Here is a 72,089-nt window from a genome sequence, read left to right on the forward strand (position 1 = left end):
TCATCGCCTCGGTTTGCGTGCCCGTGTGCACGCATTTCGAGGCACCTCATTTTTATCCGCCGGCATCCGATGTGAGTGTGGCTGAGGTTCACTCATGTTGGTATAAGCCCACTTGTCATTTCCATGTCATTTCATCATATTCTGTCATTGCCTCGGTTTGCGTGCCCGTGTGCACGCATTTCGAGGCACCTCATTTTTATCTGCCGGCATCCGATGTGAGTGTGGCTGAGGCTCGCTCCTGTTGGTATAAGCCCACTTGTCATTTCCATGTCATTTCATAGCATTCAATCATTGCCTCAGTTTGCGTGCCCGTGTGCACGCATTTCGAGGCACCCTGTTTTTATCCACCGGCATCCTATGTGAGTGTGGCTGAGGCTCACTCATGTTGGTATAAGCCCATATCATGTTTTCATGTCATTACATTGCATTCCGCCATCGCCTCGGTTTGCGTGCCCGTGTGCACGTACTTCAAGGCATCTCATTGTCATTCGCATTGTTTCATATCATCGCCTCGGTTTGCGTGCCCGCGTGCACGTATTTCGAGACATGTATCATCGCCTCGGTTTGCGTGCCCGCGTGCACGCATTTCAAGACACATATCATCGCCTCGGTTTGCGTGCCCGCGTGCACGCATTTCGAGACACATATCATCGCCTCAGTTTGCATGCCCGTGTGCACGCATTTCGAGACACATATCATCGCCTCGGTTTGCGTGCCCACGTGCACGTATTTCGAGACATATCATTTTCTCAGTTTGCGTGCCCGCGTGCACGCATTTTGAGACATATCATTTTCTCGATTTGCGTGCCCGCGTGCACGCATTTCGAGACATATCATTTTCTCGGTTTGTTTGCCCGTGTGCACGCATTTCGAGGCATCTCATTTTCATAGCATTGAGTATGTTAGGATTGTATCTTAGTTGCATTTCATGCATATCATGCATATTACATCGTGTCCGGAATAAGAGTTAGCCCAGGCACGGGAAACGAGGTACATTTCGTACTCCGAGTGACGGAATGTGTCTCAATTCCCCAGTCGCCGACACTCCGGATTATCCATGATGGAGTTAGGTTTTAGCTGTAGTTTCATGTGCATTCATCCTATATTGAGTTGTGCATTTCGACTCCTCGGCCATCATGCCTCGGTATGCGTGATTGGTGGCACGAGGATCGAGACATGCATATATCTGTGCAAATACATTGCTATGCCCCTTTCCTGCTCTCTGTTGCAGCAAAATGAAGAATCAGCAACCTTTCGAGGCTTGGCACGCATTTCAAGAACAGGTGTAAACAGAGGCTAATTGGGGCATTCCGGTGGATTTCCGCGCAAGACAATCCGGACATGCATCATCCATCAGAAGCAAGGCAGTCCCTGGCTTGCACGCCAGTTTTATTTGCTTTCTAGTTAATTCATTAATTAATCAGAGTTTTGTAATATTTTTGGACTGTAATATTCTTTTATTTGGGGACTGTAATATTTGGACTGTATATTTATTCGGACCCTCCGAGTGAGGGCACAACTGTAATAAGTGTGCGTGAGTGTGTTGTATGTCTTCCAACCCCACGTCTTTCTCCCTTTTATTTATCCGCTTACGATGGTTAGATTAGGGCATGTTTAAATTAGCATACAGCATGACAGCATGTTTGCATTCATTCATCTGTATTGCATGCACCGGGCTCGGCGCATCATACTAACTGCATTGTACTTTCAAATTCAAAGTTGAATACATGATAGTTGTAATATTTCATATACCATCTTAGAATAGCCGAGCCTGCTATAGTTGCATTTTGCATGTGTTGCATTCGGCATTTCTGTATACTTAGGATCATGCATGATTTCTAATACAGTTTTTGTTTTGGCTTGGAGTACCCGGTAAGCTTTATGCTTTAGCATCCTTGCATGCGTGTGAATGTTGCCATGAAATAGCATGCTTACCATGAGGCTATGTGCTTATATGATATAACTGCCTGAATGCCTGTGGGTGAAGGTTGGGTTATCTGAATTGGAATAAATCATCAATCGTTTCAAGCCTACCTGCGGGTAGCAAACCATTTTCAAAAACAAGCATGAGATGTTTTGTTCCAATTCAGATGACCCGGTCTATACTTGTATGCTGTGAGCATCACATAGTAACCTAGGCTAATAACCGGAATAAGAACTCACAATGTTTTCAAAAATTGATATCATGGTTAGTAAAGGCCGGTCTATGACCGGGCGAGCGGGGGTGCTCACGAAGTGACCTTCCCCAATCGTACCCAAGTTCCCGAGCCGAGGCAACTTTGGTGATGACGGACACGTGGCCTTTCGGCACCGAGTCAGGGTTTCCTAAATTTCCCAAAATAAAATATTTAGGTGGCGACTCTGTATCTGGCAAAGCAGTCCATGTTTGGCACTACTTTTTCAAAAAAATCTGTTTCTCAAAACAATTTGCCGGATTTGGACTCTTTGGTTCAGACTTAGAACCGTGACTACAAAAGTCGAGTCCGAGCTGTAACGAGGTCCCCCGCGGGCTTGTTACAATCCCCTATCTCCTCCCAAACAAAATCCGGTTTAGAGGTCCATCCCCTATCTTCCCCTAAACCGTGGAGTACATCCCCTATCTCCTCCCACACAAAACAATGTATGCAAACACATATCATATACAACACACAATCAATACACATAATGTCTGTATTAATTCAGCAGTCAAAATTGATGACTTAATCAATGATTAGTTTCAGTTATTCCTAATCCACATGCAGTGTCTACAACAAGCACGACTATCCTCCACCGATAGCCCAAAACAGTTATTTCTAGACTTGGAAATAAATATACCAACAATTCAATAGACGAGTGATTTAAATTAACCAACTACGCCATTTAATCAATGAATTCCCCAATTCTATGAATTAATTATACAAATTAATTTATTAATACAACTAGGGTTTTTTCCAAAATTACCAAAGTATCCCCAACATATCAAAATACCAAAACTTAGAACAAAACTTATAGAATGGAGTAGGAAATCCCTACCTTGAAGAAATAGCCCCAAAAGAGAAGATGGAGATGAAGACCCAAACTCCAAAGTGCTCCAAACTACCAACAATTCAGATTAAATGGAAGCCCTCGACCCACTCTATCTTTTTAATAAAGGATCTAAGGTAGAAACTCACTCTAAGTAGATCAATCCTAAGAGAGAAGGTGTGTAGAGGGAGAGAGAACTCGTACCTAGGGTTTTGGAATCTGAAAGTAGATGAAAAACTAATCTGAAACACGTTGCTGCCTATTTAAACCTGGCAGGCTCGCTCGAGCGAAGACTTGGTCGCTCGAGCGACCAGACACAGAAAAGATACGCTCGAGCCAAGGAAGCCTTGCTCGAGCCAACAACCCAAAAGCTCACTCGAGTGAAAGAAATCTCGCTCGAGCAAAGAACTCAAACCCTCAGGTCTGTAACCAAACACACGCTCGAGCGAAGGAACTCTCGCTCGAGCGAAGAATGAACTAACTCGCTCGAGCGAAGAAAAGCTCGCTCGAGCCAAAAACCTCTGCTCTCAGGTCTACTACAAAACGCAATCCTCCCTCAATCGAAGAAACCCTGGCTCGAGCGACGGACCAAAACAAAGAGCTCGCTCGAGCGAATAACTGCTCGCTCGAGCGAAGGGTCAAAATTCTGGGCAGCAACCCTTTGCTCCCAAGCTCAACCAACCTGCTACAAACCTGCCCATTGCATCCCCCAACTCAGAAATAGGAAATTAAAGGACGGTAACAATCATAATACAATGGCAGGAGCTACGGAACCTAAGTCCGGATACAATAATCAAATGGGAAAAGACCGGGGTCGCTATAATAATGATCCCGTTACTTATCCTACTATTGACACCACTACTCCATCTATCCCCAAATGAGAAAAGAAAGACCGAGTAGAACATAGTGGCACCATTAATGTTTTACAAGATGATGTTTTATTACATAATTTATATGAACAATTTACATCTAATACTCCTATCCAAATTAATGAAACTTTTATGTCTCTGTTCAACAACAGATTTGCAAATTATTATCCTAGGTCAACACCCGTCGATTTTCAACTCAAAGAGCGACATTTTGACACACATTTCTCATACTCTGGGGAGATCCAGCGATTATAATCTAATAATAGAAGTCAAGTAAAGATTAAATATTGTAATCGTTTTTGGAGACACTTAACAGAAGCTTATTCATCTTTAATTTTTCTTTTAAGAGTAGAAATTATAATTGACTAGAAGCAATAGATAATAATAATTTTAATCTTTCTAATTCTTCTTGAAGATCAGAGATATATTGCAAACTATCATTAATTTCAATACGAAGATCAGAAATTAAAAGCATAATACACAAACATCACACTTATATTAAAGAAAATAGAAGATTACAAGATAGAATACAAACTTACAAAGGTTCACAATTGTGAAAACAAATGGGGCAAAGCATACAGCTCGTCGCCCTTCTTCATACTACTTATTTATAATGACACTCACGCTCCTTTTACTTAGTATGAAATAAAATCTTACCCTTGAAAGACCTATTCACTTCCCACGAGAGCATCGGCTTATATAGCGGTTTGAAGATGGATTTGAGATCAATTGGAGTCCGAAGAGAAAAGATCGAATCCACTTTTTCTTCATGGGTATGCTTTTATTTTGGTAGGCTTTACATGGGCTTTACTTTTTGCAGGCTTCACGTGGGATTGTCCTAATGTGCAAAATATTAATGAATTGGAATTTGCTTTTTGATTTGCATTTGTTAGAATTCACATGGGTTATATGTTGTTGAGATCTACACCTTGACATGTGTCAAAGTAGTCATCGTCAAGGTCTTGAGTTGGAATATGCGTTGGAGAAGCTATTGGAAAATTTGTTAGTTGTCGTATGTGACAAACAATTGGAGGAAATGTTTCCAATACAATATCATCGTCGGAATGAGATAAGCATTCCATTTCTGCCATAAGGATCATCTTCATTTTAATAGCTTTTTTGTATTTATACTCAAATTCATGTTTGGAAATTGTGAGATATTTATCCTTTAATTTCTTTTTGAGTTATGCTTTGAAATTTTCGTAGTCAAATGATTTGGAGGATTTTGGGCTTGAGAAAGCCGTTGAAGGAGCAGGATTAATTGATGCTTTTTGTTTCCTTTTCTTATAGAATTGAGAAAGTTGATCAGCATAATGTTCGGATGGAATATTATAATTTTTCCACCACTTGGTAGCAATTTTTCAAGTGAGAAATTGGGCATTAAAGGGATAAGAGGTGTATATTGCCAAGCCATAATTCATGGTAGTTTGAAATCAATTATGAAATACAGAAATTCAGGAAAAGAAGGTTCTACTTCCCTTCAGTAAATGTGATATGAGTCAAGTAAAGGATCTAGTAGGGCAGCAAATTACAAGCCAAATTGATGCCACCATGGTTCAAACCAAGTGGAAATGTCACCAGTTGTAATTGTAAAATTGGGTCCAAAACGAATCCATCAAGAATACTGGAAAAATCTATTTTGGAAATAAAAAAACATGAAACCAGGCTTGCTGATAATCGTAGTAATTATATTCAGCTAGTTTGATATTGGAATCAGAAAATTTTTAACACGTGGTTGGATGTCCCCATTCTGTTAGAGAAATGAGTTTGAGAATATAGAGTTTTGAATATTGAAGAAGATTTTTATCTTCCATAGACTACACATGCTCCACCGAGATGGATTTAGTCTCTTCAAGTATTTTTTCATAACATAAGCGGAAATGTTGGCCAGAGTGTTGGGAATAATGCCAATTGTTAGGAAAATAGTAGAAATAAGAGTTCCTGGTTTGACATTGGGCATTTCTCAGAGATACTGGACATGATCAAGTAGCAATGGAACAATTGGGTATGATATATCATGAGTATAGTAGCCAAGATTGGCAGTATTTAAAAATTTTTGTGAGATTGATTAGGTCCTCCTTTAGTGGAAGTAATAATAGTGTTTGAGCTAGATAGATCGCTGTTAGTGATGAATAAAAATATGCTGATATTTAAAGTGTTTTTGGTGATTGTTAAGGTTTTGATTGTTCGTTGCCTAAAGATCCATGTAGAAATTCACGAGTTAAAAAGTCAGGAAGAGAATTGGAGTCTCCTCTAATATAATCAATTTTTAAATCAAATACATATAAAATGGCTTCCCAACGAGCAAAGGCCTGTCAAGAAATAATTTTTTTTAACATCTTTTGGAAGGACTTTGTTTGTAGCTTTGCAATCAATACGTAATAAGAATTCTTGATTTAGTAAATTAGATTCAAATTTCTTAATACAATAAACAATAGATAAAATTTCTTTTTAGATTGTAGAATACCGTATTTGGGGACTTTTCCAAATGGCGGAGGTAAACCGAACTAATTGTTCTTTACCTTGGTAACGTTATTTAAGGATACCACCATAGCCAATATCGCTAGCATTTGTTTCAACAATTTTGTAAGTAGTGGGAATTGGTAAACATAACAAAGGTAAATGTTTAGACGTTTGTTTGATGCGTTGGACAACAAGAGTATAGTCTTTTGCCCATGGAGTAAGGTTTTTTGATAACCATGTGTAGAGTTTTGGTATCTTTGTGAAGATCTTTATAAAATTCAAAGTATAATTTAGACTTCCTAATAATCTTTGTAATTGAGTTTTGTCACGAATTTCATTACGAAATTTGTTAGCAAATTCAACTGAGCGTCGGATTGGAACAATAGTTCCTTTGTTAATTATGTGACCTAAAAACCTTATGGATGTTTGAAAAAGTTGCATGTTTTTTGGCACTGAGAACTAAACCATTGTTTTTAATAATATGATAAAGTTTGTAAGTGTTTAGTATGTTAGGAAATGGAATTGGAGTAGCTTAATACATCATCAATGTAACAATTGTGAATGTAGTATAAGGGTTAAAAATATCATTCTTTATGTTTTGAAATTCAGAGGGTGCATTTTTTTAGGCCAAAGGGTATTGTGAAAGCAGTTTTGTTTCCATCCTTTTTAGTTATCTGGACTTGCCAAAATCTAGATTTCATATCGAATTTGGAAAAGAGTTTTGCTTCATATAACCTATTTAATATATCTTTGTTATTGGGAATGGCATATCTGATCCATTGTAACACAATATTAACAGGTTTGTAATTAATAACTAGTCGAGATGTCCCTCATTCGAGTTCAGCATTTGTGTTGACATAAAATGCAGAACAATACCATGGTGATTTACTTGGTCTTATTAATTTTTTATTTAAAAGGTCACTGATTTCCTATTTACAATGTTCCATTAATTTTTTGTCCATCTGATTGAGTCGAGCCTTGGTAGGAATGTGTTGTTCATTAAAATCTTTTTCATATAGGAGATCGACCATATATTGTTTGCAATGCCAGAAGGCATTTGGTAATTAAGAACATCAGTCTTTTTTAAATAAAGTTTGTATTTTTTGGATAATAGATTTGATACGAGATTGTTGTAATTCTTAGTTAATAACTTTGTAAGAGATTTCTTTTTGTAATAAGAAAAATTGTTTTTTGTTTATAAATCAAATTAGTTTTGAGAGTATTAATTTCATGTTCTTGAGGAGGGAAAAGAAATCAGAAAACAATATCTTGATTTATGAGGACAGTAGAGATTCCTTTATTTGTAATAGTAAAAAGAGCTATCATTGTGAGAAATGGTGTTCCTAATATAATCAATTGAGACATAAATTTGACAAGAAGAAATTCAGTATGTAGGCATATGCTTGATTGTAAAATTGGGCACAAGAAATTTTATAGTTGATTTCCATTGAGCCACCATTGGCGATACTTAAAGACTGATTTGTTTTCTCAAAGTATTTAAAAGGTATTAAGTCTTTATGACTACAATTAAGATCAGCACCAAAATCAACTAAGGCCATAGTAGTGAGAATAAAATCATGGATTACTACTTTGATTTCAATATACCATTTTGAAATGTGATGTTATTGAGGAGAAAGTTAACAAAATCATTGACAACAAGTGGTTGTTTTTTAAGATGCTTGGTTGAAGATTCTTGAAGATGGGGTTCATAAGGAAATGATGTATCTTCAAGAAAGTCGTCTTGAGAGTTTTGTTCGAGAGCAATAACCCTGGATTATAGATTTTGAATATCATTTCTAAGATTGCAAATTTTTGTAAATCCTGTATTGTTGGTATATTAAGTGGAGTAGGAACCTTATTTACTCTATCATGAACATCTTTGAAATCATAAGTGTCATGTTTTAATTCCTGGGTAGTGTTTGAAGATTGAGTGCGTTGTTTTTTAGAATTAGAGTATTTGAACATAACTTGCTGTTTCTTTTTAGGATCATCAATATTATCAATAAATTCAAGGATCATTTTCTTTTGTGCAGTTAAAACATTGATACTAAGACCATTCATTTCTAAAATAGCTTTATAATAATCATTGGAAGATTGGCATGGACAATCATGAAGAAATTCATTATCATCATTCTCTGGTCTTTTGTCAAAAGATGAGGGAATATCATTATCGATTACATTAATTTGGAATTCATCATTAGAGTTATCAGCAGAGTATTCGATATCAGATTCAGGTTCTTTATCTAAGAGAAGAATTGAGTCTAATTGGTTCTTTAATTCATCAAAAATATCAAGTTCTTGGATTTTCTTCTTTGTTAAACATTTGTTTGCATAATGATCAACTTTGCTACATTTCCAAGTTGCTGTTTTCTTGGAAGTGCTTGGCTTGGCTTTAGAAGGATTATAGGATTTAGAATGATTAAACTTTCGCTTTTTGCAATAAAGTTTCTTTTTATAATATTAAAATTTTTGATAAGAATATTTTTTACCTGAATATATTCAAGATTTACGAATAGGGGTTCTTTGAGTAGAAGATCCTATAAGAGGAGGTAAGATGAAATTATAACCAAATTGATAGCAAAATTGTCCTAAATCGGTGCGGCTAGTGTTGCATTCTTTCTTTAATTGATTTTTGAGCTTGATATCATTACATAAAGATAGGCCTTTAGCACAGATTTCATATTAATTGGCCAAAAGTATATTGATTATAAGGAATTTCACCATTGTGTTTGGCTCGAATTCGAGTTTTGATATTTTCAGCAAATACCATAGGAAGTCTAGTAATGAGTCGTTCTTTCTAGAAATCTTGATTGGCATCATGTCTTTGGTAAAGTTTGAAGAGAAATATATATTTATACCAACGAATATGGGTGAGCATGTAGTGATTGGCATCAATGTCAGATTGAGCTACCATTGTTGACTGATATCACAAGAAAGCTGAGAACATGGGGCAGGGACAGGGGCACTCTACTAAAGCTCAGAGAAACTGGCCTCAACATTTTCAATCAGGGGAGTGTTAAGGTTAGGGAAGAGAGCGAGGGGACAATGAAAAGAAGCCATGACAGGGGAGTGTGATGTCTCAAAAGGGAAATTGGCAAAGTAATGGCAGGGGGTGTTTTGTAACTCTCTTCTCTGTCCCTCGCAAGCTGGGTTTAAGAAGAGGAACGAAGTGGAAGAAGAGGCTAAAGAAGACTGAATTGCCGAGGCAATCTTTAACAAACGAGAGTCGTCCAACTACTGTCAATCAGGCGCGCTGTGATTATTGAAATCACGCACCGGACATAGCGCTCGATGAAGATGAACGGGGCAGAGAGGGAGATAGAAATAGGGAAAAGAGAGAGGGTTTGTATATGTATTTATATATATTTGTATATATTCTGTATATATTTATATATATATGTCGTATTTGTATATATATGTATATAGTTTGTATATATTTTGTTTGTGTATCTGTATCCATATATTCGTATACAGGTGTTTGTGTCCATATACGTGTATGTATATATTATGTCTGTATGTGTGTACATACCTATATATACGTATGTATCCTTTTGTATATATTTTGTATATATGTATATGCATGTAATATGCATTTTATATTTTGCATCCGTATATGTTTATATGGTATGTAAATTCATTTTCCAAAAAAACAAATTAAAAAAGAAATTTTCAAACAAAAGAAAAAATTGAAAACAAAAAAATTTTGTGTTCATCTGTTTTGCATCCATCATGTTATTGTTGTGAATTCATCATTGCATATTGTTTGTCCCACATTGCCCCTTCATGTTTTTTCATTCATCATCACTCTTGCACTGTCTATTACATTTGTCTAGCGATGGTTACAATGCCCCTTCATGGTTTCTCCTTTACCCGGTTGAAACCATCGCCATACTTCATATTGCGGTACGGTCTAGGTTTTGCTTGTTGGTTAAAACCCATTTCATTTCCCTTTTACCCTGTTGAAATCAATCCCCTATTTTGTATTAAGGTACGGTCTAGATCTCGTTGTTTGATTAAAACCCTTTTCTTATCTCCCGTGTGAATGTGTTTGGATTGTATCCTTTGTTATGCTTCATATTACTTGTTGCATTGCATTGTAGATCGTGAATTTTCAAAACAAAAATGGCTTTGTGCATTGTGTAAGTCCAGCTTTCAAATTGTATTTCAATTACATATCATTTGCATTTTGTTTCTGAACTATGCTGGTTTGATTCCTTGAAAATGGATATGTAAGCAACCCTCGAGTTCAACCAACTGGATTTGTATTTTGTTTGTTTGCCCAAGTCTTACAACCTTGTCAAATGGGTCGTCTTTGGACTTTAACATTCACTCATGTCAAGAAAATGACTTTGAGTTCTGTCAAAAAGGGGCAACTGTAGACACCCCATGTTAACCGGCCCTAAAACTTGGGCACTTTCTTTTGATTACCTGACGATGAAAACCAAGAATGTGTTTATCGCATAATTCTCAGTAAGAAAGATGGAATTTGTGTTTCATTTTCAAACCTAAGCCTATTTTGGCCAAGTGTTCAAATCCCGTTCAAAACTCTCTTTCGACACTTTTTTTTCGTGTTTTGTTCCAAATATTTTCGTAGTATTCCGAGGCTTACTTTTAAACTTCAAAATGAAACATTTTCTCAAGGAATTGAGCAAAGAATAGTGTGAAAATTGGAGAAAATGACCAAAACTCTGTCAAAAAAATCTTGTTTCATGAAAATTAGTCAAGCCTGGCCATTGTTTTGGCCGGCCAGCCAAATAATTTGGCTGACTGGCTAATTTTTCCAAAAACAAGGCAGCTTCGGCAGAATTGTTGATGAAAGCGTATGGATCTTGCATTTCAGATATTTTCTTATTATATTCATGCACTAGATATATCTAGGCCCTCTCCATTATCATCATTTGTCCTCCATTTTTAAAAGGAAGATTGCCATCTTCCTAAAAGATGGCATCCATTTTCAACCACCCTTATCACTCTATCAACCTTGTCTCCTACCTCCTTGACTTTACATTCCATTGATTATCTATATAGAGAGATAGAGAGACAAGAAAAAAGATAAAAAGAATTGAATTGAGAGAGAAAAGACAGAGTTAGAGGCAAAAAAGAGAGAAATGTTAGTTTTGAGCAAAAACATAAACACACACTCATATCTCACTTTCCATACACCAAACCATTCCATAAATTCTGAAATAGCTCAATTCTAGTAGTTTTGATCAAAAAAGAGTGAGTGTTGTTGAAATTGAGAAAAACAGAGAGTTGTAACTCTCCCCTTCTCTCCCTCAAAAAAAAAAAATAACACTGTTAAACTACCCAAAAACACCATTCCAACTAGAATTTCGAAATTTGAACATGAGAATTGAAAACGTACTTCATAAGCTTGAGGGTAATCAAAAGGAAGTTTGGAAATCAAATCCTTCCTTGGAAGGTAAACTTTGCAGACTTTCTATTTTCTTTTTTCTTTTTTTCTTCCTTTTTTTTTTCTTGTATTACTTTTCTTATTTTAATTTCATGTTATAAACTTGTTGTAAGCTAATTGAAAATGGTTAGTTGAACCACTTCATCTTTGCCGTCTATTTTTTTAGTTTTTGAAGCAAAACAGAGTTTCGACCTAGCCTTTTTGGCAGCTTGGGGCCAACGTTTTGGCTGACCAGCTCATTTTTTTGCTGGTCGACCCTTTTCTCTTGGACAGAACTCCAACAGCCTCCCAGTGTCGAACAAAATAGTCTCTGAAGGTCTCCAAGGCCCCCCTGAAGCTACTGTTTTTATGTTAATTAGAGAGTTTGTGAGGTTTTAATTTTTCTTGTAATAGTTTTTATTTTTCCCTCTATTTTGGATATGCAATATTCAAAGTTGTAATAATTTTCTGCCCCGCTTCTTTCTATCCTGTTCTTTTACATGCTTTTTATATTCTGCAAATATGTCATCACATCCATGCTTTGCATCCATGTTTTATGCCTTAAGATCCGGCTAAATTTGCATCTATGAGTTTAATCGATAATTATATGATTTTGTGTGCTACCTCATGTTTTGAGATGATTTATATGTCATATATTTTAGAAGTTGGATTTGTAGTTGCATTTCATAAATGAATTGCATTAGGATTTTGTATATAGGATCATGCATGTTTTTACTAACTTTGTTTTGTACCTATTTGTGGGACGTTAGTAAATACATGAGTTTTTATACTTTAGCATCCTACTTTTTTGTGTTTTTCTTATTATGCCATACATTTTACCATGCGGCTATTTGATTAGTTGATATATGTTTATGATTGCCGATAGATGGATGTTGTGTCTCTCAATTTGGAACAGTATTGATTTTTCATGTTCGTGAGTTCAATTTAATTATGACTTATACAAATCTCAAAACCTTTTCAAAATGCATAAAATCAAACTATTCCAAAATAGATGACAGTTTATATTTGTTTGCTTCACATAGTAATTTTAAAATTTGATAAATAATCAGAATATGAACACATAATGAAAATAAAAATCATATCATAATTAGTAAATGCCGATCTTTTGATTGGGTGAGTAGGGATGCTCAGTTAATAACCTTCCCCTCCTATACCTAAGGTTCTGAGCCATGCTCCTTGGTTACGACAAACAATGGCCTTGGCACGAGTCACGGATTCCCTAATTCTCCCCAAATAAATATTAGGTGGCGATTCTGAGATCTGATGACGCAATCCATTTCTGGCAAAATTTTTTTGCAATAAAATGAATTTTCTAAAAATTGTCAAATCTGGATTCTCATCTATATTTCACATTGCACTTCAAGAGAGCCGAGGATCCGAACTGTTAACGCACGCGAGTACTCCCCAGGCGGTGTTACCATATCGTTAGGAATTGTTATTGATTTAATAATTTATTAATAAAATTAGTCATTTGTTATAAAATTAGAAACTTTAAAGGACATAATGTAATTCGCTAAATCATAGGAAATAATTTATATTTTAAACAAACCTTAAGGAGAGTATTTATAATTTATCCAAAGTTTAAATAACAAATCTGACTAAAGTAATTTATTTATTTTTTTATTACATAGAAATTATTGAGTCGAGTGTTAAATAATTTAAATCTAACTTTAAAATTTAGAGCAAATTATAAATACATCTCTTAAATTTTGTTTAAAATGCAAATTATTTCTTGTGGCTACTAGAAATTACATTTGGCCTCTTGAAAATTTTAATTTCATAACAAATGACTCATTAATAAATTATCAAGTTAATTAATAGTTCTTAATGATGTCAAATTTTGGTTTCAATTAATGATTCAGGTAATTTTATTATTTATAGGAGAACAATTAGAAATTTTATTTTTTCATTTAATTCTGTTAAATAAAAAATTATGATAAAGGAGTATTTATAATTTTTCAAATTATAATCTGTGTTTTAAGTAAAGGTTGTTGGGGTTTACTTATTTAGTATACTTTTAGACTTTTTACAAAAAATAAAATAAATTATGTACAAAAAAATAAAGACATAATATAACCCAAATATATTTATTAAATAAGTATATTTATTTAGTACATTTTCAAATAATTTTTAAATCCCAAAGATGTACTTTTAATTTACTCCAAAAAATATTCAGCGTGTTTGGTTTCAGTTTTCTAAATTAAATTTTTTGAGAATTGAGTTTTTTTATCTTTTGTATTTTTTTATTTTTTGTGAATATTTTTAAAATTTTAAACATTTTTTTTTACTTTTTTAGATGCACCTTATTTAGATGTATCTAAAAAGTAAAATATTTGTGAAAAAATATTTTTAAAAATAAATAAATACATGAAAATATGAAAAATATACTAAATTTTCATAATTTTTTTTATATTTTTGATATTTAGTGAATTTTTTAAAAAAAATTATACTTTTTAAGTATATTTATGTTTGTATGTCAAAAAATTAAAAAAATATATATATTTAAAATATTAAAAAAAATAAGAAAATAAATTTTTTCAAAAAGTATTCTTAAAAAAGTAAAACTAAACAGAGAGATTAATTTTAAACTTTATTTAAACAACGTTTTAGTAGCTTGTTTTAAATTTCGACCCTGGGCCACGTTGTCAATTCATAGACTGGTCCACCACTTCTTTGGGATGTCGGCGCATTATGCCAAGTGCTTCTTCGTTAACTCTCCGCGTACGTGTAGAGTCGCTTGACCCATAACCCAAATTAAACCCACCCCCTAAATCCCAGTAATTATAATATTATCCTATTTTTCGAAGATTAGGGGTTATTTTAAGTCAACTATCTGATTACCTGTCACCAAGGACCACGCTACGTCACATTAAGGTATTTCCCGTAAATAGCACCAAAACAATGAGGGTATTTTCAGAAATTGAACTCCATAAATAGCGCACCGCCCTCATTAGCTGAACCAGATTTAGCTTCCTCATCCCATTTTCCATTTGTAGTATTCGCAGAAATAGAAACTCTTCACTTTGCTCTCTCTCTCTCTCTCTCTCTCTCTCTCTAAGCTCTTGATTTCAGTGTTTTGAAGTGGGTGACAGTTTGATTGGTGTTCAATCACTGAAAGTTGGGAAGAAGAGGTGGTCTGATTGATCAAATCTCAGTCTTTGGATTTTGTGTTTAATTTCGGTTAATTAACTGTTTCTCGGCTGTAGATTTGCTGGGTTGAAGCTGATATTTGAAGCTGAAAACGGTGTTTTTGAGTTCAAGTGAGAGCTGAATTCGATTCGTGTTCTCGCTTTGAATCTACGAAACGAAGTTTGGTGAGTTGTTTGGAGTTGAAATTGGTGAGATTTGAGCTATGTATGGTGTTGGAGGCTCACAGGCAATTTCCAGTGACTCGAATCTCTTGTTTTCGTCTACTTTAAAGCATTCAGATGGAGAATTCGACAAGAACAGAGAGTTCGTGAATTCAGATCTATATCATCATCATCAAAATCAAAATCAAAATCATCAACAGAATCAGCAGAGCTCTGGTCTCATGCGGTACCGTTCAGCGCCGAGCTCGTTCCTGGCAAGCCTCGTCGATGGCGGTGGTGCCGAGGATTTTGTGAATCCTCATCAATCACCGGTTCCTGAATCGGAATCCATGTTTTTGAGGTTCATGTCCTCCAATGGCGCCGTTGATTCTACGCCACAGGATCTACAATATCCGACGGTTATTATTAAGAACGAGGTACCAGAACATGTAAACCAGTATTCCACTACTTCAACACAGATGATTTACCAAACATCACCAGATCATCATCATCAGAATAGTGATTCGTTGTGTAGTCAGACGAATCTAGATGGATTGTATAAGGTTGGAAATGGTGGTACAGTTATGGAGAATCAAGTGCAGGGAAAGATTAGCAGCGCCAATTGCTCGAATCTTATCAGACAGAGCAGCTCTCCGGCGGAGCTTTTCTCTAACCTGAGCGTTGAAAATGGTATTACTTTTACTCCTCATTTTCTTGCAGTTGCTTGAATTTTAGAATTGATACTTTTTTTTTTTGGTTTGGTGTGTACTTGAATGTTTATGGCCACATATAATTGGTAGTACAAAACAGATTAATAATTAGCTGGAAAGTTTAAAGAGTGTTTGAAACTTTTTGCTCCTCAAGAAGAGTTGACTTTGAGCTTGTGTTTGGATCTGAGGAAAGAATGAGTTGAAGGACAGGAAAATACCAGTGGCTAATACTAATTAAAGACCAAGCCCTTTATGAGTTTTTTTTTTTTTTTTTTTTTTTCCTCCTTTCCAATTTTTGAATTGGCAATGCTATCAAGGAACATTGAATGCAAATTTATTGAAAAATAAATAAATAAATATATATGTCAAAAAAGAAAAAACTTAGCCTGGTAGAAGAACAAATTATGGGAATGAACAATGAAGAGTGTTGACAGTGAAGTTCATCATTTTAGTATTGTATTTGAGGAGCCCTAATTGATGGTAGTTTCAATTCCTTGTGTTTTTCTGCCATGATTATTGCTTTATGAATTTGTTGCTGAATATTTGTCATAAATGACAGGGTTTGCTGTTATGAGAGATGTTGGAAATTTTAGAGTGAGTAATGGAACCAATGGAAAAGCCAGTCCAACTAAGAGGTTGAATTACAATATAAACTTCTCATCTGGGCCGTCTTCGTGCTCAAGATTCATGCCTCAGATTGCTGAAAATGGAAATGAAAGCAGTAGTAGTCCAGAGAATGGGCAGTTGGGGAATGGTAATAGCAGTAATGGATTTTATGTACCCAGCTTTCAAAATGTTCCTTGGAATGAGTCTGGTTTCACTGGCCTGAAGAGGAAAAGAGACGGTGAAGAGAACTTCTCTGGTTTCAATGCATTGGAAAGTCAGGTAGCATTTGCTGATCATATGCAATTGTTTTGTCATTTGTTCAAATCATGCTTCTTTGTCATTAATTTTATTTTCTTGTCAGGATGGGGACTCTAGAATTTACACTACTGGTTTGACTCACCATTTGAGCTTGCCAAAAACTTCCGCTGAGATGGCCGCCGTAGAAAAGTTCCTGCAATTCCAACAAGATTCTGTCCCTTGTAAGATCAGGGCCAAAAGAGGTTGCGCCACACACCCACGAAGCATTGCAGAGAGGGTAAACTCTTCAGATATCATCTCTAACACTGTTTGGTTGGGGGATTTTGGGAGAGATTTGGGAAGGAAAAAAGAAAAGATACGTGAAACTAGATGAAATGTAGATTTTTTTATTCCTATTTCATCTACCTTTTCCATTTATCTTTCTAAATCCCTTCTCAAATCTCTCAACCAATCGCAGCTAAAGGACTAATTTTTTTATCATGTTTTTCCGATTCTAAGGGACTAATTCGATAAGCTTTTTGGGTTTTTGATTCCAGATGAGAAGAACACGAATTAGCGAAAGAATGAGAAAACTGCAAGAGCTTTTCCCAAACATGGACAAGGTAGATTTCACGATTCCAGTTGTGTTTCACATTGACTTCAAACTTATATAATTAGAAACTCAGTTTTTATTTTATTTTTTCAATGGCCAGCAAACAAACACGGCAGATATGTTAGATTTGGCAGTTGAGTATATTAAAGATCTTCAGAAACAAGTCAAGGTATGCCCCAAGAAAATACAAAATCACCCTTCAAATCAAACCACATGAATCTCCAACCAACTTTATCTTCCCTCATCAAAATTTCTTGCTTTTGTTGCAGACACTCACGGGCACTCGGGCAAAATGCACGTGTTCAAGTAAGCAGAAACAACTTTCAAATTCCACTGTGTGACTTGCTTGTGTACAGATAAAAAGGGAAAGATGGAAAGGAAAAAGACAGCAAAGCTAACTAATCCTTTGCAGTCCATTGATAAATGATATGTGGGACTGAAACAGAAAGCTTGTGTTATCTTTTTATCGAACAACCCAGATCAAGTAGATTAACCATCCCACCTATAATTCTACTTGTATAGCAATAATATGTAGCCCATGCTTAGATTGTACCTTATTTTATGGAATTTTGAATGCTTAGTTGAGAGGTTCAACCAACTTGAAATGATACTTGCCAAGAGAGAGCCTAGTGTAGATGTTGTGCTGATTGTAAAAATATGAGTTAGCTATAAACTTGAGATGGGATAAGATGATTACTTTTGTGAATTATATCGTGCTAGTATTGTGCCAATATATGGCTGTACCAAAGAATTTTCATTGTGTGTTTGGACCAAACTTGAGCCTAATTTAAGTTTGATTAATATAAGAGTACTTACGTATAGGTCATAATAAGTGGACTTATTGTCTAATAGGTCTTATGAGAAAAATTTGTCTTAAAAAAATATCACTAATTATAAATTTTAACAACAATTTATAAAAATTATGACAAAAAAAAGTTACCAATTGTCAATTTTTAGCGACGTATGGAAAAAATTGTCACAAAAAAAATATTTTTAGTGACAATTTTACCAAGATTTATTTTCAATAGGATTTGATGAGAATTAAGTTTAATTATTAGGGCCGCCTATTGATAGTTTATCCTTAATATAATTTGAGTTAGAATAAGTTGGGGCTCAATTATTATCTATATGTAGTATAGGAAAATGACGTGTATATAATAATATGAAATAAGTTATGTGTTTAGACACATGTTGGTTTTTTTTCTCATTCAAATGACAAAATTATAAATGTGTGTGTGGCAACATGGGTAGAATAATCTCTAGAGATTTAAATTCAAGCAAAAGAAATCAAGACAGTGTGTTTAAGGTTCTTTTGCCTCAAGACTTTTTAACATTGAATGTAAAAAATGAGAACTGATTGAGGAGAATTTAAGGTGCCAGGTAGTAAATGAGCATATAAAACTTTTAGTTAATTAATAAATATCTCAATTACAAGAGGAGAACCGAGTACATTAAATTGCTACTACTATTCATTCGAAGCAAAATTACTAGTAAACAATAAAGCAAGATATAAAATCTACCCCTACCTATGGTTATGGCTAATCCTATTAAATGGAAAGAAAGGGAAATGCTACCATTTGCACCCCTAACATATGGTATGCACCTTATAAGGTCTTGTTTAATTAACAGAATTAAAGGTGAAAAGATTAATAATTTCATGAATTAGTGTAGGATTAGTTATCCAATTAAATTAGTGAGATAATCATTTATTATATATTCATTTTTTTTTTCATAATTGAAATTATGAACCCCTAACCCCTTTCAATATTAAAAATTTACCAATTTTGTCGGATTGAATGTCTGCCGTACATGTAATTTAGTTAATAAAATTTACAATCAAACATGAGATTGTGAATCTATGGACTAACATAGATTCACAATCCCAAACTTATGCTACAATCCTGAGAGGGAGAATTATGAGCCAATTATGGGCCGAGTTAGAGGCCGAGCAAATTGGAGGCCCAATGGTGCGTTAGGCCGCGATAACTTTGGATTTTCCCGGAGTTGGGGCTGCTCAGAGATGGACCGAGCCACTTGGATTTGCGCAGGTGATAACCGCGCAACTTACGTTGCTCGGTCAAGGGCTCGTATCGTTTGCCCGGTCGAGAAGCTTGTGCCAGAAGCCCGGCTGGATGGCCTTTGGTTGACCGGTACGACCAGTCTGAAGGTCGGCTCTGCCGGAATGCTGCTGAGCATAGCTGGAAAGGATCTCAGTTCTTGGAGCAATTGGGCATGGAACATAGCATGGCCGTCGACAGCCGAGAAGATTCAGCCCGGCTGCCGAGCTCCCAGTAGAGTGGGCTGGCAGTCGGGTTAGGTGATGTTCAGCAAGATTTGTGCTGACAGATGGGATAGCAGAACCACGTGTCGAGAAATCACTAGGAGTAAATTTGGGGCACAGAAGGTATATAAGCAAGTCTGTGCCCCCCATGCCGAAAGGGCGAACATTGGGTAAGAGAAACACTTATACTCCATTGACTCCTCATTCTCTCTATCCTCAAGTGTGTGCTAACTTGATCGTCGGAGGGGTTTTCCGGCCACACACCGCTGGGTAGCTCACCGCTGTTGTGCACGCAGGTGATCGGATAGAAACGAAGTTCGGAAGCAAGAGTGCGGGCTTGCCTGAATATTTGCTCCCCGCACAAATCTTACTAATCAAACATATCATAAAAATTCATAATTTTTATCACAAAATAACATAACTTTTCTCACCATAAAAAATATAACTTTTTCTCATCACAAAAATATAACTTTTAACTATAAAATATTCATAACTTTATCATTTGTTATTTTGGGATTTACACTGTAATTTCGTCATTTGTAACTTTTTTTTTTTTGAAAGATAAGCCAAAAAAAAATTTATTGATGAAACTCGGAGTATAAGTTTAAGAGAAATATATCAATAAAAGAGGTGAGTACAAAGAATATCATAGTTAGACTAGACGATCCCATCTAAGTTGGCACCGCGAAGCAAGCCCAATCATATGCTAGTACACCACCAAGTTGTAAGAAACCAACCAATAACAAACAACCAAGCAATACACAATAGAGAGCAAAAAAGAACATGAAGCACAATCCCAATGTGGTAGCAGCTGCCTTCCGTGCTCCAGATCCACCAAACACTTCATAATTAATCTTCCCATTAATCTTTTCATGGCAAACAAAAGGAACCATAGTTCCAGCCCATCTAAGCAGCATACATTAAGGCACCAAAACTTCAAACCAACAAGCAGAGCAACAGCAGTTTGGAATTCAAACCAACTACTTGATTGACTACAGACGAAGAATAATGTCATCGATAGAGTATTCCTTGAGCTTGGAATTGGCTTTGACCCAAAAAGCTACTCTGAATTTTATGAGATCAAGAACAGATTCCCAATTTGGTTGCACCTTTTCAAAAATGAGTTGGTTCCGAACATTCCAAATGGTCCACATAATTGCGAGTGGGATGGTTTCCCAAATGGTTCAAAATTTCTTCTTGACCACTGACCCTTGTCACCAATTAAGCATTGTTCTAACAGACCCTGGAGGTTCCCATTCCAAGCCCCACCAATCAATACATGCAGCCCAGATTTTCCACAATACCATACACTACAAAAATTCATGACCTTTATCACAAAAGATCGCAACTTTTCTTACAATGTGCTCCCTTTTAGAGTGCACATTGCAACATTCCCCGAAATATAAGATTGGAATGAAAGAAATAGAATTCTAATTTGATGGACTTTGATTCGGGGTTACTCTCTTCATTTGAACAACTATTTATAGATGCAGTGGTTCATGTAATCTTTCAGCAACCGTCGAAGGAGCAACAATTGTTTCGCACGTTTCTGTGATCTTCACCCGTGCTCACTTTCTTTGTTGCGAGTTTCCCTTCTTTTATTAAAATTCAAATCTCTTTCAGCAACCATTGAGTTTCAACTGCATTTCCTCTAGCATGTAACTCAAGTGCTAATATGTTCCTTCAATTATCCTCCACATGTACCTCTGGGCCCATCTACAATTGTGTACAAAAATGTGTGTGGACTGCCATGTGCCTAATTCCCATAGGATGATTTAATTTAGGCACGAACACACCCTGCACCAGCATAATACAGAATTGATTGTGCTGCTAGAGTAAATACAACTCTTCATATCTCCCATGAACTTGGGCTACATGGACTACTATGGTTGCCCATTACTTTCTTAACCCTCATGAACCTTTCATCTTCACTGTAATGGACTTTTGGTGATCATAAATATGCCCAATGCTTTAGGGGAAATTCTACTTCCAATCACCAATTCCTCTCGCTCCACACACTCTTTAGACAATTCATCATTCCTTATCCAAATTCTAACCTGTAACACTTGTGTTACTCTTTTATCTCCATCTCCGATGGTTGAAAACTGCTTCCATGATGGTTGAAAACTACGTCCATGTAAGCAGAGGAAAAACTTCTAAGTTACTATGGAATGCAGTTCCACATCCTAAGCAAATGCTTACTAACCTCTTGGATAAACATATCCTGATTCTACTAGCTAGGGACGATCATATTCCCCTGAAATTGGCTACAATACTTCTTCTAGTTGGGAAAAGTGGGTGAAAACTGAAGATCTCATCCTTATTACTCTTTGAAGCTCAGTGACTTGCCCATATTTTCCAATTAACTAATCTCTTAGCGTCAACTAAAATCTGATTTACACTTGGCATTCTTCCTTTCTTCCTACTAAATCCCTTCGATGCATCCTCCAAAGGTACGACCTTTGAACTGCATCCTGACATTTTCTTGTGCCAATCCCAACTAGACTTGTCTAATTGGTTGGAATTTGTAGACAAAAAATTCTTTCCAATTGGTTTCAAAGATGATCTGCCGCCACCTCTTTTTCCTCCCAATCCAGAATTGGTCTGCGAACTCAAATCTGCAATTATGTTCATTCTCCTTACCACCAATTTGCCCATTTCCCTGTGCTCATCAAAGGTAAAAGGCCTAAATTGTTGTTGTTGTTGTTGTTGTTGCTTTCTCATATCTCCCATTCGAAACACTTCATGAGCAATCCCCCACAAAAACTTTTTGTGAGCTAATGACATCCTTCCAGACGACATGGACTAAATACCATTGCTCATATTGAAGTTTGTATGTTTTTAGTTTAACTTCCACGCCTTTCGCTCTAGCATCAAGCTTCTGATTAGGACCATAAGGTGTCAAATACGAGGCTTTAAACCTTCTTGATGATTTTGATAAGTTCGAAGCAGATTTTCCTTGTTCTCCAATGCTCAGAAATGAGAGGCGTATGCTTACAAGAAATGCATGGAACGCCAAGATTGACGGAAGCTGAATTTCCAAGCATAGGCCCAAGGAATGCATGCAAGACTAAACAGGCTCAACTAGAAAAATTAGACTTGATAAAGTTAAGGGAAACACCGAAGAATTGGTTCCATTTTTCTGAATTCAATTTTTTAAAAATTGAGTTTTTTTGTTTTTCATTTTTTGTTTTTCATTTTTTTTAGTTTTTAGATATACTTAAAATAAATACAATTAAAAAGTATAATATTTGTGATTTTTTTTATAAAAAAAATTCATTAAATACCAAAAATATAAAAAAAAAAAAAGAAAATTCAGTACATTTTCGTATTCTTGTGTACTTATTGATTTCTTAAAATATTTTTTTACAAATATTTTACTTTTTAAGTACATATAGTTAGATATGTTGGGAGAAAACAAAACAAAAAACCAATTCGAAATATCCGAATCCGGCACAAAAATAGCGGAAGTAGTTTATTCTCCCTCTTTGTGTGAACCTATTAGGAAGTAATTTAATAGAGCACAATATATTCTGAAAATAATCTGAAAGCGATGATCCAACAATCACACAACAAGGCGACAACAAATTTTTAACGTGGAAAACCTTCCCAATGTGGAAAGGAAAAACCACGGGACCGTAGTCCACCAAATATCTCCACTATAAACAAATAATGGATATACAAGAGTTCTCTCTAAATAGAACTAGAGGCAAACAATCAAGAACAACTTACAAATAAGCTTCCTTGGCAATCAAAGATCAAACTACAAAGTTTAGGAAAAATCTCACCAAAAACGGTACTGTTCACGGGCCAAAAACTAGCAGTAGAAAACTCCAAATCTGATCTCCACCGTCCAAAATTTAGAGTCTTGAGTTGTGAACTCGCCTACCAAATTTCATCTCAATCGAACACAGATTCTTGTTGATCAGATAGCTTGATCACTACTGGACAGAATTTCTCCTCTCCTCTCTGTTTTGGTGGCAGCTTCTACGTCTCTTTTTGTGTGCAGAGAAAGGGTTTGTAATCCTAAACTTATGGGCCAAATCTTTCAAAAAACATAACCTCTCCATGTGGGCTTTGGAATTCATATGGGCTTACTAAATGTTTTGGGCCTTCCTCTGCATAGGATGGAAACCCAACCCAACAAGATATATCTAAAAAAAAAAAAAAAAAAATTTACTTAAAATATTAAAAAAATTTACTAAAAACAAAATAATAAAAGGAAAAATAAAAAATCCAATTTTTAAAAAATTGGAACGAAGGTGACAATTTGTTATCCTTGGAACTAGTGTTTTAGGGTAGTATGATTTATAGCTAAGCCAATTGCTTAAAGTCCCTCAATTAGCGCCAATAACAAGCAAACAATACGAAGACAAAACAGAAACATTGAAATCTCATTTCCTTCAACCTTTTTTTTTTTTTTTTTTTTTTTTTTGAACATTGAGAAAAGTTATGTCAAATTTTAATTTTATGTTATAAAATTTTAGAATGTTATTATAAAAAAAATACCATATACACTCATTTAAAAGTACATGGGACAACTAAACTAGGGAAAGTTAGCCTATCTCCCTTTTCACTTTGACACAGGAACAAATCAAACTTGAACAAGCATCTGTAATTTTGGTTATATCTGTTTGGAGAGACTAGATTGGGTGGGATTTACATTTTTAGAACGATTAGTCTTGATAATACAAATCCTTTTGAATTATGTATCTTATTATATGTTGGGATTAACATTTTTAGAACGATTAGTCTTGATAATATAAATCCTTTTGAATTATGTATGTTATTATATGTTTGAATTGACTCATAATTAAATTAATTAATCTAAACCTTACTTTAATCCTCCATTGTGTATCTCATTTCCTTTTTGAGATTCAACAATCTCCATCACGAAAGATATCTTAGCAACGCATCGAATTATTTTGTCCGAAAACAATAACAAGAAACATGTCTTTTTTTAACTTAACCTTGTGGAGGTAAAGTGTAATGTATAATTCTTTTCTTTTTGTCAATCAATAAGAGAATAATTACAAATATAAAAAATATTTATATCATCAAATAAATTATTAGTATCCAATAACTAGAAAGTCAATAAAACTTAACAAACCCACCAAATACTACTAATTATATACGATTCACATAATGATATCAAACTTTTCTTTGTAGGAGTTGAATTTCAAATCTCACACTATAAAATAGGAGTGTGCACAATACAATTTAAAGACAAAATTATAAATCAAATTGTGAATGGCGGATTAACAAATAACTAAACCTTGGTTTGAGAGGTTTTAATTTGTTAGTATATTTAAGAATAATCATAAACAATTATTAAGCATTTACATATTTAGGTAATATTTTTCATATATATAATACTAATTTGCAAAAAAATCTACAACTTAAATCACTCTCACATAGATTTTTACTTTGACATTCTATTAGAAAGGAAAAAAATATATTAATTATAGCAGAGCAATCCAATTTTAAAAGTACATTATAAATTTTAACTTGTATATCAAACTAACTTGCAATTGATTAGCGAACAAATTAGTATAAATTAAACGATTTTAACAAATTAAGCGATACTTTATATAGTCTAACCACAAAAGTATACATAATCACTTAGCCAAATGCAATAATTTTAATGCAATGTACCCTTAAAAGATAAAAATGTTTGAAATTATTAAAAAAAAAAATTCCTAATTTAATAATCAAATTTTAATTTGTCAGAAGCACATTTCATTTAGCATTTTTTCTTAGAAAAAAAAAAAAAAATTCACATGCGAAAAGAGTTAGCTCGTCGGGGGACGCACACAGTCGCGCGGTTTTCTCCTCCCACTCTCTCTCGGACAAGACAACCTATTCTTTTCCTCCACTTTTCTCCCCCAAACCCTAACCCCCTCTCTTTCTCAATTCTTGCTACTATATATATACACGTATATTTTACCCTATAACACTTTTGTAAGTCTTTCATTATCTGCTCTGTATCACTGTCTCTCCTCCACGATCGGAGCTGTAGATCATCCGTAGAATCAGCACCCGATCTGCCTCGAGCTTGATCGATCGGGTGTTCGATTCATTTTCTCTTTTTTCATTCCCTTCGAATTTTGGAATTTAGAGATTTGATTTGATTTGATTTGATTTGACTTTGGTTGAGAAGAGCACCGAGAGAGATGTCGAATTTGTATGGTGATTTCAATCAGAAGATCGATTACGTGTTCAAGATCGTACTGATTGGAGACTCCGCCGTCGGCAAATCTCAACTCTTGGCTCGTTTCTCGAGAAACGAGTTCAGTTTGGATTCCAAGGCCACGATTGGTGTTGAGTTTCAGACTAAGACGATTGTCATCGATCACAAGACCGTTAAGGCTCAGATTTGGGACACTGCTGGACAAGAAAGGTAATGCCTTTCTTTATTTATTTATTTATTATTTATTATTTTTTTCTCAACTTGTTTGTGTAGTTCGTTTCTTTTTGATTGAAGACATGGAATAGTTCGTTGATTGCAATGTTATTAGTCTGTTTTTACTTCATTTTTTGTTGACTAATATTTTTTTGCCTAATTTTTGTTGCATTTGCGTTTGAGTGTTGGTATGAGGATGGAGTTTTAATTTATTTGACTTAAAATACAACGCAGAGAAGCCTGTTGCTAATAACGGGAGGAACTTCTAATTTAGTATCTCTTCCACTTGATTGACAATGGGATGAGGTGGAAACAAATGGAAATATGGTAACAAAAATGTGGTTGTTGTGATAGAATAATTTTAGTAAATTTCAGTTGGTAATAATAATGTTGTTTCCAATGTAATGGCATTAGATATTTTATCAAGTGTAACTTCTATGTTGAGAATCGCAATGTGAAATGTTTACGGGAAGACTAAGGACTACATTATTTGTTGACATGTTTTGTATGTGAAGTATACAAGGATGATGTAATTGCAACCAGGGCCAGTTAGCGGGAAAAAGGACTTACACTCTCGAATATTTATTAGTTGGCCTGCTTGAAAGTACTTAAACCTTTTGCTGATTAAACACTTTAAATGTGAAACTTTAATGCTGAGAGTGAGAGAGACCAAGTTTGGAGCCTCTTCAAAGAGGTGAAGGCACTTAAATCCTTATGTTCCAAGTTAATGCATTTTTTTTTTGCTACCCTAGTTTGATTATTCATGATACCTAATGCATACCACCTGACCCAATTACAAAGGTTTTTAGGCAGTCTCAATTATATTTTTGAATTCTATAAAGATCTCCATAAAAATCCTTCATACTTGATTAAGAAAAAATCCTACTCCTTGGACCCAGGAGCATGCATTGGCCGTCCAACGCATCAAACAATGCTCCAAATATTTACCTGTATTATGTTTTCCTATCCCTGCTGCTTACAAAATTGTTGAAATAGATGCCAATAATATTGGCTATGGTAGCATTCTCAAACAATGCTATCGAGGTAAAGAACAATTAGTTCGTTTTACTTCTGCTATTTGGAAAGGTGCTCAAAAATGCCACTCCACAATTCAAAAAGAAATTTTATCTATTGTTTCTTATATCCAAAAATTTGAATTTGATTTATTAAATCAAGAGTGGTGATAATTGACATTGACTTTGTATTGACCTAATTATACTAAAGCTATGTCGATTCACAATAAGTATTTGAAGAGTTGTTGAAGATATTTGCTGTTGGCACCTAGAAAGAGTGGCGTTTCTGCTACTTTTGTTTTCTACTAGTTGTTGGCTAGATGTTTCCCGTCAGTATAGGAGAGAGGAGTGAGTGGGACAGGGAAAGAGAACTGTGGGCCTTAACCTGTCTTTGCAAATGCTATAGGCAGTTCTAGGCTCATAGCACATTAATATGTGCTCTCTCTCTCTCTCTCGCGCACACGCAAGTGCACGCGGGCTGTGTGTGTGTGTGGAAAAGATATCCAGAACTTAATTAATTCAGGGTGAAAATTTTATATGCTTATGACTCGTGCTAAGCATAGTTAGAGTACAGATCTGTACAACTGAGTGCCTTGCCTTCCTAGTTACTGATTGAAGTTGGACTATTTTCTCTTCATCCGCTTAATCCTAGTAGTTAAGATTGATGACTGTGCAATTCCTAACTGCACTAGTGTTTTTATGAACATTTGGTTATGCCTTATCCACTAAATGGGGAGATTGAAGCAAATGTTTTTGTGACTATGAGAATACGGAAAAGTGTTTCCAAGCTGTTCTCTATCAAACAAATGGAATTTCCGTGGAGGTGTTGTAGGGCCAGATTATAGATTTTTTTGTTTATCTTATATAAGGCCAGATTATAGAATCTTGAGAAACAAGATAAGATTCTCATCAATGAACTTCACAGAACTTTGTCAATTATTTTGATTAAAAATTCAGAACCTTTATTAGATGGTAGTCATGTGTTGATCTAGTGAGAAGGGCAATAATGTTTAAGTGAAAGTACTCACAAAAATAAGCTAGTTATCTTCAGAAGCAAAAAAGTGCTACTTTGTTGCTTGTATGGACATATGAATTGTTTCTTGTGCGTTGTATGCTTACTTTTTGAAATGTTGTGCCTTGTCTTGATCCTTTGGAAATCTCTCGATGTTTCCTCTTCTTAAATATTGCTTCTTGGTCTATGTTACACAAACTCTTCAAAATAGATCAAGTACATGTATCGGACACTATATTCAGATAAGTGTATGTGATGTGTCTAACAGTTCCCACCAGATATGCGTTTAACAACCATATTCACCAACTCAATTTCTTAAGTAATTATATTTAATACTGTTGTTATTTGTATTTTTCATTGCATAATTAATGTAAAATGAGTTAAGTGCCTTTGTTGGGACTGTCACATAAAACATTATTTTATGGCTGAAAATAGATGGGAAAAAAATGGATGTTTTTTTTGCCTAGTTCACATATTATTCAATTAGAGATTTGGTGGATCCAACCTTTAGATATACAATTGCACCCAATAGCCGTACTGAGAGTGCATGTAACTTAGATCCTAGTCACACAGAAGTTTTCTTTGATCTTAGTTTGACTTCTTAATGTGTTTGTTGAAGTTTTGACATATATAGCATGGTATAATTTCCATATAGAAGATAGTCTTGTTTAAAACTTTTAGAATTTACTAAAATAAGAGATTTTTTTGTGGTGTGAATTTTACTATTAGGTTGTTGACCTCCTTAGGATGACCAGTGTTTCCAACTTGCATGCATGCTTGATGGATCTTTTTCGTACCAAAAATAAATATTAAAAACCAAGTAGAAAGCACTACTCTTTAAAATAGAGGTCTAAGAAGCACGGACACATGACACGATACGGATACGACACAGACAGGCCGACACGTTAATTTTTAAAAAATACAGGACACGACACGTGGGGGACACACATGAAATATGCAATTTTATATATTTATTATATATTATATATATGCACACATCATTCAAAGATAATAAAAAATGTAATATGATACTAATTCCCATAAATTTATATGCTTTTTTGTTTTATTATTGTATCTTAAGTTGTCTTGTTTAAACTTATAATTAATTTCACATGTGTCCAATTGATAGACACATACGTTTATGCGATTGACAAGTGTGTCCTCCAAGTGTCCAAAGAGTGTCTAGGTCTTTAAAAAAAATTAAAAAATAGGACACGTTTTGAAGAGTGTTGGACACGTGTTGTAAAAGTGTCCAAAGAGTGTCGGTGTTCGGCACGGATGCATCACCTTCTTAGAAGTGTCCGTTCTTCTTAGATAGTGGTTAAAACCAGGTATCGTTCCAACGAGTTCAAAGAGGGTAAGTGTACATTAATTTCATATTTATTTCTAAATTAATTCAACAAAGATTGTTTAGACGGAGATAGCTAAACTACTTAAGAACTAAAACTAAACGAAAGTAATGTAAAGTTGAGTTTAGGTGTGGAAGTGGCAGTCTTAAGAGTTATTGAATTCACAACCAATCTTCTAATTATGATTTATTGATGTACTTCATGAAAAATTACTATTATGATGATAATGATGTATTGTGGCTCCAAGTTCCAACATCTTCAAGAATATTCATACATTCGAATCACGGATGTGAATCATCATCGGCTATTACAAAGCATCTACGCTAAACTACGGTCATAGGCACATCTTTTCTTCTCTAGGTATGATTCATTCGACAATTTCAATGTACAAGAAATACCATTGTAGAACTATGTATTTAAAATCATAGAAATCAAATACATATGAAGTTTAATAAAATTTTTGATTGCGTTAAAACTCTAAAAATATTATACAATCATCATCATAACCATCAATTTCATAAAGAAAATACAAAACCCTAGCTACTTGATTGAGGTTTCATCAAATCCTAAAATATAGTGTCTAGCCGCTCATGGTTGTAGAAGAAATCTCCATGTAGATGGTTATTCCATCTTCCAATCCTTGCTTTGCTCTTTGGACTTCTTGTGGAACTCTCACCTCTTCCAAAACCAAGCTCTTAATAACATGTAACATTCTCTCTCAAAGAAGCCACCAGCTTCCCTTGTATAAGTGCTGAGAATAATCCTAAAAATATAAAAAATTTGTAACAGGTCCTGCTTGAGCACGTTGCATCTGTGCTTGAGGACACGAAGGCAGACTCTCCTTTTCTTCAACAACTTAAGTGCTCGAGCACTCGGACTCTATGCTTGAGCACGATAAGGCAGACTTGTTTGCTTTTTTTAACTTTCAAAACTTCATCTCCTTGGCTTGATTTGGGCTTCAATGCATATTCCATCTTGCTTTTAAAAGCTCCAAATTAATCAGTGTGTTTGGTTTCAGTTTTCTAAAAATTAAGTTTTTTGCTTTTCGTGCTTTTTTGTTTGTAGTGAATATTTTTAAAATTTTAAGTATTTTTTTTTACTTAGATATATATTACTTAGATGTATCTAAAAAGTAAAATATTTGTAAAAAAATATTTTAAAAAACTAATAAATACACAAAAATACAAAACAATATATTGAATTTTTGTATTTTGTATTTTTTTTTATTTTTGGTATTTGGTGGATTTTTTAAATATTTTTTTCACTAAAATTATGCTTTTCAAGTGTATTTATGTTAGGTGTATCTAAAAATTAAAAACAATTGCTTAAAATATTAAAAAAAAATCAGTAAAAAAAAGAAAGAAAAGAAAACAAAAAAGTAGAATTTTCTAATAAGTGTTTTCAAAAAACTAGAAACAAACAGGGTGAATAGTATTTGAGCACTATGAACTCAAATACTTACAAAGAGAAAAAAATGCATTATAATGGCAGTGTTTGGCAACTTAGTTTTTAGGTTTTTTTTTGATTTTTTTCACTACAAGACAAATGTTTTACAAAACCAAAAAAAATCAATCCAAACAAAATATTACATCAAATTCCATAATCATTTCACTTTTTCTCTCACAAACATCACATCCAACCACAAAAAAACCAACTATCTTCCCAAACACAAAAAAAATTATCTCCAATAATATCCTACAAATAAAAAAATTTACAAAAAAATCCACTTCCCAAACACCAATAATATATCAAGTAACTAAAATTGAAGATTTGACATTTTAGGAGACTTAAATGTAAACATTTAAGCACATGTCAATGCTCGAGGAAATATTTGTCAGTTCATTGAGTTTGGTAACATGTCAGAACAAACAATTGATTTTTTTTTTTTTTTTTTTTTTTTTTTTTTTTTTTTTTTAAAAAAAAAAAAACATGAACTAGTTGCTTTATGTAGCATGGTGGTTGGTCACTAAAATGTCTAGGAATTTGGTTACAGAATGAAAGGATAGTTTAGGAGAATGGCTGGAGCTGGTGACTTGATTTGAATGGTAGGTCATAAATGCTTTTGTTTTTAGTAGGGTAATAAGGGATATAGATAGTAGAAACATATTGGCTTACTATATATATCTATCCTTGTCACTTATAAATCAATTACTATATTTGTCTGCCTGTCATTACAAGATTTCTAGTACTTCTAATTATAGTTGTCAAATCGGGATTCGTATCGTGAATCGAAATGACATTGTACTGAATTGCAAATCGAATCGTGAATCATAAAGATTCGGTCACTTTCTCCAAATTACTTAAAAACATACATCTACACATTTAGATGTTAAATATATCTTATGAATATAAAATATTTAGACTTAAATCTATGAAAATGTTATTTTAAATGATAATCATGTAGTTTAATAGGCAAGAAGTTAACAGAGATTCCTATGTAAGATCACCATCTTTCATTTTTTTCGTTTTTAGATAACCATTCTTAATAAAGATAATAACTAAATAGACAAACTATCAATTTCTAAAGTAATAATAATTAACAAGGATATTGATATTTGGACAATAAGTATACATACATTTCTAAGTTACAGTGAGTAAATAATAAGAAGGAATTATTTAGAATTTTTTATTTTAAAGCCTAAAGCATTTTAAAATGTATAACTAATCTCACACATGTAATATTCAATTTAATAAAATAGCAATAGGTAATTTATAGTGTAACTTTAATATTAAACATCTTTAGAAGATGTATTATGATTTTTTAAAGAGAAAAAAAAATGAGAAGAAAGGTTAAAAATATGTTAGGTCTGCCTGAATCTGATTAGATCCTATTAAAAATCCCATGATTACTAAAATAACAACAAATCATGTATATATGTTGGTTATTTTGGTATTAAACACTACTAGAAGTTGTATTATGTCATTTTCACTTACAAGATGGAGAAAAAAAGAGTCCAAAATATGTCGGACACAATAATTTCAAAAATTGCATGAATCGTAAAAAGTGAATCGAATCTTGAATTGTGTGATTCACTAGAGATTCACTTCCAATCTAGATTCACCCATAGATTCGTATCGATTTTGCAAAAATTGAGAATCGAATCGTGAATCGTAAAATTCTGATAACAGAGCTTCTAATCTACCTAGATTCTCTGCCTAGTTGGAATGTCATTTAAATTATAGATAAATTTGCCTCAAACCATCTTTTCTGGTCAGCAAATGCACATAAAATCAAATGAAAATTGAAGTAGGGGAAATGCTACAATGTGCAGTTGCATGTGCACATTGTAAAAAAAGTTAAGTTTGTGATAAAAGTTATGAATATTTTTTGATGAAAGTTATGAATGGTGAAATTATGATCTGAACCTAAAAGTTACATATATAACTAAAGTTATACTTTTTGTGAGAAGCAAAAAGTTATACTTCTTGTGACAAAAGTTTTCCATTTTGTGACACAATAAAATTATGTTTTTTGCATAAGGTGCATACCATAAGAGTGCACATATAGTAGCCTTTGCTGGAAGCAGATATCATATATTTATTCATAAATTTCTTATGTTGATCTAAATTTGATTTTTATATCAATATTATTTCTGAATTGAAAATATTATCTAGAGGCCAAAACTACTGAATTCCACTTAGTACAAGCTTTGTATCAGTCTTATAAATTATTTCCTCTTTCGATGGATGATCTACCTTATCCTAGTGATAAAATACAAAATGTGGTATCCGCAGTGAAGCAAGTATGTGGTGGGAGATATGGTTGTAACTAGCTATAAGCTGGGTATGAGGAGAGTTGATGGTGGTACAAAAGCTTTTCTAATTATTATATAATTAGAGTAGGCTATCTGAGTCTCTTTTTGGTTGGATTACTTATAGATTAGTTGGCAACTTGTACTCTTGGGGAGTTTCATTGCTTAGGATGGATGAAATAATATTTGTCAGTGAGTGGAGCTGACATTGAAGATTGTAAAAGTGGAGATTTATTGGGCTATCATATGGGTCTGAAATGGAAAAAAGTGGAAGATTCGGAATAGCAATTTAGTAACAGTAGATATTTAGAAGGAACGGTGTTAAATCATTAGCAAGAACTACCTTGGTTATTGTGTGAAGGAGGGATTTAGGATGATACTTCCTTTGGTTTGGAGATTGCTAGCTTAAGCAAAATTATGCCTTGTGATTTTGCAAATGATTTTGATAAATATTAATAGGCCAAGCCTTAAAGCAATATATTAACCTACCAGACAACTTAACTTTTTTATATGACTGTAGAGAACTGAAACGTACATCTTGAAGTGGATGACTGGAAAGACTGTCAATGCTAGCACTGATGCATACATATGATAGCTTCTGTGCTGGATGATATAGGCTGTTAGATAAAGAGTGCCAACTGGGATTGATGGGTCATCATCCAAGAAGATACCTGATGGCTTTGGTGAGGAGTTGTAGGCTAGTCAGAGTTGACGACAACAAAAGGGGAGACAAGAACTTAGAAAGACATGGATAACCCTTAGTCCCCTCTATCTACATGTATTCATCTTCTGTAATATGTTCTCTCGAAACCCATATCCTATAATAATTTCCAGTGCAATCATGTTTGAGCTATTATAGCTACTAACTCCTGGGAAAATATGTCTTTTGCCAAGGCCATAACTCGTCTTTTTTTTTTTTTTTTTTTTTTTTTTGGCCTTTTGTTTCTTTGCCACCTTCAATTTGAACAAATTAATCTCCTTTAAGTACATTCAATGGCCCTGTAGGGCTTAATTCCAGCTTATTTCAGCTTTTAGCTTAATTTAAGCTATTTTGATGTGTTTGGTTCAGTTTAACAATACAACTTATAGCTTTTTGTAAGTCTAAAATCAACTTATTCTTTGAGTGGGGGAAGAGAAACTTAATTTATAAGTTAAAAATCAGCTTATGTTTACAGTTATAAGTTATAAACTGTTAAGGTATAAGTTATAATCACTTTCCCACAGCTCTACCAAAAGGGTTATTAAATTGCTTCACTTTGCAATGGTCAACCTGTCTTAATGAATTAATCTTTTGTTTCTTTTGTTATTGCCACTATTTTTCTGCAAATATTTGAAGTACGCATTTGGCAAGTTGAACTAAGAAACAGGATTTGTATCACTAATGTGATATAGTTGAGATTTATGAGCAGCAAATTCAATTATGAGGCAAGTTGAACTAAGACAGCAACTTAAAACAAATCATTGAAAGAGGAAGAGTTGGTTGATTTATATTACAATAAAAGCCATGGCATCGTGTGGATGGAAGAGGCCTCCTATGGTGGCTTTTTTTGCTTAGTCTGCAGCTCAAAGATTCGTACTATTAACAACTTAATCAGAAGAAGACATATTTTGGTGAATTGGTGTTCTGTGTGTAAGAGAGGGAGAATTGATGAACCATATTTTAATTCATTGTCAATTTGCTCAGGAGCTTTGATCCTTGATTCTATCTTGGTTTGGGGTGGGAGTGAGTGTTCCACTGTCGAGTGGATGATCTTTTGCATTGTTGGAGTGAGAGTTAGAGTGGGGAAGAGGAGGAAGAAGGTGTGGAGATTGATTCCTCCATGCGCTATGTGGCTTATTTGGGGAAAAGAAATCGAATGTGTTTTTTATGGAAGAGAGGTTCCTTTGTATAGGTTAAAAAGTAAGAATATGTTTTTAGTAGGGGTGCAACTCGGGCGGGTTCGGTCGGGTTGGGGGTCTGCCCAAGCCCGACCCGAATTGTATTTGGCACTGCCCAAGCCCGCCCAAGCCCGACCATGAACCCGAACATTGTTGCTCAAGCCCGGCCCAAGCTTTGTATTTTGAACTCGGGTTGCCCGAATTGCCCGAATTGCCCGAGTTCAGAAACCTGTAGGTAGATCTAAGGGTAGACATAAAAGATGCTAATCTAATGGTAGAAAACTAACCAAAAAAAAATAAAAAATAAAAATTAAGACTAACTCTTTTACTTAATAGAAGACTAACCAAAAATAAAAATAAAAATAAAAATTAAGACTAACTATTTTACTTAATTTATATATATTACATAATTTATTAAATTATATATTATATATTATATATTATATATTATATAATTTATATAATATATTAAATTGAATTCGGGTTCGGGTTGCTCGGGTTGGCCATTGGTTCTGCCCAAGCCCGTCCAGATTACAAGATATAGTTGCCCAAGCCCTAAAAAAACTCGGGCTGGGCTCGGGTTGCTCGGGTTGAGCCCGCCCGAGTTGCACCCCTAGTTTTTAGTACAGTTGGGAGTTGGGTGTTGCCAACCTTTCTCCTGTCCAATTTTTTGGTTTTCATAGAACTTTTCAACACTTGTGGAGGTACATGGAGATCTGTTTTCTGGGTCTTGTTTTGTACTTGGGTGTCATTCCCTTAATCCCTTTTTGAATAACATTTTATTATTGCTTATAAATAAATAAATAAATAAAAATTATAATCAAAGCCTTTGCCTTTGTGTTAAGGGTAGGATTATGTGTGCTTGAAATTATGAATTAAAATTAAGCATGGGTTAAGTTGGGAGTTACTTGGTAAACTTCAGTTCATTGAGTTATTGTCAATCCTTCAAGCATTAATTACACTTAAATAATTTTAAAGTTGCTCGGGTTTCTGTTGCAACATATTAGTGATTGATTGATTCATATCATTGTTTAGGTGTTAACCCCTTTGGTACACACCCTTCCCCTCAACAGATGTGTACCATATGCATATTATTACATATTCTTATGGTAATCTTACATATTATTGCGGTTCAAAGATGTTTTGATGAAAACATGTGTAATATTACCTCAAAAATACATAACGTTATCAAAAAAATGTATAACTGCATTTCTGAACCACAAATTGGCGTAACACTACCATAAGATTACATAACATTTTCCACAAATTTGTAAATATGGAACACACCCATCGAGGAGTGTGTACCAAAGGGATTTTCTTTAGATTAAAATGATTCATGGGTTGAATTTGCCGGACTCATATGTTGAAAGGTTACCTACTCGAGTTACAGTCAAATATCATAATCCTATTTTGAATATGTATATATACATGATATGTTAAAGTTTCTCTTAATTGCAAGTTCTGAAATTCTGAAACATAAATTAACTATTGATTTTGGTGGACCAGATACCGGGCAGTGACAAGTGCATACTACAGAGGTGCAGTGGGGGCAATGCTGGTCTATGACATGACCAAGCGCCAATCATTCGATCATATAGCTAGGTGGTTAGAGGAATTGCGGGGTCATGCTGATAAAAATATTGTAATCATGCTCATAGGCAACAAGTCCGACCTAGGGACCCTCCGTGCTGTACCCACTGAAGATGCCAAAGAGTTTGCTCAAAGAGAGAACCTTTTCTTTATGGAAACATCAGCTCTCGAGGCAACTAATGTCGAAACAGCTTTCATAACTGTCCTGACAGAGATCTACCGAATCGTCAGCAAGAAGGCCCTCACGGCCAATGAGGAAGCTGAATCCGGCAAGTCAGCACTTCTCAAAGGAACCAAGATTGTTGTCCCCGGACAGGAGCCAGAATCAGAAGGGAGCAAGTACAGCTGTTGCAGGTCTTCATAGAACTGTTCTCCTTTCAGGTAATCCGTTTTTATCTTTCTCATTTCCCCCCCCTTTTTTTTTGCGCCTTCTCTATATGGTTGACGTGATTATAATGGTTCTCCTTTCAGGAGGAGATAACGGCATGACACCTCTTGTAAGAAATTGTTTGTTTGTTTGTTTGTTAGCAGTGTAGATTTTGGGTTGCTCGGACATTCAAAGATGCGACGATAAATTTCACTGGAAATTTTAGTTTGCTTTTAACCCTTTTACTTCGTTCGGCCGTCTTCAATGGCTGAAACAGGTTACTTTGTGTTTGTTGTACACTAAAAAACAAAGTCAAACTGCGAAATATTTAGTTGTTGATTGGCTGAGAATATGATTAATATGCTTCAAGCCAAACACACAAGTTAGCGAAGGCGATGATATTGGAAGATTTTTGTACTAAAAATAATATACTTGCAGAATTTTTTACCTAATTCTTAACAAGAATGATTCAATCTAAAAGTGTCATTTTGATAGGTCTTAAAGTGATCAAATGTAAATTTCTTATATCATTTTGTCTTTATTTTTTGTGTGTAATTTTTCTATTTCTATATCACTGTTCTTCCTTTTTAATCCGAGATTAATAGAACTATGTCTGTCGGCAACAAAATGATGTGTTGATGACTGGTTTTTATTGCTTTCTTCTTTCTTATTTCTAGAATAGATTAATTTAAGGACTAGATGGTTCTCATAGGAATTTTTGAATCTCAGTTTAATATATTGCTGGTGTTGGATCACCAATTAGCTTAAAAACTTTTAAATATTAAGAAATTAGTTCAACAATATATATTATGTTAAAAATGTCGTTATTAGAAAATGAGTGTGCAACCCTTTGTATTCCCAAGCACTTCCCCTGCACTTCCCCTCGACGTGTCTTTTAACAAGCTCTTCATCATTTTTATTATTATTTTTTTAATAATCAAGAACCGATCTTATGCAAAAGTCCTTTCACCCACACAAGAATGTAGGGGCTTTTCTCAAATTAAGGTAAAATAGCAACCTATTTCCCAAATTAGGCCATCCAAACTAAGCTAAAACGTGGTTGTGAACCACGCTTTCACCGCTTTTGTGACCTTGCGAAAAATTTGAAAAATCGTAAAAGCGTGGTTACAAATCACGCTTTTAAGGAAATTTGATTTATACATAAAGTGTGGTTAGGAACAACACTTTTAAGTAAAATTTGTTTTTTTTTTTCAACCACGCTTTTACTATTGACTAAAGAAAGCGTGGATGAAAACTACGCTTTTAACCAAAATCTGCTTTTAAATGAAAGCGTGGTTCGAAATCACGCTTTTGTAACTAATATAAAATTCCTCCACCCCCCTCATTTGCAACCACGTTTTTTACACTTAGGTTTTTTTAACTTCAGGCTCTCTCTCACTATCTGCTCTCGCTCTTGCTCTCTCTCTGCTCTCGCTCCCTCTGCTCTCACACTCTCACTGCTCTCTTTCAGTCCGTAGGTTGCTCTCTCTCGCTGGTATGACATCTGTCTCAGTTTGAATTTTATGTGTTTATTGTGTTTGTGAAAATGTGAATGTGGGTACAATGTGGGTAGAATAGGGTTTGTGAATGTGAAAATGTTGTGAATTGATGAAAATGTTGGTAGAATAGGGTTTGTGAATGTGAAAATGTTGTGAATTGAAATTGATATCAATGTGGGTAGAATAGGCTTTGTAAATTGAAATTGTGGTTTTGAATTGGTAAAATGTTGTGGTTTTGAATTGTGAAAATGTTCTAGGGTTTTCAATTGAATGTGAAATCATAAATTAGGGTTTGGGTTTTGAATTGTGAAATCAGAAATTAGGGTTAGGGTTTTAGAAATTAGAGTTTTGAATTGTGAAAATGTTTTAACCCAAATTTTTGTTTGAATTTGTCGGACAATTCTAGGATTAGGGATTCATATCCGTATCTATATGTATATTTGATTTGTTTGGTATTATTACTATTATTATTCAAAATGAAAGAAAGGTTGACACACTTATATAATTTCCATTTTAGTGCAAAAATAATTTTTAAAATTAGGAAAGAATTTTTTGTTGTTTCCTAAAATGACTAGGTAAAATGAATACTAAAAAAAAGTAACTCTTAAGTTAAAAATATAACTATCCATTTCTGTCTGCGTAAGGTAACGGAGAATGAAATACTGGGGTTTAAAGTAAAAAACATGTGAAATCTTGAGATTTTTTTTTTTTTTGTAATTAACTCTTTTTAATTTTTTAAAAAATGGTTAATTACAAAAAAGTTATAAAGTTTCGTACGTTTTTCACTTTAAACCCCAATGTTTCATTCTCTGTTACCTTATGAAGATGGAGATAGACGAATAAACAGGATGGAACTCTAGGGTTTAGTTTGTCAAAATTAAAATATTGGAATTTAAAGAAAAATATATGAAACCTTGAGTTATTTATTTATTTATTGTAATTAACCGTAGTTTGTTTAGTATTTTTTTCTTTATTGATAGTCTATTGAATTATTATTATCATGATCCATATTAAAACAACAAATTCTACACCATATAAAAAGGCCACACAATGACTATAAAATGTCAAAATTACCCTTCTCAATAAGGAAAATAGGTTTTAAAATGGGTAACATTTGTCTCTACATGAGTTGTCCCTTGTGTAAAATAAAGGTTAGCACCAAATTGATGTGTTTAAACTATCCTACATATATACATACATATATGTGTTCGTCCCTTGTATTTCCTAGGCTTGTTTGGATTTGTTGAATTTGTTGTACGCATGTATTATTTTATTTTTTTTTAATAATTGATTGTTTAGTTTGATGTAAGTGTCATGATATTTGTAATTTATTCTATCAATTGATATAAATAAATAAATAAATTTTAAAATATTTTCCCAATGAATTTGTTCATAGAATTTTGGAGTGTTTGACCTCAACTGAAATTTACGTAATTCAAACCTTTTTCTTTCTCAATCAATAGGAGATTACTTTCAATAAAAGAGAATTACATTCGTAGTCCAACAACTAGGCCCCCATATAGGAAGTCAAATTGATCATCCGTTGTGCATTGTCTGTAATGCATCATGTAGTGCCTCCAAACGAGATTGTTTTGAGACAAAACTTAAAAAAACGCAAACACAAACAAAAATAAAAAACAAAACAGAACATGCCCTTTTCCTCTTCCCCTATAGAGAATCACCTAAACTAGTCCAATTAATTCTAAACAATTCAAACTTGAAATTCTCAAGTTAGTAGCAAATTTTACAACACTAAAATAATCCAATAAACATCATATTACTAACCCTTTGGGAGGTCTTTGTCATGTGCTCCACACTAGAACCATTCCAAGGATATGATACTTTGTTCTTGAACTTTTGATGCAAACATGATTAGATTCCATAATTTGTATAGTTTGAGTCCTGTTCTTTGAGTCCTACTATTATTATTATTATTATTATTATTATTATTATTATTATTATTATTATTATTATTAATCTTTTGGAGATGCTCTTGCTATAGTAAACGAGAAATTATTTAGTATTCTGAAAACACAATGTGATTATATGTCACTCAATAACACAGTGTAACATTTTACAAATTTTTTTAGAAAAAATAAGAACAAAAATGATCATGTTATTGTATCATAAATCACGTTGAAATTCTTAATGCACCGAATGATTTTTTTAATTATTATACAAAGTATAGTTGTTAATTTGCATCATAGTCCATTGTGGTTTACTTTTTATTAGATTGTGATTAAAAGGCCACTACTACATTAAATATTAAAAAAATATTTCGAGACAATTTTTAACACTTTCCATTCCATAATGGGAAAAAAGTAACTCTTAAGTTAAAAATATAACTAAAAGTTCAATTAATCTTATGGAGATGCTCTTGCTATAGTATACGAGAAATTATTTAGTATTCTGAAAACACAATGTGATTATATGTCACTCAATAACACAGTGTAACATTTCACAATTTTTTTTAAAAAAATTAAGAACAAAAATGATCTTGTTATCGTATCATAAATCACTATGAAATTCTTGATGCACCAAATATTTAATTTAGATGTTCAGAACAAAAAGTTAAAAGATCTTCAGAATAAAAAAGTTAGCTGAATTACTCTGTCTTTTTCTTTCCAAGTTCCTTTCCAAATAGAATTACTCTTTTTGGGGTCTCTAGCAAAAACTCACCAAATAGAATTTTTGGGGTCTCTAACATTACTCTTTTTCTTTTTCTTTCCAAGTTCCTTTCCAAATTCTTCAACCAAATATAGCATTAGTGACTAAATTTTGAAAAATAACAAAAGAAAAGAAAATAACAACTTCAAGCCAATGAGATTAGTAAATCTGACAAACCTTGGAGCATAGATCAAGATTTATAAAAAGAAAACAAAATAATGTTTTTTTAAATTTCTCCCACTTACATGCGTATAATTAAATCATTGCCTAAATTAAGGATTGTGTAGAGTTATTATTATTTATTTATTTATTTGGAGTCAATGCCTTTTAGAAATTGATCATATTGAGGGAGGGAGGCCCTTGCTGCAATGGTAAGGTTGTTTTATTATGTTGATAAAAAATAAAATAAACTAATTCTATTATTATTCGAGTGTTATGGATTCAAATCATAGAAATAATGTTTTTGGATACTCAATAAGGCGCGTGCATATATCTGATATTCCTCTAAACTCTGCCATGACTGGAATCTTTGGAATTGCCCCTTTACAGATCTTATAAATCAAAATGGGTCACTAACTAAAAATCTTATAGTTTTGTTATAAACAAAAAAATTGATCATAAAATTGAATACAAATACATATATACGCATAAAATTTTATAGAGTTTGTTAGTATTTTGAAAAATGTTATCCATCTATATACATTTTGTGTCCAGTTCTATAACCATTTTTGTATTCTTAGACTTATTCAAAATCTGAAGTTATTGCTGCTATGTGATTCAAAATTTCTTTTTGTTTCAAATTCAATAGACATTTTTGTATAGGACATCTATACATATGTATGAATTCAAAAATGATCATATGAACAAATCATATCCAACCTCAAAAAGAATGAGAAAAAAAAGAGCAATGAGAACAAAGAATTAAGACAAGAAGTATAGTTATTTTTATTTTTTCAATTCATATACAACTGTAAAATGAGAAAAGTTCTAGAACTATTTTGTATGTCTTAAAAACAGCACAAATTGCCTAAATTTGATCTGGTCTTCAAAGTTTCTTCTGTACTTTGGTAGTTGGTACAAGGTTTAAGCACTTAGGCAACAATTTGCATGAGTTTATTTTTTAAGAAAAGAAATATTTTGCTGTCGCATAAAGTGACTTAATCATATACAAAAGTTACCATATTATAAAATTAATTAGGGCTTTTTTAAAATAAATAAAATTAAATTAATGATAGTGCTTGGATGGCTCCACTTGTTTGATGCATTTTAAGAATTTTAATAAATTTATATTATTATAAGGATGCTTAATCCAATGGGGAAGGCCATTACCCATCAAATTGACTATCTTATTGAAGATAATTGATGATTATTCCCAAGTTTCCATGTGAAGAGAAATAGACTATTTAGATGAGTAGTCTTAAGTGAAAGAAATTTCCAAAAATTATTTTTTGAGTGAAGTATTTTTACCAAAAGAAATGGAACCAGATTTTCAAACTGTAACAGTGCATTTAAAGGGTGGCGATGGGTTGTGGGGCAAGGGGAAGGGGAGGATGATTGTAGAGGCAGCGTGGGTTTTGATGGCGTTGGGCTGTAGCAGGAAATAGGTAGGTTTCAATGGCGAAAGAGATAGGGAAGGAGAGAGAGTTTATCCACTGTGTGAGGTGCATGGTAATATTTAAATGGATGGTTAGGATAGTTTGTGATCTAGTATGATCAAGTTTAAAAGTGGTTTTACAAGAAGTTAAAAGAGTAAATAATATATTGCCACATGTATTTAAAAAAAAAAAATTGATAAACAAAGTAACTGAGGTGGACATGAGTGTAGGTTGTGACACATAATGAAGTTCAATATTTAAATTGATGAAATTAAAACTTTCGAATTTAAATTAAAAAATATGTAAAACTCTGGAGTATTTTTTGTAATTTGTCCAATATTTTAAACATGTTTATGTTCATTTGTTGGCAAAAATGAAAATAAAAATATATTTAGTATACACTGTAATGTAAAAATTTCATGCCACTAATAAATGTATTTTTAAGAACCAAATAATTTCATGCTAAATGGTATACCTTTTTTGAAATAAAATTTTGGTCATGACAGGATAGTAATTCATTACCAAATGTCTAATTTCATTCTTAAATAGTAATGACAATTGGTGAAAAGTTTATTTCAAATGGGTATAAAGTATTAGATCCAAGGTAAAATCTTGTTTCGTAATAAGGACAAGGTGAAAATTGTTGACGATGTTGAAAAAGTTGTCGGAAAAAATTACGTTTGTTTTTATCACACACCATAGATTCGTTATTATATATGTATCATAGAATAGCATAATACACTTTTAATAATTCTAATTTTTATCATAAAAAATTAGAAATCTCTTGTAAAATTTATCCAAAATTAATAAAAGATCTTCAGAACAAAAACTTAGCTGAATTATGACATAATGTGATTAGTTATAACATATTGTGAGGTCAATTATGACATTATTTTGATTATGATGTAAGAGTTATTTAGTTATTAAGTGTGTGAAAATATAATTTCCCCGTCCCCACCCTATTTTCTCATTGAAGTGATATTGGGAAAAATTACCATCTCTATTCAAAACTCAATTAAGTTATTATATTTGAATAGTGTGGTGTGTTCCTATGGGTTTGATTGAGATTTTTCTTTTACGTGGACCTATGATGAGCTCTTATCATAAAAGTTCTTGAAGTGGACAAAAAGAGAGTTTTTTTTTTTTTTTTTTTTTTTGGGTAGCATACTAGTTTTGTAACAAATGTAAAATATGCCTAATTCATGTAACTCAGAAGTAGGTACAAATGTTATGAATTTATAATTTTATATTTAAATTTGTAGATAGTTTATGATGAATCCTTAAGCAAATATTAAATGTGATAGTGATTGTATGCAGGGAGCGTTCCTTTTTTTTTTTTTTGCTTTTATTTTTGAATGTGACATCTTTCATTTATATAGTACAATACATTGCATGTCTATTTGTGTCAAAATGACAATATGAAATTTAAATTTTAGTACAAGTCTTAATTGTTTATTTTTATATTTATTTTTTTATGACAAAACACAAGATTTAATATATTATACATCTAACAATAACTCATGTAATAAAATAAATCTGAGTACAAAATATAAAATAAATCCAAAATGAAGAAAAAGAACCTTCATGTAGAAAAGATACGAGTCTCCACATAGGGAGTTAAAAAAACTTCATGTAAAGATGAAACCTCAGCCGTTGTTTTGTATGAACAAAAATAAGTGAACAAAAATGAGAAAATAAACAATAATAAACAAATAGAGAGAAAAATAAAAATGGGAGAAAATATAAATTGAAGTAATGTTTAGTTGTGTTGAAGTAATGTTTCACCTCTAGAGTTTCTTCTATCCTGGAAAATATAAATTGACAAAAATGAGAGGGTTGATTTTTATAGGAAAATGTCACTTATGATATAAATGTCACTTATAGGAAAATATAAATTGTCTTTTGACTCTCACAACTTCTTTTCACCAAGTGTCCGCCTAAACAAATTCAAATAACCAACACAAAAATAAAAACAGGTTAATTTAAAAAAATCAAATAAACACTGAAATATTACCAAAACAAAGAAGAAGAAACGTGAAAAAAGAAAAATTTACATTTACCGTGCACAAGAGCATGATGTTAATCATAATAAATAATAAAAAAAAACAGAACACATGAGTTCCATAGACAGTCATGTCAAAACAAACCAACATTCTTTATGTGTTGTAAGCTTTTTTCTTAAAAAGCTAAAAAACCCAAAACATAATAATTATTTTAACTCATATTTTAATTAAAAAATCAATAATGATTGTTGGATTACAATTGCTGATTACTTAAATAAAGTTCTTGCCTTACAAGTAATTGCAATTGAATGAGTTAAAATTCATATAATTCTTTTAGAAGTAAAATCCGATATAAATATATTGTTGATATTTTAATGTTTTTTGTTTAATTAAAGCAAGCATATGGACACTGTTCCAATTATCTTCTATTGGGGGGGAAACATAATTCGAGATCCCGATGAAGATGTGTCATATGATGCTGAGCCGAAAGGAATATATGGGGTGCAACTTGGAACCATGCTTAGCAATTTGGAAGAGATGTTCATGTCCAAGGTGACAAGTTACGGGGAAAGTGTCCGATTGAACTTCAAATGTAGATATCCTTATCGCCAGTGGCAAGCAATCAGTAAATACAAGATATTACCGATCAATGACGATGAGGCGTTGAACACTGTATTAAGTATCGGTGCAAGTTTCAAACCACCAAATTATTTGGAAATGTGCATTGATAAAGAGGTTGTATACAATGTCCCAAATATGACACAGATGGATTCTCGTCCGTTCACTACATTGCTGACACATGGGATTGACACGACAGTATTGCGGTCTCCTATGTATGAATTAGATCAATGTTATGCAGTGGGCTACACACAACAGACATTTGAGGGCCATGATGTGGAATCAAGTTCACGTGGTGGATATGATTATGAATTTCACAATATCACAGAAGATGTGCCCACCTGCAGCCATCATACCACTCCAGTTGAAGTTGCTGGTAATATGGCTGAAACGGTGAACTATGTACAGTTTGCTAACAATGCCATGTACGGTCCTGATGTCGCCTTAGACGATGATGAGAATGAAATGTGTGATGAAGAAAATTTATTGGGCGAATCAGATGATGATGATGATGAAGATGATGCCGACGCTCCTGTTGACCTTGAAAATGCCCTAATTCCACCTAGACCTGAAATCCCTTTCTATGAGAACATTCACATGGGTGGTGATTTTGACATGAGTAACCGTGATGTCGTTTCCCGTTACTGAATTTGGAACGCTGAAAATCTAGAGTTGGACAAAGGGATGGTTTTTGTTGATAAGAAGCAACTTGTACATGCTGTGAAATTGTACCATGCAACAAATAACCGAGGGTATAAGGTCGTAACCTCCAAGCAAGACCTTTGGGTGTCTGCTTGCAAGCACGATTGCAGATGGTGGTTGCGTGCATCTCTTAGTAGAAAACATGGTCTTTTTGAAATAAAGCAGTACAGGGGTTCTTACCATTGTTTATACCCACGAATGAATAGGGACCACACTAATATTAGCTCCAGTTACATTGCTTATCATCTTTTGGGACAAGTTGCGGTGAGTATAAAAAATAAATGTTTATATATATATACATATTTGTTTGTTTATAATGTTCACACTCAAATAATCCAACTCATATTTGATTGTCGTATGCAGAATGAACCTGATATGCCAATTAAGAATGTCATCGAAGATATCAAAAAGACCATGAACTACAGTATATCATACAAGAAGGCATGACATGCAAGGGCAAAGGCAATTAGAATGGTATTCGGGGATTGGGATGAATCATATAGCCAGTTGCCTAAATTCATGCATGCATTACAGACATCTAATCCTGGCACCATCGTTCAATGGAAGTATAGATATACCGGAGATACAACCATTATGCCCGTCTTCCACTTTGTTTTCTGGTCTTTCAAACCCGTCATCGATGGATTTAGATATTGTAGGCCTGTTATTACCATTGTTGGTATATTCTTAAACGGCAAATACACTAGTTTGTTGCTTGTAGCAACCATCGTCACTACCAATGGCAAAGTATTACCGCTTGCATTCGTTGTTGTCGACAATGAGAGTTTGGAGTCTTGGTCGTTCTTCATTTTAAATATCAAGGAACATATTGTCATGGATCGATAGGGAGTGACTTTGATATCTGATCGAGCTGAGAGTATTTTAGCTGCTGTGAGGCGGCATTGGCTGAATCCGTCACTCCAATTTGTTGGATATCATCGGCACTTCCTTCGACATGTTTGTAGTAACTTTAATAGAAAGTTTAAAAATAAGGAGCTGAAACAACTTCTATGGAAAGCAGGGAGTGCTCATCAACGACGAAAGTGTAACGCTTACTTAGAACAAATACAGGCTATTGACCAAGATGCCATCGATTGGGTCTGCAAGATGACTCCTGTGGAGTGGGCCCTTACGTATGACGGTGGATATCGGTGGGGGGTATTCACCAGCAATGACGCGGAGTGCTTCAGCAGTGTCTTGAAAGGTGCAAGGAACTTACCTATCGCAGCTATGGTTGAGTTTACATTTTGACGACTAGTAAAATATTTCGACGAGATGGGAGCCCAAGCAGAAATAGATGTACGGAATGAGTTCTAATACCCTAGAGAGATGCAAAAAATTATCGAGGAGGGCATCGCAATGGGGAATATTTTCCAGTTAATATCGTATGACAGGTTAGTTTGTAATGTAAACTAAATTGTTATTATTATGTTGTGAAATTAATTACACCTAAAAACATGAACTTCATTAGTTTGTATCAATATTGTCTGATAGGCCCCGCCGTGTATTTGAGGTGAGAACATCTTTTCGCCATGGACGAGGTCGCAATACACAGATTGTGCGTATGAATCAACCCACGTGCAGTTGTGGCAAATACGAGATAAGACACTATCCATGTTCTCATATGCTTACTGTTATGTCTGAATGTGGTGACAATCCATTCGAGTACGTTGATCCAGTATATAGGCTTCTTGTATACATGAGGGTTTGGGAAACTAAATTTAATCCAATACCACATCAAGATTATTGGGATGATCCGCAGTGGACCTTAATGCCTAATGTACTTCATTTGCGAGAAGTAAAACGGGGACGTAAATCTATGTCCCGTATTCCGAATGAGATGGATATATTAAATAGGCATTTGACCGCTCGTTGTAGTGAGTGCCAGCAGACAGGTCATGATAGGCGAACATGTCTGGCGCGGCTTGGTCGATAAAGACTATGTAATGCTTACATGAGTTTCGTGAATTGTGAAATTGTAAAATGGTTGCGATTTTTAATTTTGAGATTGTAATTGGACTGCCCATGTGAATTTTAGCTTGTAATGCAAATGACCCCATGTTAAACTATATTGTAATTGTTAATTCTTTAAATATATCATTTTCTATTTGTAATAGATAATTTTTAATTTTTAATTCTTTATGTATTGTAATTATTTTATATTAAAAAAAATTTACAACTAACATACTAAGCTAATAAATAAAACTAAAAATGTATGCAAAAACATTTAACTGTAGCACATAGGCTTAAGTTTTTTATTGTGTACTTGATTGAAAATGTGTATTACAAAATTTTATACTTAATCAAATAGTTCTTCTACCACTTGAAATTTTAATATTTATGAATAAATTTAATATTTTCGAATGCTACAACCATTGTTCACATTTACAATTTATGAATAAATTTATGTAATTTAAAAATTTTATTATTTATTCAAACTTTTAGCATTACAAAATCAATAATTAAGTTTTGTCAAATATGCCAATAATGAAATCATCAACCTATTATTGGGAAAAAAAAAAAATTCTCATTCAATTTTTTTTGTAAATATTTATGTAGGAAAACTATCCACATGTTACTGTACTATGTTCATGGTCATTATTAAGCTTATGTAACTGAAGTCCTAAAATTATTTTGGAAAAGATTTCTATATTAGTTACAGCATACATAACAGTAGGTTCTGTTGAATTTTTATCATATTTAATGACACATAATTTTAAATCTTAAAGTACAAATATATATATATATATATATATATATATATTTAAAAATCATAAATTATGGAATAATTAGAGTTTTTTTTTTATGATTATAATTAGATTTTAGTGAATTGCTTCCATGTTAGTGGCATACAAATTTATAATTTTAAAATAACCGAGCACATTTTTTTTTTCAAGTCGTCATGTATGGAATTAATTAGAGTTTAATTGTTATAGTTAAATTACAGTTAACCAATAGAGGTTTTTGAAATAAAAATTAATTACAGTTTAGTGAATTGCTTTCATAAATAGTATCACACAAATTTAAATTTTGAAATAGCTGAGTATACTTTTCTTTTACAAATTGTAATTTATGGAATAATTACAGTTTTCTGTTATGATTAAATGAGATTTTTATTGTTTTGATCTAGTATTTCACTTGTACAGGCTTCATGGCACATCTACGTGAGGAGGTCCCACTTTTCAGTCATCCACATCGGGCTGACAGTATATGGGAGCATCCGGTATGCAATAACGTTTGTTGGACTTTACACTTATAATTAAAATACCCTGCATTTTGTTTTATATTACGTGACAATACTATTATTTAAACTAGTCATTCTGTTATACAGGACGAGGCACGTACTGTGTTGACATGCCCCCGGGCAGATTCTGGCGTGTGGGAGCATCTGTTGGACCATAGAGTCTTGCAGTATATACTATGCACGGGATTCTATGGTGTCTACCGTATCGGGCATATTAGACTGAACCACTCACTCATCACTGCTCTCGTCGAGAGGTGGCGCACAAAGACTCATGTATTCCATTTTTCGATCGGGGAGGCCACCGTCACATTGCAGGACGTATCTGTCCTATATGGTCTACTGATTAATAGGCGAGCAGTTACTGGAGTTGACCCATCACTGACGAGGAAGCAGTGGATAGCCCTATGTGCTGAGCTATTAGAAGTAGCATCTACACCTGCAGACTTGCAGGCAGGTAGACTGAGGGTGAGGTGATTGGCCGAGCAGTTTGGTCCTCTTCCAGATCAGGCTCCAGATGAGTTGGTACAACAGCATGCCCGAGCATATATTCTGTGGCTTATTGGGGGGTATTCTCCCTGATAAGTCATAGAACCTGCTCAAGTTGATGTACTTGCCACTGCTGAAAGACATTAATGAGATCTGCCAGTACAGTTGAGGTGGCGTGGCTTTGGCATGCTGGTATAGGATGTTATGTCGAGCAGCTCAGGTGGGTACGAAGGAGATCGGAGGACCACTTGTCTTGCTACAGGTTAGTAAGAATTTTATTACATGTCAATTCATATTGTATGACATATATCAGTATTGTAATTGCGTTCAAACTATTGCAGATTTGGGCGTGGGAGAGATTGATTCGCATTGTCCCATCTAGGTGGCAAGTGGTTGCTCCTGGTGAGCTTCCCATGGGCTAGGGAGACATGCAGTTGCCACCCGGACCTCGAGGTAGCCAGTGGAGGGTTGACTTTGGCCACGAGGTCTCATCGACCCACGTAGTCGTCGTTTATAGAGACCAGCTCGACCGGATGATGGAGGGCGAGGTATGAAATTTTGCTCTCAATTTTAGTTGTCTTGTTCATTGTAAATGTTTTGAGTTCACGAGCGAATTTTAATATACTTGTCGTTATTGTAGTTTATTTGGCAGCCTTATGCTGGGGTCCTCAGTACGGTCCCCGACTACTGCCGACTAGGTCAGGAGATATGGATGGCGAGAGTGCCACTTATTTGTTTTGACGTGGTTGAGTGGCATCTCCTCCATCGTGTCCTCCGATAGTTTGGTCAGGTCCAGTCCGTGCCGGATTGGTTCGACACCGAGTGGCGGTTGCATGTGACTAATGGGCGTGGTCGAGCTGGCACTGACTGGAGTCTGTTTTATATGCGATATATATAGTTGTGGGATGCCCGTCGGGACAGTATTGTACAGGCTGACTGAAGCGATGAGGTGCTCCCCTCTTCCGACCCTTACATGTTGTGGTATCGGCGACATACACGCTTACTAGTCGGTAATCCGAGCCACCTGTCTGAGTCCGGATATCAGGGAGTTGGGCCTTATCTTGAGGCATTGGTGAGTATCATAGCATGTGTCAGATAATTATTAACATCACAATTGATTTACTTTTAATCAACTGTAGCCTAATACGTCTGAATTTTTGTTCAGGCGGTTGGAGCTGGGAGGTCATATCACTTGGCTGAGGATGCCCTTTTTAGGCGTGATGGACAGCATGCCTTGTAGGCTGTTGCAGAGATTCGAGACTTATTGTACGAGGCGATCCAGCATGCCCATTGGGGAGATTATCTGCATTTTGGCCACTACGGTGTGCACAGTGCAGCAGCTGCTCAAAACACATCAATGCCGTCCACGTCAATGCCTTCCATTTCAGCGCCGGCCACATCAGGTCCTTGGACATCAATCACTCCACCATATGCTACCCCATACATATCTCCAGATTCCCTCAACGTACATCCTACCCAGCATACTCGTATACCTTATGTAGCTGATCCTGATTGGACACCGCCCTGATACATGCATGACGTTGTTACCCCACCCACCCAGTTACCACATAGTCCCACACTACATACACCTACTTTTGTGGGGACTAGTTTGACCGCGACCATGAGTACACATGATGCAGTTATCACTGACATCTCCCACGTTGAGGATGAAGCCCATATTGAGCCCCCTCCCAGAGCACGAGGGAGAGGCCGAGGTTATGGTCGTGGCGGACGTCGCGGCCGAGGTCGGTGTAATGCCCTCAAAATAAACCCATTTCTCATACATTCAAGACATCCATAAACTTAAGAGAAGAAAGCATAATTCTATTTATCAGAGTATTCATTACGAAAGATATTACATGTTGGCAGCAAAAGTAAATGCCCTATAGGCTTACAACTTTCCAAGTCAACACTTGGGTTCAACTAAAATAGAGTTCTAACTCTTTACACAAAATAGCCCTTGGATTGATCTACATGTAATACAAAAAGATAATCATAAAAAGAGAAGCCTTCAACTTCTACAACCTCCCAAGCTAGGGCCTTGGAGGCCGCATATCACCTGCACCTGAAAATAATGTCCCATATAGGGTGAGTCAACGCTCAGTAGAGATATGCTAAACATAATATGAGCAATAACTAAAACATTAGCATTTGATAAATGTCTAATCTCACAAAAACCGGCTTATAACACATTCCAGTCCCATGACGAATATGTCCATGTTTCATTTCATTCTCCTTTACTTAACCATTATTCAATTCATAACATGGCTCAGAACCTGGCCAACAATTTAATGAGACTACGACTCATTATAAAGCATTTCCTTATTAAATGAGATAACAACTCATATTAAAACACTTCCATACTTCATAATAGATACACATATTTGCTGTATCAATATCATATCAAAACACTTCCATACTTCACAATAGATACACATATTTGCTATATCAATGGAGTCCATCCCCTATCTCCTCCCAAATAATATCCGGTTTAGGAGTCCATCCTCTATCTCCTCCCAAACCGTGGAGTACATCCCCTATCTCCTCTCACACAATACAATGTATATAAACAATTATCATATACATGGTCAATCAATACACATATTTGATGTATTATTCCAACCGTCATATTCAATGACATATTCAATCGATTAGTTTTAATTCACCTAATCATCATGCAGTGTCTACAATAATTAAGACTATCCTCCACCGATAGCCCAAAGCAGTTATTTCTAAATAGATAATAAATGCCTCAAACAGATAATTTATCCACATTTTCAAAGGTGAGTGATTAATAAGTTCAACTCTACCATTCAATCTCTTCTTAAGCCAATTTCATCATTTGCATCCCAATTTCATATTTCCATAACTTTCCAAATTAATTGTACAAAATAATTCATTACAATGAAATTAAGGCTTTTTCCTTTTTTCTCAATATTGACCCAAAGGCTCAAAATATCTTTAATAACATCAATACCCTCATATTATGACCCAAAATACCCAAGTGTGGGTCAAAATAACAAAACCCCTCGTTATAACTTTTGAAACCCTAATACCAAAAATTACCCAACACCAACATTAAATCAAAATGATCAAAAGCTTATGTCAAAGATCATATACATGAGTAATTATCCCTACCTCAAGAGATGAGACCAAATGGAGAAGATGAAGAATTTCCAAAGTGCTCCAAACTTCAAGATTTTCGGATCAAAATGAAGAGCAAGCCAAACCCCACACTTTTTACAAAGGGACAAGGGTGGAAGATCACTTAAACTAGATCAAACCTTAGAGAGAAGTTGAAATCTAGAGAGAGGAGCTCTCAAATGGAGATTTTGAAAAGTTAGAAAGCGAAAAGGCACCGAAAAAGTAATCTAAAAAGTCAAAATTTGGACTGATATAAAAACAGGTCCGCTCGAGCGTGGGATTCCCCGCTCGAGCGTCAGACACAGACTCACGCTCGAGCATCAAAAGCGCCGCTCGAGCGCCGGATGCACACTTCTAGAATTTTTGCAGACCATGGTCCCCGCTCGAGCGTCAGAATCCTCGCTCGAGCGGAGGAACAAAATCAAAGGGTCCTGCTCGAGCGTCAAAATCCCTGCTCGAGCGTCCGATGACCTACAGAGAAAAAAAACTGGGAGATGGAAAATCACACTCGAGCGTCAAAACTCCCGCTTGAGCGGAGAAGCAAAAACAAAAGGCTCACTCGAGCGTCAAGGCCAAAATCTGGGCATCAACCTTGGGTTTCTAAACACAACCAACCTGTTTCACACCTGCCCAACATAACCCAAGACTCAAATACAAAGAGTAAAGGATAGAAATGAGAATAAGACAACAACCCCTCCACGGAACCGAGTCTAGAATACAGTTAAACAACAAGGGAAAATCGGGATCACTATAGTCGGGGTGCGGGCAGAGGCAGAGGCAGAGGTCGAGGTCGAGGTCCAGCTGCAGATCATGATACAGTTGCACCAGATGAAGCAGTTTCACAGCTCACAACAGTATTTGATCTTAGGCCAGAGACAGGATCAGGGGCAGCATAGGCAGGAGAGGGAGGGTCACACTCACAGGCTCCATAGATAGTCAGTGGAGGGCCACATGCAGGGGAGGGAGTGCCACAGGATGCACATTTACGATTGGGGGAGCCATATATTTAGAGAGTCTACGGCAGGAGACCGAGGAGGGAGGTCTACGGTCGGGGTTGTGGGACTGGGGGCAGGTTAGGGCATTAGCGGGTGTGATATGGAGTGTATAGTTTTTATTTATTTATAGTTTTTGTTATAGTTTTTGTAAATCAAATTTGTACAGAGGATGTAAATGTGCCATATTAATTTATTCGAAAATAGAATTTTACAATTTTTTATTCTTACTTATTTTGATGATTTCCTAAATACTTCAAATATTCAAATCATGATGTCACAATGGGTTTAAATAGGGTGATTATATACATAAGAGATTGAAGTTGTGCTGCATTTGGTACCATGTGGATTTTCGTTTTACAATAATAAACTATATAATTTTTTATACAGTTTTTTTTTTAAATAATTTTTTTAAGTATATAATTATTTCTCTACAAAAAACACAAAATAAATAATTACATAAATTTTATTTATTATTCTGTACTTCTTTTCCCAAAGAATTTGATAACATAATGATAAATTTAAGAACACTTTTTTTTTGAAACACACACACACAAAAAAATTTCAGACTACATAACACTACCCCAAAAAAAAAAGGTACAGAACCTGATAATGTAATAAAAATTTTAAGAACATTGATTTTTTTAAACAACGTGCGCACACACACATACAACATTAAGAAAACAAAAACACGAATTTTATATACTCTGCTTTTTCCCCCCAAAAAACAGAAAGAAAGAAAGAAAGAAAAAAGTTCTTGAATACTTGAATAGTCTTTCTCCAAAAAAAAAAAAAAAGAAAGAAACAAATTTTAGTTTTTCAATAGAGTGAAGATGATGAACTGTGGAACTTACACAGCAGTTTGTTATAAATTTAAAAAAAAAATAAACAATAAAAAAAGAGAGAAGATGGTGAAACGTGGAACTGCACAGCAGTTTCTAAAATGTGGGAAGTGGAAAAATGGAAGCTATTTACTTAGTTGGTAATTTACGATTTTACCCATAATTACAATTTGATATAAGTTTTAAAATAATAGATTATTTAAAAAGTTATGGTCATTTTAGGAAAAATAGAAAAAAATTTGTAAGCCAGGCTTCAGATTCATGACACCAAAATTGGTGTTCCTTTTTAATAATAGAATAGATTAACCCTCAAACTGGACCCAAATTCTATAATAATAAATAGTTTCTCCAGCACCCAAATTCTTTAATTTGCCAACCCCACATTCCTTCATTCCTATCATCACTGTGGCCCTCTTCACTCAAAGAACCCTAACTCCCTCTACTGGACCCTCAACCATTTGCCTTTGACGTTGTGTCGTTCCCCAAAGTTTGATTTTTGTCAACAGCTGACTCCTTGCCACCATTGGACTGGCTATTTTTATTACAACTCCAGATATTAGTGGGTGACTCATTCTCATGCCTGGGTTGAGATTGTATTTCAACTTTACTCCCTTCAATATTCGAAGAACCCCAAGCAGCAGAAGTTTTTGACTAAGGTACATGCTCAACATCTTCTTACTTGACTGTGGGTGACTCATTCTCATGCCCGGTTTGAGATTGTATTTCAACCTTACTCCCCTCAGTATTTGAAGAATCCCAAGCAACATAAGTTTTTGACTGATGTACATGTTCTATATCTAGATACTTCACTGTGGGTGTGTTTCACAGTGCTATTTGCGACTGAGAAAATAATTTCGATTTTATCTCACGTAACTTAACTCATGGGCATTTCAAGACACTTGGGGGTATTTACTTGCACTCCGTTTCATAGTTGTTTATGAAAAGTATTGCTTTAAAACAAAGAAAATTAAAGCCTTTGTTTCATTTTATGATTTAATTTATAATTTTTTGCAAACACCAATTTGTACTGAAATCGTTAGTTCGAAGTGACTTCTTACTGTCTTAAAAAAGCAAGCATCAAAAAACAGTTTACTGTGGCGATGTGACAACTTACTGCATTGAAATGACAGAAGCAAGCAACAGAGAATTGACAATGATTGAGCGAAATAATGTCTTAAACAATGTTGTATGTTGTGTCGTATGTATGTTGTGTCGTATCTTCGTTACTAGAGTGTAAGACAATGTTGTTGTTCATCTAGCTTACGGATGTATTTGAACTATTTGTTATATGATCCTGAAGTTTATGAAATCACTACATTTATAAGTACACATGTCAAGATTCGTTACGAATTTCTCTTCCTGTTGATAACTCATGTATAAGCATTGCAAAGCCATTATAATGAATGAAAACGTTTGGTCATACATGCAACCAAGTTCATTCAATATCATCATTATATTCCACATCAATAATGCATGAAATCATGAAAACCTAGTTCAAGTAGCGTTCTTCAAAATAACAATAACGGAGAGAAAGCAAAGGTATTTGTTATTTGTAGAATTACAAGAACTATTCAAAAACTATTGAAATTTCTCCCTTCATTGATAAGTCGTGGATAAGCATTACAAATCCATTACAAGATAAATGGTTTGGTCATTCATCCAAACAATTTCATTCATTATCATCATCATCTGACATCTTAATATCAGATTCATACATAACATCCATGCTCCAAGCGAAGCACTGGTGTGCATCATCCATTAACCCATCTTCAGCACGCTCATTTGCGGTATTCATTAGTTCAGACCTTTGCGAACGTTGGGTCATGCGATTAACTTCGTCGTGGATATGATGCAATGCCCTTTGCAACAACTGTGGAGTGTCAGTTGGCATATGCATGGCTAACCGGCGAGACAATTTAATATTAACTTCATGACATAGCTCAACGAGAACGTTTGCTCGAGTTATGCAAAATTCCTGCTCAGCTCTTATGGTATTGACGGCGACATGTGAGTAACGCAAGTTTGGATTTAATGGGTATTGAAATTCATCTCTATCTGCAACCCAATAGCGACTTATTGCTGAATATAGATCAACCACCGTATATTTCATGATGATATTGCTCGAAATAGCTGTAAAACTTTTTTTGTAGTATGATGCGATATTTATACCATATACACATAGTAGCTGTATGTTTAAAATTATTGTAAACAACTATGCATCAACTTCATAGGAGTTGTCACTTCGAATTTTATTTACTACTTAGTGCATATCTGAAGGTTTTAAGCAAAGTTCAAATCCGCTTAGAAATTTAATTTCATTTTTCCGCTTACAAATATAATTCAATTTATTTTGCCTTGACAATATATTTAATTTCACTTTTCACCTTACATATTTCATTTAATTTAATTGGAGAAATTTGACCAATTTAATTTGAAGTTAACTATGTGTTGATTTAAGTCGGTGTTGTTCTTGTGTGCATACTAGGCTAGCTTTTATCTATAACACTTTCAAGTTCTATACATCGAAAAACCCATTCATTCTAACTCTACTACAAATTAATCTTCAATACATTCTAACTCTATAATATTTTATCTTCAAGGTTTATAAATCCATTTGGAGCTGCATAGGGTGGCTTTTTGAACACAAAGGGTCAAATTGTTTTGTTGTTTTGTTCTGACACCCCCTCATCCCATTATGAATTGCAGAAATTCACATGGGCACAATAGCTATGGTACTATAATAAATTATAACTCGGCGCAGTAACACCTCCAACATTTATCAGTGATGCAAAGACTTTAACAGACGTAATAAATTGTATGCTTTGTTTTTTCCTCAGATGCTATGTGACTTTGTGCAGTGATGCAGTGATGCATGTGACTTTTTTCCTCAGATGCAGTGATGCATGTGATGCATGTAACTTTGTGTAGTGATGTAGTGATCTATGTGACTTTGTGTAGTGATGTAGTGATCTATGTGACTTTATGCAGTGATGCATGTGACTTTCTGACTTTGTCAGTTATATACTTTGTGACTTTTTTCCTCACATGCAATGATGCATGTGACTTTGTGTAGTGTGACTTAGATGCTTTGTTTTTTCCTCACATTTCAAAATTCATCTAAGTCACATTAATACGACCACATGGCAGTAGTGTTGATAAAAAATTATATAAAGGACTGAAAGAGTGAAGTGTAATTTACCGAATACAAAAAAGAAGCGGAAAATGCAAAGAGGAGAAAATGGGATGACTGTGAAGTTTCGTTAAGTGAAAATAATATAAAATATAGGCTGCAGTGCCAATCTTCTTTACATATCAGGTGGCCATTTTATTATTTTGTTTTATTTTGTTTTGAACATTGTTTTGGTGAAAAATCAACGATAGTTTTGTAGGTCGAAGTGAGTTGGAAGGTTATGTATTTACTTGCACTCTATTTCATAGTTGTTTAGGAACAGTATTACTTTAAAACAAAGAAATTAAAGCCACTATTTCATTTTATGATTTAATTTATAATTTTTTGAAAACACCAATTTGTACTGAATCGTCAGTTCGAAGTGACTACTTACTGTATTAAAAAAGCAAGCATGAAAAAATAGTTTAATGTGGCGATATGACAACTCACTGCGTTAATGATTAATTTGACAACTCACTGCTCGAATATGAAGGGATTACATTGTGAAAAAGACGACCTACAATTATGATTTTATTTGACAACCACGTCTATGACTACATCACAGGTACACAAAGTCACGGGTACTCAGGATTGCATGAAATGAATAAGATAAAATAATATCACGGGTATCACTTCTTCAATAGTGCCCCAACATCTCAATTATCGTCACTAGGTCATCTTTAGTTAACCCCCAGGATGATGTCTATAAATAGCGCTACCCCCAGTATGATGTTTGTTTAAGTCATAACAATAGTAATATATCTACAATTACTATTATTATTAATTTTTTTATTTTATGAACAATGTCTTCAAGAGGTGCAGGAAGTTCACGCCGTCAAAGAAGTCTGAAAGTGGGGCTACTACCTCCATTTACTTATGACTACAAGAGCGAAAAGTACTCGAGTCCGAAGGATTATTATGCTGGTATCCAAGCAGAATGGGCGTTCAGGGTAATAGAGCAAGAATGATTGTTTAATGATCTACGTAACTTTGGGGCACCGGTACCTCATCGTCGTTCATTGACCATGGCTAGACAAAATGTGAGTGACTATGAAAAAATAGTTAGCAGAATTACGAAGGAGAACAATAGAATGTTGATGCGGAGATGTCGACATTTCATGCTTCAGCTAGCCACCGAAATGGCAGAAGTAAGCAACAAAGATTTGACAGTGATTGAGCGAAATAATGTCTTAAACAATGAAAAATATCTCTTTGACTACTACATGTCAGATGAGGAATGAGAAATCAAACACCTTTATCTTTCATATATGTTTGTATGTTGTGTCGTATCTTCGTTACTGGAGTGTAAGACAATGTTGTTGTTCATCTAACTTACGGATGTATTTCAACTATTTGTTATATGAACCTGAAGTTTATGAAATCACTACATTTATAAGTACACATGTCAAGATTCGTTACGAATTTCTCTTCCTATTGATAACTCATGTATAAGCATTACAAAGCCATTACACATGGTAGCTGTATGTTTGAAATTATTGTAAACAACTATGCATCAGAGTTGTCACGTCAACTTTTATAACCTAAACAACTATGCATCAACTTTATAGGAGTTGTCACTTCGACTTTTATTTACTACTCAATGCATATCTGAAGGTTTTAAGCAAAGTTCAAATCTGCTTAGAAATTTAATTTCACCTTTCGCTTACAAATATAATTCAATTTATTTTTCATTGACAATATATTTAATTTCACTTTTCACCTTACATATTTCATTTAATTTAATTGGAGAAATTTGACCAATTTAATTTGAAGTTAACTATGTGTTGATTTAAGTCAGTATTGTTCTTGTCTGCATACTAGGCTAGCTTTTATCTGTAACACTTTCAAGTTCTATACATCGAAAAACCCATTCATTCTAACTCTATTACAAATTAATCTTCAATACATTCTAACTCTATAATATTTTATCTTCAAGGTTTATGAATCTATTTGGAGCTGTATAGGGTGGCTTTTTAAATACAAAGGGTCTAATTGTTTTGTTGTTTTGTTCTAACACCCCCTCATCCCATTATGAATTGCAGAAATTCATATGGGCACAGTAGCTATGGTACGATAATAAATTGTACCTCGGCGCAGTGATACGTCCAACATTTCTCAGTGATGCAGTGACTTTAACAGACGTAATAAATTGTATGCATCTTTTTTTCCTCAGATGCTATGTGACTTTGTGCAGCGATGAAGTGATGCATGTGACTTTTTTCCTTAGATGCAGTGATGCATGTGATGCATGTGACTTTGTGCAGTGATGCATGTGACTTTATGTAGTGATGCAGTGATGCATGTGACTTTCTGACTTTGTCAGTTATATACTTTGTGACTTTTTTCCTTACATATAGTGATGCATGTGACTTTGTACAGCGCGACTTAAATGCTTTGTTTTTTCCTCACATTTCAGAATTCATCTAAGTCACATTAATATGACCACATGGCAATAGTGTTGACAAACAACTATATAAAGGACTGAAGGAGTGATGGTAAACACACATACAGCGATCCCGGTTGTCCCTTTACTGTTCTGTTGTATTTCGGACTCGGTTCCATGAAGTTGGTAGTTGTATCTATCTTGTTGTCATCCTTTAATTCTGTTTGTTTGAGTTATAGGATGTGTTGGGCTTATTTTGAACAAGTGGGTTGAACCTTGGTCTGAAATCTTGTTACCAGGTTTTTGGTCGTCCTGCTCGAGCGGGTCTTGTTGTGCTCGAGCGGATATTGCACACTCCCAGTTTTTCGTGTCCCTGCAAAATTTCTGCAGGTGTGATTTTTACGCTCGAGCGGGTTTCTTTACGCTCGAGCTCCACCGCTCGAGCGGGTACTCTGGCGCTCGAGCGGGTAGTACATTTTCGGTGTAAGTTCTGGGAGGGAAAAATCTACGCTCGAGCGGACTGGTTTTCGCGCTCGAGCGGATGTGCTTTATTCTTGTGTCTTGGCGCTCGAGCGGGTCTTCTTGCGCTCGAGCGTACCTAGTTTTTTGTTCTTGACGCTCGAGCGTTGTGTTCTCCACTCGAGTGGGAATGTCGTATATCAGTTCGCAGCTGGGCGTTTTAAATTCACTTTTTACATTCTCTCTCTCTCTCTCTTACTTTCTAAAAAGCCATTTGAGAGCTTCTCTCTCTAGAACCTTGCCTTCTCTCTAGGTATTGATATAGTAAGAGTTGTTTCCTCACCTTTGGCCTTTACAAAAAAGTTGTTGATCGTCGAGGGCTATCTTTTGATCCGAGAAACTCGTGGTTTGGAGCAACTTCATTTTCACCATCTTCTTCGTTGGGTGTCATCTTTTGAGGTAGGGATTCCTACTCACTCTTATGGGTTTTAACCTAGATTTTGAGCTTATTGTTTAAATGGTTGATTTTGGGACTTAGGGTTTCAAAATGTGTTAAAGAGGGTTTTGTGGTTTTGGGCTCATAATATGTATTTTGGGTTTCAAAATGATGATATAGTTGTTGGTTTGTGATATTGGGACCTTTGAGTTGATATTGAGAGTTAGGGGTAAAAGCCCTAATTTGTTGTTTAAAATTAATTGGTATAATTAATTTGGGAAAATTATAGCTATATGGAATTGAGTTGGAAATAATGAAATTGACTCATTATATGGTTGAATAGTGGAGTTAGATTTATTAATTGCTCACTTTTGAAAACATTGATATTTTATCTGTTGGAGCTTTTATTATCTGTTTAGAAATAATTACTTGGGCTACCGGTGGGGGGTAGTTTTGATTGTTGTAGACAATGCATGATGATTAGGCAAACTAAAACTAATCAATTGGATATGTCATAGAGTATGACGGTTGATAGAATACATTAACGTTATGTATTGGTTGATTGTGTATATGACCTTTGTGTATATACGTTGTGTGTGTGGGAGGAGATAGGGGATGTACTCCACGGTTTAGGGAAAGATAGGGGATGGACCTCTAAACCGGATGTTGTTTGGGAGGAGATAGGGGATGGACTCCACTGATACAGCTCATATGCTTGTCAGATAATGTGTTGATACAGCTCATATGCTTATCTTTGGAAGTGTTGATACAGCTCATATGCTTATCTTTGGAAGTGTTGATATAGCTAATATGCATATCTGTTGAAATGTGGATATAGCTTGTATGCTTATCTGTTGAGCTGTTGATACAACTAGTATGTTTATCTATTATAAAAATGAGAAATGTTTAATATGAGTCACTGTCTTATATCGGTGGTTGGCTAGGTTCTGAGCCGTTGATGTAAATTGTGAAATTGATACGAAATGGAAACTGAAATGAAACATAAACATAGTGGGAAATGGAAATGGGTTATGAATTGGTTTATGAAAATTGAACATTTATCAATTGCTAATGTCTTAGTTATTGCTCATACTGTGTTTAGCATATCTCTACTGGGCGTTGGCTCACCCTTTATGGGACATTATTTTCAGGTACAGGTAGTATGCCACCTCCAAGCACATAGCTTGGACGATGATGAGAGTTGAAGACTTTTTTTGTTTATTTTTTTGTATTACTTGTATATCAAGCCCAGGGCTTATTTTGTTTAGAGTTAGTACTCTTGTATTGTGTAACCAAGTGTTAACTTGGAAAGCTGTAAACCCATAGGGCATTTGCTTTTGTTGTTAACATGTAATACAGTTGTAAGAATTACTTTGATGAATAGAAATGGTTGGTTTCTTTTATATCAATGCATGTTTAAAGTAATGGGTTTTATGTATTTTTTTTAGGGCGTTACAACTTGGTATCAGAGCGTACCGGGTTCAAATACTTTGGGTACGTGGGAAGTGATTAGGATCATAATGGGTTTGTCTCGCTTGATAGAGACTTAGATGTAGTGTCATATGTTATGTGCTAAATTGATAACATGTTTATGTGACTATGTGGGTATGGGATTTAGTTTCTAGTATGCTGATTGGATCCTTGGGTTTCTGTGAGTCTTGTTGGAAAAGCACTTGATCAATGCTGTTTCTAACCGAAACTCTAGTAACGCCTCGAGACTATCATTATCCGGAAATGAAATTCCTAAGTGCTTATGTGTTTGTGCTTACGTGGAGTGAATTACAGTTGTCCATGCATTAGGACGCGAGTGTTTAGTTTTGGCACATTTATGAATGTGCTAACGTTCTTCGTTACCTTTATTAGGATGTCAGGACGAGAATGTGGTAGACGAGGCAGACGTGGTAGGCAAGAGATGCCTTTACCGAATGATATTCCGGCACAGCAGGAGGGGGTTGGCCAGGCCAATGTGGTCGAGCCAGCAGGTCAGGAGGCTATGGGCGCTTTAGCCCAAGGGATAGCCGACGCTTTGAGGGAGTCTGTGGGTATTTTCTGAGCTGAGAATCCAGTTCAGGCTCCAGTTCAGGCCCAGGTTGTTGAGGCAGGGCCTTCCTTCTTGAAGAGGGAATTCTTCCGGTCCAATCCGAACGAGTTTGTTGGGGATCCGAAGGAGCCACTTAAGGCTGACGAGTGGTTGGAATAGATAGAGAAGACGTTCGAGATGCTGGGCATCGAGGACGGGGCTTTGAAGGTGACCTTGGCATCCTTCCAACTGAAGGGAGATGCGGGTCAATGGTGGAAGTACGAGAAGGGCAGTGTTGGTGGTGCATGGGAGGCGTTTGTGAATGCTTTCCAGGAAAAGTTTTTATCTTCAGCTGCTAGGGAGAAGCTGAGGGAGCAGTTTTGCCAGCTCAGACAGCCGGGCTTGTCAGTGGCTGAGTTTGAGGCTACTTTTACTAGTTTGTCCAGGTTTGCACCTGAACTGGTGGCGTCCGAGGAACGCCGTTGTTTTGAATTTGAGCGGAAGTTGAAGCGTGGACTCAAGTTGAGAGTTTGAGGGTCCTTTATCCGAGAGTACAGACGTTTGGTTAATGCTGCTGCTCATATGGAGATTATGATGCAGGAGGAAGACGAGGGGCAGAGAGGCTCCAAGAGGAGCCAAGATGGTCAGGGTGACGGCAGGAGACAGAGGGGTTCTAACCCTCAGCAGTCTCAGGGCGGTTTGGCTAGATCAACCCTTCCTGTTCCGAGTGTGGGCTCTGGGAGAGGTAGTCAGGGAGGCTTGACTTGTTTTGCGTGTGGCCAGCTGGGTCACAAGTCTTCGGTTTGCCCGCAGAAGGGAAGGGGTTAGTGAGCTGCTTCTTCTTCAGCTAGACCTCAAGGCCAGAGTCAGGGCAGGGGCCAGCCTTTGTCTTGCTATCAGTGTGGTCAGCCTGGGCACCTGAAGAGGTTTTGCCCACAGTTGAGTGCTACTTCAGGAGCGTCTGGTTCTAGGCAGACGCAGAGTTATCAGCCAGCTCAGTCTGTGCAGGCCTCAAGGGCCAATCTGGGAGCTTCGTCATCCCAGCCAGTGCAGTAGTCTTTTGCTCCTAGAGGTGAGCAGGTAGATCTGGGGCCCACAAGGCGCGTGTATGCTGTTACAGCGCAGGATCTAGTACCGGCTCCATCAGTTGTGAGAGGTACCTTCTTGTTTTGCAACTCGGTTGCTAATGTATTGATTGATACGGGTGCATCTCATTCTTTTGTGTCTGCTGCATTTGCATCTGTTTTGGAATTAGAGTTGGCACAGTTAGCATCGCCTATATGTGTGGTATCGCCTGTTGGTGGTGAGTTGATCTTGAAACAAGGTGTTAGAGGTTGTGATATAGAGGTCGCCGACCATAGGCTTCCTTTTCCTTTTGTTGTCATGCCCATGAAGGGTTTTGATGTTATTTTGGGTATGGACTGGCTATCGTCATACCGGGCTGTTATTGATTGTTACCGCCAGAGGGTCCGGTTTGTACCTTGAGCGGGGAGTGTTTCCATTTCTTGGGGGATCGGGTTGGTAGTGTGTTGCCACCGATGTACGATCCGCGAGGGCGGAATAAGCTTAGTGGTCTACTTGCTAGCTTTATGAGTGGTGAGTGTGATGAGACCCAGATTGTATTGCCGAGGGTAGTTTGTGAGTATTCGGATGTTTTTCCCGAGGATCTCGTTAGTTTGCCACCTCACCGAGAGATAGAGTTCTCTATTGATTTAGTGCCCGACACAGCGCCGATTTCTATGGCACCTTATCGTTTTGCCCCAGCCGAGCTGAGTGAGTTGAAGATTCAGCTCCAGGAATTGCTATATAAGGGTTTTGTTCGCCCTAGTGTTTCGCCGTGGGGAGCACCGACCCTCTTTGCTAAAAAGAAAGATGGTGCCTTGAGATTGTGTATAGACTACCGAAAGTTGAATCGGGCTATGGTCAAGAATAAGTACCCTATGCCCCGTATAGATGATCTGTTTGACCAGTTGAAGGGTTTCCGTTGTTTCTCTAAGATAGACTTGAGATCGGGTTGCCACCAATTGAGGGTCAGGGAGGAGGATATTCCTAAGACGGCATTCCGTGCGCGGTATGGCCATTATGAGTTTCTGGTGATGCCATTCGGGCTTACCAATGCACCGGCAGTCTTTATGGACTTGATGAACCAGATCTTTCGGGAATTCTTGGATCGATTTGTAGTCGTTTTCGTGGACGACATTCTTATCTATTTGCCTTCTGAGGAGGAGCACGAGGAACACTTGAGAGTGGTGCTCGAGTTGCTTAGAGCCCATAGGCTGTATGCCAAGTTTGGGAAGTGTGAGTTCTGGCTAGGAGAGGTCAAATTCTTAGACCATGTGGTATCTGGAGAAGGGGTGTCTGTTGATACATCCAAGGTAGAGGCAGTGCAAGATTGGGCACAGCCTAAGAGTGTGTTTGAGATCCGCAGTTTTCTGGGATTAGCTGGGTATTACCGTCTGTTTGTGAAAGATTTCTCCAAGCTAGCTTCGCTGTTGACTAGATTGACGCGGAAAGAGGTCAAGTTTGTGTGGAGTGAGACTTGCGAAAAGTCGTTCCAAGAGTTGAAGGTTAGATTAACCACCGCTCCAGTTTTGATTATTCCAGAGAGAGGGTTGGGTTATACAGTCTATTGTGATGCCTCACGAGAGCGTTTGGGTTGTGTGTTGATGCAGGAGGGGAAAGTGGTAGCTTATGGCTCACGTCAGTTGAAAATACACGAGAAGAATTACCCTACACACGACCTAGAGTTAGCAGCAGTGATCTTTGCCTTGAAGATTTGGAGGCACTACCTTTATGGCGAGAGGTTCGAGGTGTTCTCGGACCACAAAAGTTTGAAGTATCTGTTTACATAGAGAGACTTGAATTTGAGGCAGAGGAGATGGATGAAGTTAATTGAGGACTATGATTTTGAGTTGCACTATCACCCGGGAAAGGCCAATGTTGTTGTCGATGCCCTTAGTAGGAAATCCATTAGTGATGTAGCTTGTATAGCCATCTGGGAATGGGAGATGTTGGGTGCACTTGGCGAGTTTAACTTGCTTCTGGGTGAATCAGCTGAGGCTGCGGCCTTGTTTTCGGCTGTTGCGCAGCCTACACTTGTGACCCGAGTGTTAGAGGCACAGAGAGGTGACCATGAGGTAGAATCCCTCCGAGAGAAGATCTCAAATGGGAAAATTGAGAAGGGTTTGACGGTGTATCCCGACCTGAGTGTGAGATACCGAGACCATTTATTTGTGCCGGAGTCGTGCCGAGAGGAAGTACTTCGAGAGTTCCATCATTCATGTCTTGCGGTGCATCCGGGAGGCACTAAGATGTATCGGGATTTGGGTCGCCAGTTTTGGTGGTGGGGTATGAAGAGAGATGTGGCTGTTTTCGTGTCTAAGTGCCTTACTTGCCAGCAAGTGAAGGCCGAGCATAAGAGGCCAGCGAGTTTGTTGCAACCCTTGCCTATTGCCGAGTGGAAGTGGGAGGATGTCACTATGGACTTTGTTGTAGGTCTTCCGAGGACTCAGCGGGGTAGTGATGCCATTTGGGTGGTTGTAGACCGGTTGACTAAGTCGGCGCACTTCATTCCTATGCGCGTGAGAGATTCGGTAGATCATCTCGCCGACTTGTATATTCGGGACATAGTGAGATTGCACGGGGTCCTAGTGACGATCGTCTCAGATAGAGATCCTCGTTTTACTGCTAGGTTGTGGCAGAGTTTGCAGAGTGCCTTGGGCACTAGGTTGACCTTTAGTACGGCTTATCATCCTCAGATTGACGGGCAATCCGAGCGTACTATTCAGATCCTTGAGGATATGCTTCGAGGTTGTGTCCTTGACTTTAGTGGGACGTGGGAGAGGCACTTGCCCTTGGTGGAGTTTGCTTACAACAACAGTTTTCAATCTAGCATTGGTATGGCACCGTTTGAGACCTTGTATGGCCGACCGTGTAGGTCTCCAGTGTGTTGGGCCGAGGTGGGTGATGCACCTTTGTTGGGTCCGGAGTTGGTTAGGGAGACGACGGAGAAAGTTGAGCTTATCCGTAGAAGGCTTGTTACAGCCCAGAGTCGCCAAAAGAGTTATGCCGACCGTAGAAGGAGGCCTTTGGCGTTTGAAGTAGGTGATCATGTCTTTTTGAAAATATTACCTAGGCGAGGTTTGATGAGGTTTGGGAAGAGTGGGAAGTTGTCCCTTCGATTTATTGGTCCCTTTGAGATCCTTGAAAGGATTGGCGAGGTTGCTTATCGTTTAGCTTTACCACCGCAATTGTCCGGAGTGCATGACGTGTTTCATGTGAGTATGCTGCGGAAGTATGAGCCGGATCCGTCCCATGTGTTAGATTGGACCGATTTGGAGGTAGATGAGGGTGCCTCGTATGAGGAGAGACCGTTTCGGGTCTTGGATAGGCGGGATCAAGTCCTGCGTGGCAAGACCATTCCTTTGGTGAAGGTTTTGTGGAAACATCACGGAGTGGAGGAAGCCACTTGGGAACGTGAGTTGGAAGTCCGCGAGAAATATCCGGACTTGTTTGTTGATGTATGACCATGTATTGGAATTTTTGTAATATCGTTGAACTTTAAGAACATCATATGTGTCTTAAGTTGTAAAACATTGTGAATGTTTTGGTTAATGGAAGTTTGTTTTAACATTGCGTATGTTAAATGTATTGTGGAAATGCAAGCATAATGATAATGTTGCATGTATTATGGAATTTTGGAAAATGAGTTGAAATTGGTGAATTTCAAAGGAATGCATGTTGATAATGCATGCTGTATGAATAATGTGTTATGCCTCTTGAAAAGAGATGGGATTGACCGGTAATGGGTCGGGTTGTTTAATATTATGTTGTAATATTGTTGAGAATGGAGAAAACCCGTTTTTGAAAAACTTGTGTTTAATTTCGGGGACGAAATTCTTTAAGGGGGGGAGGTTATAGCGATCCCGGTTGTCCCTTTACTGTTCTGTTGTATTCCGGACTCGGTTCCGTGAAGTTGGTAGTTGTATCTATCTTGTTGACATCCTTTAATTCCGTTTGTTTGAGTTATAGGATGTGTTGGGCTTGTTTTGAACAAGTGGGTTGAACCTTGGTCTGAAATCTTGTTGCCAGGTTTTTGGACGTCCCACTCGAGCGGGTCTTGTTGCACTCAAGCGGATATTGCACACTCCCAGTTTTTCGTGTCCCTGCAAAACTTTTGCAGGTGTGATTTTTACGATCGAGCGGGTTTCTTTACGCTTGAGCGGGTACTCTGGCGCTCGAGTGGGTAGTACCTTTTCGGTGTAAGTTCTGGGAGGGGGAAATCTACGCTCGAGCGGATTGGTTTTCGCGCTCGAGCGGATGTGCTTTATTCTTGTGTCCTGGCGCTCGAGCGGGTCTTCTTGCGCTCGAGCGTACCTAGTTTTTTGTTCTTGACGCTCGAGCGTTGTGTTCTCCGTTCGAGCGGGAATGTCGTATATCAGTTCGCAGCTGGGCGTTTTAAATTCACTTTTTACATTCTCTCTCTCTCTCTCTTACTTTCGAAAACGCCATTTGAGAGCTTCTCTCTTTAGAACCTTGCCTTCTCTCTAGGTATTGATATAGTAAGAGTTGTTTCCTCACCTTTGGCCTTTACAAAAAAGTTGTTGATCGTCGAGGGCTATCTTTTGATCCGAGAAACTCGTGGTTTGGAGCAACTTCGTTTTCACCATCTTCTTCGTTGGGTGTCATCTTTTGAGGTAGGGATTCCTACTCACTCTTATGGGTTTTAACCTAGATTTTGAGCTTATTGTTTAAATGGTTGATTTTGGGACTTAGGGTTTCAAAATGTGTTAAAGAGGGTTTTGTGGTTTTGGGCTCATAATATGTATTTTGGGTTTCAAAATGATGATATAGTTGTTGGTTGGTGATATTGGGACCTTTGAGTTGATATTGAGAGTTAGGGGTAAAAGCCCTAATTTGTTGTTTAAAATTAATTGGTATAATTAATTTAGGAAAATTGTAGCTATATGGAATTGAGTTGGAAATAATGAAATTGACTCATTATATGGTTGAATAGTGGAGTTAGATTTATTAATTGCTCACTTTTGAAAACATTGATATTTTATCTGTTGGAGCTTTTATTATCTGTTTAGAAATAATTACTTGGGCTACTGGTGGAAGGTAGTTTTGATTGTTGTAGACAATGCATGATGATTAGGCAAACTAAAACTAATCAATTGGATATGTCATAGAGTATGACGGTTGATAGAATACATTAACGTTATGTATTGGTTGATTGTGTATATGACCTTTGTGTATATACGTTGTGTATGTGGGAGGAGATAGGGGATGCACTCCACGGTTTAGGGGAAGATAGGGGATGGACCTCTAAATCGGATGTTGTTTGGGAGGAGATAAGGGATGGACTCCACTGATACAGCTTATATGCTTGTCAGATAATGTGTTGATACAGCTCATATGCTTATCTTTGGAAGTGTTGATACAGCTCATATGCTTATCTTTAGAAGTGTTGATATAGCTAATATGCATATCTGTTGAAATGTGGATACAGCTTGTATGCTTATCTGTTGAGATGTTGATACAACTAGTATGTTTATCTATTATAAAAAAGAGAAATGTTTAATATGAGTCACTGTCTCATATCGGTGGTTGGCCAGGTTCTGAGCCGTTGCTGTAAATTGTGAAATTGATACGAAATGGAAACTAAAATGAAACATGAACATAGTGCTCATGAAATGGAAATGGGTTATGAATTGGTTTATGAACATTGAACATTTATCAATTGCTAATGTCTTAGTTATTGCTCATACTGTGTTTAGCATATCTCTACTGGGCGTTGGCTCACCCTTTATGGGACATTATTTTCAGGTATAGATAGTATGCCACCTCCAAGGACATAGCTTGGACGATGATGAGAGTTGAAGACTCTTTTTGTTTATTTTGTTGTATTACATGTATATCAAGCCAAGGGCTTATTTTGTTTAGAGTTAGTACTCTTCTATTGTGTAACCAAGTGTTAACTTGGAAAGCTGTAAGCCCATAGGGCATTTGCTTTTGTTGTTAACATGTAATACAGTTGTAGGAATTACTTTGATGAATAGAAATGGTTGGTTTCTTTTATATCAATGCATGGTTAAAGTAATGGATTTTATGTATTTTTTTTTAGGGCGTTACAACACAACCTTTCCACTCAGTTCGCCCTAGGAAACTATCGTTCATCTATTGAGAAAAAAATCAAATGGAGTATAGATTCATGGCAGGGGGTAGGAATCACAGAGGTGAGAGTTCATGACGAGGAAGAGGAATAGGAAGGGGACTCGCAAGGGGTAGGAACTTCGAAATAAGTGAGAGTTCATGCGGAGGAATAGGAACGGGAAGGGGAAGTGGTGATGCTGAAGATGAAAAACCATATACTTTGTTAGATGCCTCTTCTGCTTATCATGATAGGTTTGGGAAGCGACATTTTGTCATGCCCAAGTACTATCGAGATCCATGTGGTTTCGTGGAGGATCCATCTGATAATCAAACAGGATATGGTTTAGCAGACGCTAGACTTCTGAAGTGGCTTGCACTATTTATAGAGCGAGTACAAATGAAGGTGCCAAATGCACGTTCAGTTCAGATCCAAAAGGAAGATCTAGATAATGTTGATCGCCTATGTGAAAGACTTCGACGTGAGATTTCTCAAATACACCGTAGGTCAGCCCGCGATATGGAACTATCTATACTTAAGTCGGATGCCAAGAAGAACAAAACAACACCAAATGCTGCGGCTATCAAGGCTATCATGGACGATCCTGCACTTCTCTCTAACTTTGAGCTCTCTGATTGTTCGGACTCTGAGATTGCTGATTTGAGCGAGGATTAGGCATCTATCTATCTACTAAATTATATTAGGTTATCCATAATTATATGTTGTGTGTGTTGAAATAACTCTTTCGACAATGAGTTTGTGAAAGGTTTATCTAATATTTGTCTGTGTAACTGTTAAGTATTGTACTCGTCGCTTTATTTTATGTTCAGAGTTATGTTGAATGTTTCCATAAATTATTTTTGTGGGATACTTATGTTTGAACTAGCTACGGCAATCTAAAGTGTTATAAGTGTTATAGCCATACCTTTATTTTGTTTTCCTGTTTGTAGTAGTAATTAGCAAATTAGATACTTTATATATGCTGTATGAAGTTTTATTTAAATATTTCATGGTAACAAAAATTTAAGGGAACAATAAATATTTAGTTTTGAAAATTCTGCAAAAGTAGGCTTAGTTTGGGAAAAGCCCCGACAAAATCTCTCTGAAACTGCGCAAAATGTTCTCTGGGAGGGTGCGTGTCTCGATGCCATTATTTTCTTCTTCTTTTTTAATTTTTAATTTTTTATTTGTTGTTTTTATTTTTGTCCATCATCGATCTTTTGTAAATTATATTTGAATTATATAGCAAAATAAAAATTTATTTAAAATTTTATATTTAAATAACAATTTAAAAAATATCAAATAAATTAAGCAAATATTTAATTTACATTTTTTACACAATTCACTACTCTTTAGACAATGCATGCTGTTTATTTTTTAAAAATTTAATGTATAAATTATTTATGTAAATATCAAATTGATCTGATAATCGTACATATAATTTTATCATTTAAAAAAAAAACTATGGATGCGAAACATAATTTCAAAATTATATAATTTATTTTTAAATATTAAAATAATAAAACTTGGTAGCTAAGATTGTTTATCAATACGATATTTTATATGGATAATTTATATATAGAGATCTATAAGATGATTGAGCGAATTATAGAATGTGGATTGAATAATAATAATAATAATAATAATAATAATAATAATAATAATAATAATCAACGGTGAGTGCTCATAAAAGCGTGGTTACAAACCACGCTTTCCTTTAAAACTGTATTTCTATTAAAAGCGTGGTTATCATCCATGCTTTCCTTGGTGAACAGTAAAAGCGTGGTTGTGAACCACGTTTTCTGAAAAAACAAAATTTTATTTAAAA

General features: G+C 35.5%; 2 protein-coding genes and 1 long non-coding RNA gene across 5 annotated transcripts; all 3 read left to right on the plus strand.

Annotated features, from left to right (window-relative positions):
* The first annotated feature begins 14,539 nt into the window (after positions 1 to 14,539).
* Positions 14,540 to 17,913, plus strand: LOC114262736 (transcription factor bHLH130). Its single transcript, XM_028203117.2, has 6 exons — positions 14,540 to 15,728; positions 16,308 to 16,633; positions 16,716 to 16,889; positions 17,149 to 17,214; positions 17,305 to 17,373; positions 17,474 to 17,913. The coding sequence occupies exons 1-6, from the start codon at positions 15,101 to 15,103 to the stop codon at positions 17,543 to 17,545; spliced, it is 1,335 nt and encodes a 444-aa protein (XP_028058918.1). The 5' UTR covers positions 14,540 to 15,100; the 3' UTR covers positions 17,546 to 17,913.
* A 5,981-nt stretch (positions 17,914 to 23,894) lies between these two features.
* On the plus strand, positions 23,895 to 37,343 carry LOC114262735 (ras-related protein RABA4d). Of its 3 annotated transcripts, none has more exons than XM_028203115.2 (3): positions 23,895 to 25,885; positions 36,399 to 36,863; positions 37,014 to 37,343. In XM_028203115.2, exons 1-2 carry the CDS (start codon positions 25,659 to 25,661, stop codon positions 36,844 to 36,846), a joined length of 675 nt encoding a protein of 224 aa, XP_028058916.1. In that variant the 5' UTR covers positions 23,895 to 25,658; the 3' UTR covers positions 36,847 to 36,863; positions 37,014 to 37,343. The 3 variants fall into 3 exon arrangements, with proteins under 3 accessions (XP_028058916.1, XP_028058915.1, XP_028058917.1); XM_028203114.2 differs by having other exon boundaries at positions 25,249 to 25,885; positions 36,954 to 37,343; XM_028203116.2 differs by having other exon boundaries at positions 25,249 to 25,885; positions 37,011 to 37,343.
* A 12,960-nt stretch (positions 37,344 to 50,303) lies between these two features.
* Positions 50,304 to 54,016, plus strand: LOC145820429 (uncharacterized). Its single transcript, XR_014361972.1, has 2 exons — positions 50,304 to 50,735; positions 50,829 to 54,016. It is a non-coding gene; the product is annotated as an uncharacterized LOC145820429 (long non-coding RNA).
* The last annotated feature ends 18,073 nt before the right edge of the window (positions 54,017 to 72,089 follow it).

Source organism: Camellia sinensis, chromosome 2 (assembly GCF_055761805.1).
Source record: "Camellia sinensis isolate YWXY chromosome 2, ASM5576180v1, whole genome shotgun sequence".
In the NCBI taxonomy this organism is placed as follows: Eukaryota; Viridiplantae; Streptophyta; class Magnoliopsida; order Ericales; family Theaceae; genus Camellia; species Camellia sinensis.

Coding starts and splice junctions, on each gene's coding strand:
- LOC114262736 (XM_028203117.2), top strand. CDS start 15,101: ATGTATGGTGTTGGAGGCTCACAGGCAATTTCCAGTGACTCGAATCTC. Junction 15,729..16,307: donor TAACCTGAGCGTTGAAAATG/GTATTACTTTTA, acceptor CATAAATGACAG/GGTTTGCTGTTATGAGAGAT. Junction 16,890..17,148: donor CACGAAGCATTGCAGAGAGG/GTAAACTCTTCA, acceptor TTTTGATTCCAG/ATGAGAAGAACACGAATTAG.
- LOC114262735 (XM_028203115.2), top strand. CDS start 25,659: ATGTCGAATTTGTATGGTGATTTCAATCAGAAGATCGATTACGTGTTC. Junction 25,886..36,398: donor GACACTGCTGGACAAGAAAG/GTAATGCCTTTC, acceptor TTGGTGGACCAG/ATACCGGGCAGTGACAAGTG.